Here is a 70,113-nt window from a genome sequence, read left to right as displayed (position 1 = left end):
AATCTCCCCTAGACAATGCACTGCCTCGCGGCCCTCATCTCAGGCTTTTCCCACGATGGCTGGTGATTAGCCGAGGTGCGTTGGATGGGAGCCACTATCTCTCAGGAAGAGTGTTTGCTCGTCCGCCGGGGCCAGCGGGAGGAGGAGCAGGAGGAGAGCTTAGCTCATCGTGGCACAGTCTCTGTTCCCCAGACCGCAGGGGCACGGCGAGGAGGCTTCCCGCGGCATCCTGCAGTGCCAGCCAGTCGAGATGGGGACATACCTGGGGCCCAACAGCATCCACTCCTGCCGAGGGCATCCCCCATGAGGGAGCAGCCCCTGTCCTCAGCCGGACACCCGCCCCCTCCAATGCCCCTTCCTCAGGCTCCCCGGGGAATGTCAGCCAGCAGCCACATGACCAAGTGTCACCCGTCACCTTCAACAAGCTCCTCCCGGGGGGCTTCGGCACAGCCGTCGCGGGTACTTGTGGCACCACCCTTTCCAGGCCACATTTATCTCTCACCTTCCACTCTCACGGCGCCACAGCTGGATCCGGCTGTGCTGAGTCAGCCCAGGTCCTCCTGTCCTGCGTGCCACCCCACAGGACCCACCAGCCCTATACGGCGTGTGTGGGCACATCTATCTTCCACATGGGAACCTCACCCGGGGCAAGCTCCTCCCTGGGCAAACGGGTTACATGGGGGACTCCAGGAGGCGGCGACAGACGCCCCTTGGGAACTGGGGGTGCTTGGGAAGACCGTGGGCTGTGCCTGGAGCTCGCTTCTCCAGGCCTGTCGAATGCCTCAGGAAGCCCCCGCAGAGGCCCCGTCCACTGAGGGCAGGGGGTGGAGGTACAACAGCGGCGCCACAGAGAACAGCTCAGCTGCCCCACACCCCAGCCGTCATGTCCTAAAGACTCATCCATGTCCCAGGCCACCATCCACGGTCAGGGATGGGGAGGTGGCTCAGCCTGAGGACTCACTGGAAGACAGGACCCAGTAGAGGACTTAAAGACGGGAGCTAAAGCAGCCGAGAGTCACTCTGCATTTTATGAAGACCGAACGGGTCCGTGATGTGGCGTTGCTGCTACAGGCATCCATCTGCCTCTCTCCCAGAGAGCGGGTGCAGGGGCTATGTCACAGGGCGGGCAGGGGGCAAGCCCTGCTCTGGTCCCCACCTCTCCAGCCAGGGAGGAAGACCAGAGGCCCCAGGGGAGGGCAGGGCCCTTCCTTCCCACGGATGCCAGGGGACAGCCACCTGTCAGGGACCCACAGGGCAGTGCCGGGCTGCTCCATGCCCCTCAGAGGACAGGGCTTAGAGGAGCAGGCACCCTCTAAGGCTCCCTCACCTCGGGTTGCCGAGCCCAGTGGCCTCCATCTCATAGGTGCCTCCTGGGGGCAGCCTTTGCTTGCCACCTGACCCCCGATTCCTGTGCCCATCTTTGTCCATGACAGCCTCCGGGTCCTCTGTAGCTGCACTGGAAGGAGGTGGAGAAGGAGGGGGCACCATCTCACCCACTCCCACGGCCGTTCACTCTCCAGCACCTGCATTTCCGCCCATGTAGAGGGACGCTGGGAGCGTTTACTCTTAAACGGTCTCTGATGCGCGTCTTCCGACACACCTGCCACGGCAGCCCGGTGGGTGGCCCCAGCCCGCACGGGTGAGCCTGCTCCCCAAGTTCCTGATGAGTTCATGCTTGTCTCTGTGACCCACTGCACTTGGCGTGTGCTGGCGGGCCTGGGATCAGGGAGCACCTCTCTCTGTGCTGTGCCTGGAGTGTTTCTGAGCACCCCAAACATCCACAGCCCAGCACCAGCCAGTCCCCAGGAGCTGCCTGCAGGGTGCCAGGATCCTTGCCCCCCACCGCTGGGGACCCCGTGCCGAGCATCCGGAACTCCGGGGCCTCCATGAGGCTGGTTACAGGTATAACTGAAGCCGCACAGTGGGTGCATGTTTCTCCCGGCCCCTTGGCAGCCCTGCCAGGCAGGTGTCACTGTCTGTGTGTTACAGTGAGTTCTAAGCAGTTTGGGGAGTCATTCGGGGTCCCTCAGTGGGAGGCGGCGGAGCCAGGGTTAGAACTGGGTTGGTCAGATGCCCAGTCCACAGCTGAAGGGCTGACCTAAGTGCCCCCAACCTGGGCCCAGCACCCCAGGGGCCATGTGCAGAGCCCCTGAGGAAGCCCATTTGAGAATCCTCATTGCAGGTGGCCTGGATTCCCAGAGGAGCTTGCTTCTCAGCACTCCCACATGCCCCCCGCCACTCTGGGTCCCCTCGACAGGCCTTGACGGAGTGGGTGGCCCAACCCTCCTACTCAGCCGGGGATGGACCAGTTCCTTTGCTCACCCTCCTCAGTGAGGCCGCTCAGCCACTCAGCAGGCACTGAGAAGCAGCATTTGCCGGGTCCTTGGTGGGGAGGTGGAGGCAACATCATGGATGGGACACAGCTCGCCTGCAGGACCACGCAGCTGGCAGTTAAGGACAGTGGGTATGCAGCAGCCAGGAGCCCAAGGAGGCAGCCAGCTCTGCAGGGCTGAAGCAGCGAGGGGCATCCGAGGAAAACTCCCTTCTTCCTTTAAACTAACAGCACCCCCTTGTAGACCTCAAGAGAAGCAGTTTTATCCCCCAGAGAAACTGACGCATTTTAGAAGGCGGGGTTCCAACACAGCGGCCGCGCTCCCTGGGGTGCCTCCCTTCCGTGGCTCTGCCTGGCGTCTTGAAGCCAGCGGAAGCCAGGCCCTGGGTTGGACCTTCGCCCATGGGGGTACCTCACTGGTTGCAGGGGCGTCCCTCTCCTCAGCTGGATGAGAGTCTGGGGGAGGCACCTGGGTGGAGCGGCTAGAAGGGGAGACAAGTGGGCCCCTGGGCCAGGCACAGCCGGCCTTTCTGACCATTGAGCCCCCTGCCAGCTTGCCGCTCCGCAGCCCCTCAGTGGGCAGCGAGGGTGACCTCGCCCAAGAGTTGACACTCCAGGAGCTGGGAGCAGGGAGCCGGCCCAGGGAAAATCTGCTGGGCTGAGGCTGGGGCAGGGTGCAGCCCAGGAGAAGGATTTTCCAGACTCAGGGTGGGGAACCGAATCCAGCCCCATGACCCTGGGGGCACTCACAGGGCCCTCGGCTGGGAGCTGCTCACCTGCAGAGGGTTCCACACAGCTCAGTGAAGGCCCAGCCCCCAGCACGTTGACAGGAGGCCTCAGTGCCCTCTACAGACTGGGAAGGACCCGCACGAGAGCGGGCAAGGTGGAGGAGAGGCTGGGGGCAGTTTCCAGCCCTGTTGGAGGAGCACGGTTGGACACCTGCCCTGTTGCAGACAGGGACTGTGCCTGAGGTCACAGGGACAGGACAGAGAAGAGGGGACAGGTGGGGACAGCAGGCATGGGAGAATTCTGCCTCCTGGGTCTTTCCTGCACCTGGTGCCTCCTCCAGCTCAAGGGGCGTCTGCTGCGCCTGCCTCCCATCCTGCAGGCTTGGGCCACCCCGGGGTCTCTCTACAAGAGGCTGAGCAGGAGGAGCTGCCTCCCACCCCCTCACGCCTGGCTTCCCAGAGGAACCTTCCCAAGCCTCGGGGAGACCCTGTGACTGCCGCTGTCTCTGCCTCCCTCCATGACAGGAAGAGCAGCTGCTGAGGCCAGGACCCCCAGAGGGGCTGTGGGGTAGGAATCTCCAGGCTGGAGATGGGAGGGCAGGGCCAGGGGGGTCACTGGAGGCTGAGCTTTTAGAGGTGCAAGGAGAGAAGAATGCATTTTTAAGTTCATCACTTGTGTGACATCAGCTGGTGCTGGCTTCTGGTCTCTGGAATGAGGGGACCCTGACCAGCACCTACCACCATTCACCTGCGGGGAGACACCAAGTCAGGGCACAGGGGCGGCAGCCTGGCCGCTGTTGTTACGCACAACCCCTCTGCTCACTGGGCACCAGCCCCTTTGGAGACGTGGCCCTCGGCAGCCCTGCCAGGCAGACACCATCACGTTCTTTCCATACTCAGAGAAATTGAGAAATTCGTCTGAGGCAGGTCACGTGGACAACAGATGACCCATCAGAGACCAGAGCTTTTTGGACCCGGCTGAACCTCATCCAGCTGTGGGTGCGGAGACAGGCTCCTCAGCTCCACCCTCAACCCTGCCCATGACCTTGGCTGTGAGGGCAGCTTCTCCTAGAATCCCGACCTGGGTAATGTGCTGTCTGACCCCAGCCCCAGCCAAAGCGTCCCCCGGGAGCACACGCACCCCATGCACCCACGGCTGCAGCAGGCGGCTCCCTCGAGACTACTGGAAAGCCTGGGAGAGAAGGGGCGCAGACAGCAGCCTCGGCGTAGTTTTAAATGGGCACAAAATCACCCACGTGGTTCCATGGGTGGCTTCTTCCTAGAAACCACGGCGCTGTCTCACCTGGGGGTGGGCAGAAGCCGCCCAGGCTCCCATGCTGGCACAAGGAAAGATGGGCACTGGGGAACCTGAGGAAGACGAGGGCCACAGCACACCCACGCTGCTCGGCTCTCGCAGGGAGAGACAGCCCACTCACCATCCGCCCCTGCTCTGGAAGCCTCGGAGGGCTCGGCAGCCCTGAGACGGGGCTGTGTCTTCCTCGATGGTCCAGGTACAGGAGAGGGAGTCCCCGGCGTCCCTCCCTGATGACCCTTCAATGCACAGGCGGCGAGGCACTGAGGGAGGGAAGGTGCCCCGGCCAGCAAAAGAGGAAGAGGCAGGTGCAGAGGGGAAGCTCGGGCTTTGCCAGTGGTTTCCAGCATCAGCCACGAGGTGTGGATTCGAAACAGACCCTCGCCCTTTGCACTCAGGCCCAGCCGCCTCTCCCCCCGTGACCTCATTCCTTCCCCTACGGCTCCGACTTGACCAGGGATGGCGCACAGAAGCTCCTGGGGGTCCTGCGGGCAGGAGACCTGAGGAAGCGGCCCGCGGGGTTCTGGGGCTGGAGAGGACAGGATGGCGAGGAGGCTGCCTTGGGGGGAACTGCCATGAGCAGGGAGGTTTGAGAACCCAGGGAGAGGCAGGAAAGAAGGTAGATAAGGTGGAAGAGGAGTAGGAAAGCAGAGGTTCCTGCCCACATGGGGGTTCAAAGCACCGGGGCCTTCCTGGCGTCCAGGATATTCTAAGCATGGGATGCACACCCTGCACCCCAAATAGACAGGCACCAGGACACTGGGGATGACAGGCAGCCAGGACTGTTGTGGGGCAGGTCCCGAGGGCTTTGCGGGAAAGTGGGGTGTCCCAGCCAGGGCCCACTGAGCTGTTTGGAGGAGGGGACACAGGGAGTGTGATGTTCCACTGGCCCCAGACCCCTGTCACATGCTGAGGGGACCTCAAGTCCACACTGCAGGCAGAGGTCACCCACTGTGCAGAAGGACCCACACAGTGAGCTGTGATATAAGGCTCCCCTGGGGCACCCAAGCAGCCCCCCAGGGCATTCCAAGGGGAAGATGGACCCCCACACGTCACCCCGGACTCCACAGAGTCATCTCCCACACCGATCCCTGCCCCCCTCAAATCCTACCCTCCTGGCCGGGGCCAGAGGCTGCCTGCAGCACACACCGTGTGGCTGTGTCTTGAGGTGGCTGTGTCTCAGGGCAGCACAGGGGTCCCCAGGGTGTCTGGAGGAGGAGACCGTCCTGTCAATCCTGTGGATGTGGAAGCTGAGTCCAGGGGGCACTAAAAGGACCAGCAGCCCAGCCCGGCCCCCCATAAGGCACACACGCAGTGCTTGGGCTCCCCTGGGACACAGCTGCACAGGGCTGTGCTCGAGGTCCTATGGGTTTTCTGCCTTAGGAGTGCCCCCCACCCCAGGAGGGGGACACTGCTGTCCATATGACCCGTGAGGGTAGGTCTGAGCCCAGGACATCTGGCACCCCAGCGGCACCTGGCACCACTGGAGACACACTGAGTTCGCTACTCCGCTTCCTCTGCAGCCCTCTTCTCAGCTGCCTCCCTGGACAGCCCTGGGCCACCTCAACCCAGCTGCAGGGCTGCTGGGTGAGGCCTGGTCACCAAGTGCCAGAGTGGTTTGGGCTGGCGGTCGGGAAGGTGGGGCTCCAGCCTGGCTTTTCATGCACCGAGCTGGAGAGGGGCCTTCTCATCACAGGCAGGTGGGCAGGGCCCTGGGAGACCCCGGCCGCTCGTCTGGGCCAGTGCCCCGTCAAGACAAGCCATGGGATCCTGGCTCAGTGTCTCCCCAGCTGGGGAGTAGGCCAGGGCAGCAGAGCCGTCCCCTCCCGCTGGCTTCATCTCACCCAGCACGGGCATTTCCCCCATGCGGCCGTGAGAAGGTCTCGGTCACGAGCACCAGGGGTTCCAGGCTGTGTGGCTCCATCCACATCAGAAAAGACCAGAAAGGAAGACCCACCTGGCACTCATGCAGACCCCTCCTTCCCACCGGGAGTCCCACAGTGACCACAGCAGGGACAAGGCCCCCGCCTGCCTGGCTACAGGGAGCCCAGGGAGCCCGGGAAGCACCCAGGGGAGCCTTGCTCATTTAAGCAGGAACGGGGCAGCCACTGACACTCCTTGCTGGGCCGGCGCTCAGGGGATGCCGGCGTGTTCTGTGAAACGAGTCTGTTCACACCAATAAGCAAAACATATTCCTGGTCATCGGCATGGAAGTCACCTCCTCATCACAGCTCACCAGGGCCCAGTGGAAGTGACGGCCGTGCTTTATAGCATCCCAGACCCGGCTCTGAACCTGCCGGGGGCTGAGAAGGGCAGCCATGTCTGCACTCCTGTACCCAAACTGCCCTCTGACTGACCGGATCACGATGCCAAGCTAACAGCTGCCAGTCCGGCATGAACAGGCCTGAGACAGGCTGGGGCTGGGGCTGGGGGCCGTCATTGACCTTGGAAGCCCATGTCCCTGCAGGGTAATGTGGCTGGTACTTAACTCAAATTTACTTCTAAGTCGTTCCACTCTGACAATTCCGTGGCTGCCCAAGCGGTGCTTAGGAGCCACCCGGGAGCTGTGGAGGCAGGGGGAGATGGCGGGTGCCTGCTGCCTGTGCACCCCCGTGCCACCAGTCACCTGTCCCCTCTGCTGATCCAGGCCTGGGCGGCGAGAGTTCCCCTTTCCCTCCCCAGCTCTGCCCTGCATGCCCCGGCCCGCCTCTTGCCCTGCACACTCAGGTGTTCGTTTCTGGGTCACCCGCAGCCACAGACCACACTGGCTGCAGCCACCACTTTCCCCAGACCAAGTTGCTGGCTGGTGTCACCACTTCTGTTTGCACTTCCTGAAACACAGCAGCCTGACCACAGAATCGCAGAAGCCCACACACTCGTGGCAACTTCTAAAAACTTCTCGGGGCTCAGGGAAATTTGCCAGGAACCCCTTCCTTGTCTCACCTGCTCTCCGCTCGGGTGGGTTGGGGTGCACAGGCCTGGACCCACAGACCCCCGCACGCTCCCCCTCCTTCTCTGCGCTTTGGGGCTGGGCCAAATTGGCCATTCCTCAGCCATAGCCAGGTGGGAGTGGGCATTTGCCCCGAGCTCTGGCAGGCTAGCCTCACGCTGTCCACTCTCCCTCCCTGCCCTGCTTTCATCTCTTTCCTAGGGCCCGCCTTTCTACCTTACCACCACCACAGTATGCAGCCTCCGAGAACTCATGTGAACCCCACAATCTAAGGGGCCCACGGGCACTGCAACCTCAGCCTGCACAACCAGACACAGTGGAGACACTGGTGGTCCCAGGGCGCCCAGAGGCAGAAAGCACATGACCTGTGGCATTGAGGCTCTCGTTCCCCACTTGATTCCAGGGCCCCCAAAGTCTAGAGAAACAATCAATCGATTCTGGAAGGGGACTCTTCATGGGCAGATGGTTTCTGACCAAGCCCCAGCTGCATCCCAGTCTGACCGTGTTGCAGCCTGGCTGTACGGAAATGTGGAGGGCAGACTGTCCTGGTGCTCCCAAACATCCCAACGCTGGACAGTACCCAGGCTCAGCCTCCAGCATGGAGCTAGCCTGGGCTCTGCTCTGACATTGGGCTAGCCTGGGCTTTGCCTGTGAAATAGGGGTAGCCTGGGGTCTCCTGACATCAGCCAGCCTGGGCCCTTCAAGAGATCTGGGTGAGGAAAACAGTATTAAGGGGTGAGAACTCCTCTTTTCACCACTTCTCACTTCTCAGCCGGGTCAGGAGAAGAGGTCTGCTCAGGGAAGTTGCTGCTGAGGGCGGTCAACCAGGGTTGGCCCCATGTTCCTGGCTTTACAGGCGTTAGACAGTGATTCCAGAGGTGGGACGCCACCTCCGTCCCTGCAGCAGGGAGCACTTGGCCCAAGGGGCCCCAGGGGTCCGAGGTAGCAGCCCTGCCTGCCTCTCACTTCTGTCTATGTCAAAGTCGTGGAAAGGGGCCGCAGCTGCAAGTTTTCCCCTCTGCCCCTGGGTCTAAGATGTTGCCTTGAGATTTCATGTCCTCCCTGAGACAGCCCCTGACCCCAGCCCCAGCCCAGGTTGCCACCCTGGAGCTGCCGGGAGACCCCAAAGTGCATCAGTCCCCAGCTTGTGGGTCAGAGCCCAGACCAGGGGTGCCCAGGCAGAGGGAGGAGGCTCCCTGCACCAGGCGTACATCCAGCACGTGGTTGTGCAGACCCCTCCACAGAGCCCTGAGGACGCCCAGCCGGCCTGAGGGGGATGTAGTGTGTGCCTCCCACTCACTTCCCACCTGCTGATCAGAAATGGTGAGTGCTGGATGTTTTCTAACTAAACAGTACATTTTGCCAAGGAAATAAAAAGATAGCTCCCAGCATGTCCATGGTCACGATGCCCCGATCCTGAGACCTGCTCCATTCATGGACCCAAGTGCTGGTGGCACTCGGTGCCTGCAGGGTATGGGCACGTGTGAGAAGGGTGCCTGCAGGGTATGGGCACGTGTGAGGATGAGCAGTGCGGCAGGACCCGGTGCCTTTGCCCCTGGTGGCTGACACCCTCAGGAGCACACAGTAGCCTCTGCCTCGGGGCTCACGAACAGCAGCCCTCGTGCCTGGCACCTCCCTGCAAGACTGCCTCTCTGAGCCCCTGGGGTCGGGCCCTGCTGCAGAGCCATACCGCGTCTCCCACCACCTGGGGCCCCGGGCACAGTCACGGTGCTCTCTGAGCCTGGCGTCCACGTCTACAAGCAGGTGACACCAGCACCATGCAGCAGTGCCATGACACGGGGGTCCAGGGAGCGTCCTGCATGGTCCACCCTTATCCCCAGCTGGCTCCATCTTATCCTCTATACTGGGACCTGCGTCCCGCTCCCCACGAAGCCGTCCTGGGGCTCACGCGGCCCTCCCAAATCCAGCATCTCTCACAGTCCCACTGATTTTCCAGGCAGGCTCTACAATGTGAATTATCTCGCATCTGACTACCTGCCAACCATCCATCACCCCCATTAGAGGGAGGCCCTCTGGGGACAGGCCCTTTCTCTCCAGGCTGGGTCCCCACTGGGCCTTGGGGCTCACAGAGTCGGGGTGAGTGGGGGCCCCTCCATCAGCCTGAGTCCACTTGGAGCAGCCGGCTCCACCCCGAGCTCGCGGCCCCTGTCTATGGAGGGACAGCTCCGTCCCCTCCCCCCAGGGCTGTGGGGTGATCATGCAAGGAGCTCAGCACAGCTGCTGGTGGAGTGGGTGCTCAGCGAAGGCAGCTGCGGCCCTGCCTGGCAGAGGTGCCCTCCGCAGCAGGGACCCCAGCCTCCCTCAGACTCTCCCACAGTAATGAGGGATACAGGGAGAAGTATGGCACAGCCAGGGGGCAGGCGGGGAGAGGAGCTGGCATGAGGAGTGGATTTGACCCAACCCTGGCCCTTCTCACCACCTCCCCCTGGATCTGAGTCCTGCTGAAAAGCTGAGCATTGCCAGCCTGGGCATTGCCAGGAAGATGGGCCTTGGAAGATGAAGGAGAAGTTGTCATCTCCGTGCAGGCCTGGCTGCACCCGCCTGAGTGAAGTCCAGTGCTGGTAACGTCCCAGGTGACCTCCACTCCCAACCAGCCTCTCCCTGGGCCTCAGTTTCCCCATCCAGATGCCCTGGGTTTCAGAGAGCCTGTCTGGCTTGGCCAGGTCACGTCTGATGGAAGTGCTCTGTGTGGTTTAAGCTGCTATTGGTCAGTAGCTCCTTGGGACTGGATTTGGTCTCCCTGTTAGCAGTCATTCCTGTCTTTCCCCTCGTGTCTCCTCATGGCACCTTGGCATTTAGAGAAGAAGCCCCGTCCAGAGCCAGAGCTTGGGGTTGCAGGGAGAGTCGGCAGGTGAGGTCTCCGGGCAGACTTGTGGGGAGAAATGTGACTTTCGTGAGCCAGACCCTGGAGCCCCGGGGGCTGTCTGCTTCTCGTTCGTGGCTCCCCATAGATCACACGCAAGGACACCCAGGCCTGTGCGCCTCTGAAGCAGGTCCTGGAGATTCTGCTTTCGGCTCGGAGCCTGAGGGTCCTATCTCCCGCCCGGCAGGAGTGTCAGCTGCTGCTTCTGGGAACCTAAATTAGATGGCCAGTATGGCCTTCAGGGGCCGGTACCCAGGCAAAGACCCGGCCCCTTTCAATCTGGGCTCAGGCAGTGGTGCAGCCAAGTTCAAAGTCAGAGGCTTTGGGGTTCTGACGTGACCTGTTGGTGTCAGACTGGGGAGCATCCAGGCTGTGTGTCCGAGTCTGCCCAGGGACAGAGTCAGGTGAGAAGCCCTTGGGCGTGGGCGTGCAATCTGCCTCTTCGTGGGGACCCGCACCTGGAGAGAGCACAAGAAGCCCGGCCTTTGCCTCCATTTGGGTGAAAACAGCCACTGGCTGCCTGAGGAATGTCCACGTTTCGTGGGAGCCAGGTGCCCGGCCTGTGTGCACAGGCTCAGAGGAGCTCCACCAGGCCTGCCCAACGGCGGCCACCAATCCCCACCCAGCCTCGGGGGCATGTGGTGCTTCTCACTGGGCCAGCTCCGGTGCCTGAGTCTCCCAGCTGGACTCCCTCGGAAGTGGACGGCAGTGCCTCGGGAAAGCGGCAGTCACAGCCCTCAGCGTCAAGCCCCGTCTGCTGGGCAGTCCCGGGCCAGGTCTGGATGCTCCATGTCCTGTGGGGGACCAGCTCCGCGGTAGCGTTCAGGGCACATCTGGGCACCAGGGAGCTTGCTGGCATTCTCTTCTCCAGTCCCCATGTCACGAATGAGCACACAGGGCCATCCTGGCTGCGGGGTTGGTTTGCCTTTGGATGGCAGTTTACTTTGCGGGGAGGTTATATCTTATTTGTCAGGTGAAGCTATGAGCAAGTACGAGGCTGGACTAGAGTTTCTTGGAACTTTGGGAGATGCAGAGTAGGGGCCACCCATAAAAAGCCATGGAATTGCGGCAGGAATGAATGAATGAGTGAATGAATGAGTGGATTCTAGACACGGGGACACAGTGGTTCCAAGGAGCTTTCTCTGTAGCTGGCGTCGGTCGGCCGAAGGAAGTTGGAGCGAGTCACCAGCTTGGTGTTCCTATTTTCAGGAAATCAAATGGAGCATCCCTGGTGGGGGTGGGAGACCCGGCCTCGGGACAAATCTCCTGGATCAGGCTCAGCCCGGAGGAGACGCAATGACCAGGGGAATTCGACAATGCCAGACCGGAGGCTCCCTGCACTTCCTCGGCAGTGGCCGCTGTCCCAGAGCGAGCCACGCGGGGAGCCCCTCGCCAGCAGGTGCATTTCTGTTTAAATTAGGAAACGCTGTTGTAGAAAGGCCAGAATGAACAGTCTTGGTTTTCTGGCCTGGAGATGCTTGGCGGGGGTTTTATTTTCCCCACATGGGAAGGCTGACAGGCTACTGTGCTCTGAGAAGTTTCCACCCGCTTCCGCCTCCTGAGAACCAGCTCGCACTGCCTCCCTCAGCTCCGAGTTCCCAGACCACAGAGGGTGCAGCCAGGTGGAAGCAGCTACGGTCCTACGGTGCACGTGGCCACAGCACCGGTGTGGGGTGGGTCCTGGGGATCCCCACACCCCTCAGAATCGAGGTTCCGCCTGGGCTACCAGCTGTCCCCATTGTGCAGGGGTTGGGTGCAAGGAGTTTCGGGGTCCACGCCCTTTCTCCAGGCAGGGGCCGGGGCTGGTGCAGACATGACCTCCATCCAAACATCGAGTGGGAGGGGCCCAGGCCTGCAAACACCCTCACCGCTGAGGACAGGTGGGGTGACAAGGGACCAGGTACCAGGCAGCTCTCAGAATCCCTGCATCTCGGACTGACACGATGGCTCACGCCTGTAATCCCAGCACTTTGGGAGGTCGAGGCGGGGGATCACCTGAGGTCAGGCGTTCAAGACCAGCCTGGCCAATATGGTGAAACCCCATCTCTACTAAAAATACAAAAATTAGCCGGGCGTGGTGGCGCACGCCTGTAGTCCCAGCTTCTCAGGAGACTGAGGTAGGAGAATCGCTTGAACCCAGGAGGCAGAGGTTGCAGTGAGCCGAGATCACGCCATTGCACTCCAGCCTGGGTGACACAGCAAGACCCGGTCTCCAAAAAATAAATAAATAAATAAATAAAATAATAATAAAAGAATCCCTGCATCTCCCAGCACATGTGTGGAGAGGGGTCCTTGTGAAGTGGGCCTGGGTCTAAACTAGAAACTGGTCTCACTCCAATCAGGGAAAGGCAGGAGATAGGAGGGGTTGGGAAGGTCCAGCCACAGCCTCGCAGCCCTAGTGAGTAGTGAGTGGCCCAGGGCTTGGGAACCTGGGAACCAGCGTGCAGGTGTCACTGAGCAGATCTTCCGCCTCTTCCAGACAAAAACATCCCCTGGTCCGTCCTTATCCAGAGGAAGGGTCGGGGTGGGGCCAGAACATGGAGAAAGTTCTGGAAATGTGTCTCATTCCTCTCCACCCAGCGCAGCCTAGGGTCCAGCTTTAAGTTTATTCAAACACATAAGAGCACTCTGTGGGAAAGCCTGCTGGGGGGGAGGGGTTGTTACTGGTTTCTGGATTGTTCTCAGTGACTTGAGCCCCCAGCTCTCTGGTTGAATGCAACAGAAGGGAAAGGTGGGTTTTTTTTGTTTTGTTTTGTTTTGTTTTGTTTTTATTGTTTTCTAGACTGTGCCCAGTGACTTCGGCCCCCAGCTCCCTGACTGAATGTAACTGCAACTCCAGAGTCCTGCCCACGTCCTCGGCGAGGAGATTTCTCAGCCAAACAAAACTCCTGTGTGTGCAAGCTGCACTGGCAGCAGTGGCGGAGGTCAGGCAACGGAGCAGCACAGGGAGAATGTAGAAAATAGACAATCCTGTTGGAAGTTTAGGCCTCATAAATCTCCACCGGGCTGCTGGCTGACTTTAGAAGGTGAGAGAAACAGCAGTGAAATAAGGAGGGCAAGAAGGCGGCGGCACCAGGGCCAAAGAGCAGGGGCGTCTCAGGGGACGGAGGGAAACAGCTCACTGAGAAATGCAGTGTGATCTTTGCTCAACCACAAACAGGAGGCCAGACCCCAGAGCACAAACAGAAACGCGCCTCCCTGGAAAACTGATTTGTCAATAACCGGAGACTCGTCATCCAAAGGCATCTCAAGGTGGTTAAAAAAAGAAGAGTAAAAATGGAAACGATATGGTACTGGCAGAGACACTCAAGGTGGGATTTTTGAAAAGAGTGATTCCAGCCATTACGAGGGCCACTGGCCATCCCTGGATTGATCATCTGGACACGGCATTCCTTGGTCATGTCCAAGGAAACAGGGTGCATTGGGCATTTTTGACTAAGAATGCACCTGCAGATAAAGAAATCAAAGTTGGTTTCAATCTCCTCCTATGATCTAAAAACTACCCCCAACAGACCCAGAAAATGTGAATTTCCTCTTTTGGGGCTGGGCAGCCCACCACAGGCAAGGAAGGACCCTAACCTAACCTGACCTCAAGGCAGGAGCAACTTCCTGCCAGCCGACCCAGAGGGGGATGTCCAGGACTGTTGCCCACCTGCTCTCACGTTCCTTGGCCCATGCTCTGGGGTGCACTGGGTGCTAAGATCACAGGGTCTCTTGCTGCTGTAGAAGGGATGTGAAGGTGGGAGGACCTGGCTGGCTCACAGGTGGGGCTGGTCTCAGGTGGGGCTGGTCTCAGGTAGGGCTGGTCTCAGGTGGGGCTGGTCTCAGGTGGGGCTGGTCTCAGGTGGCGCTGACAAGCACATGGTGAGGCCTCCTCTTCTGAAAGAATCCTCACGTTAACCCTTCACCTCCAAAGGAACAGGTGCTCCCAAGACGGTCTCCGGCAGCACCTGCAGAGTTTCCATATGAACTACGAGCATGTCGGTGTTGGCCTGAGAACTTTGGTCACTTGGACTTCAGCCTTTCTCTTTCCTTTTTTTCTTTTTCACTCTTTCTTTTCTTTTTCTAACTTTCATTGGAGGTGAGTGATACCATGTTTAGATTGCGGAATTCCATCGCTTAATTGCTTCACTACTGGAAATTTCAGGAGACTTCTCGTTTTTCACTGAAATCTCCAGGCGCGAGCGCATTTCTGCAGATCTTTTGCCTAATTAACGGCATGCTCCATAAAAAAAAAATAAAGAAATGAAGACGGCAAGCCCCGGCAGACGACGCCAAGAACCACTCGTTAGCTCCGAAAGGAAGCAGCGGAGTAACTTGGGAAAATCTCCACCCAAAAACTCTCCGGGGGAGGACGTCAGTGGCCGGGCCTGGGTCTGGCCGCTGCAGCTGGGGGAGAGGAGCCCTGGTCTCCCTTCCCAGCCCTTCTGCTTCCAGACAGGACCAGGAGACATCCCGATGAAAAGGCAGCCCGGGGGCGGGAGGAGGCCGGGAGCGGAGGGAGGACCCTGCACCCACCCCTCGGGCGTTTTCCAGCACAGGCTCTGAGGGTGGGCATGCGGGCAGCGCCCGTGGCAGCTTTCCTGACCAAGAAACTCAGAGCCCATCCCTGCATCACTTGACGGGGGCAGAGAACCTTGGCCTGCAACAGAAACTGCAGGCCGAGAGGACACTGAGCCTGGGGGTCAGAGCAGGTACGCCCAGGGCAGAGCCAGGCCCAGCCACCCTGGCTGTCATAGCCAGGCAAGCGCCTTATGGCTTTTAAGGCCTCATGCACTCACGAGTTCACCCTAAGCAACCTCAGGTTCCCCATCTGTCCTGCCCTAAGAAGAGGGATCTGGAGTGTATAGACAAACTGGGGCCTTACAGGAGACCAGCATCCAGCCGCCCCAGGCCATGGTGACCTTCAACAGAGATCTGTGTGCCTGCAGCTGTGTACACATTCTGAGACTGACTTAGGCCAAAGGAAGGTGCCCGGCCTATGGCCCAGACCAGGGCATGGGGTCAGGTGCAGACCCTGTCCCTCCCCTCTGTCAATGTGAACCCACATGAGAGGGGCACCAACTCTCAGAGCCGGGCACCCTGCTGGACCCCAAGCAGCTCTGGGGAGACAAGACCTGGGTGGGGCTCCCACAGCTGTGCCCAGCTGGGGCCCTGCAGGTCTGGTGGGAGGCAGTCCTGGCCGAGGGCTGCCTGCTGCCTGCTGGCCCTGTGTCCCAGAAGGTCAACTCAGGTCGCAGGAAGAGACCTGGCACGGCCACCCTGAGTGCAGCCCTTCCGTGGCCTCCAGGAGGACACACACATGGGCAGGATGCTGGGGGTCCTCAAGGGACCACCCGTTCTTTATGACACCACAGCCCCACAAGGATGGATCACCCCACTCAGCAGATGGGCACACTGGGCTCAGAGAGGCCCGGGAGGAGCCAGGGTCACTCAACTTTTGAAGAGTGGGTGCCAGGATTCAATCCAAGTCGGCCTGAGCCAAAGCCTGCCCTGTCCACTACCAGCCAGATCAAGAGGGCAGACGCCACCAGAATGGGGAGCCCTGGGGGGGCCCTGCTGCCCAGGGTCAGGTCCCAGCAGTTCGCAGCTTGTTCAGTGAGGGAACTCGGAGCCTCTATAGTCCCCAGGTCCTGCCGAGTATTGAGCCGCACCTTGGTTCTTGGCTGTGGAATGATCCTAGCCCAGCAAGGCGAAGGCCCCCATAGCCGTGGCTCTAGGAGACTCTGAGACCCTCCCAGCACACACCCAGGCTTCATAGGCCTTGGCCAGGCAGGTCTTCCCGAGGCTGCGCTGCCCCTGCCCATGGTGGTGTCCAGATTCCACCTGCACAACCGTTCTAGGTCAGGGTAGGTCCTGGGCACCAGCCTGGGGCAGTGGGAAGTACCCATTCTCTGCCTAGGCTGCCCACTGACCCAGATGGGTGCGACTGGGGACCAAGGGGTGCAGGAAAAGGGGCTGGATGCTGGGCAGAAACCATCCCAGCTGCTGGAAACAAACCCCACGCACCCACCTGCCTGCAACACCTGCCGCAGGGTGTGCAGCTGAGCTCCGCTCCTGGCAGCTGCCCTGGACCCACAGGCGGCCCAACTCCAGCCCCAGCTGGGAGCTACTGGCCCAAAGAATCCCTTCCCTGGCCTGCCCCCCAACAGCCTGCAGGGCTCAGCATTTGTGATCCAAGGGTGGCACCCGAGAACAGTGAGGCTGGGAGGGAAGATGCTGCTGAGAACAGTGAGGCTGGAAGGGAAGATGCTGCCGAGAACAGTGAGGCTGGAAGGGAAGATGCTGCCGAGAACAGTGAGGCTGGGAGGGAAGATGCTGCCCGGCCCCTCTGGATGTTTTTCTGCCCCACTTGGTTTTTTGAAGCGGGTGGGAGCCTTAGGTATAAGCATTGGCAGATGTGGCCTCGACTCAAATTCTCAAGGACAAGTGCAGAATGGACGGTGCCTCCCTGGCTCAAATGTCTGGGGACGGCGGCCTCCACTCTGGGGCTGCACCTCGAATTTCGGCGACAGAGCAATTGCAGCAAGCAGCCGCTTTATCGGGGGCCCATGCGAGCTCGATATTGCTGTGGCCCCTCGCCCCCAGCATTCCATGCCTCCCAGGGGGGCAGATAATCCCACAAAGGGCCTCGTGCCAGAGCAAGGACTGTAGAGAGGCTCTCTATGGCCGCTGAGCGCTTTCGGCCCCGTCAGCACTGTGTTCCCTGGAATCTTCTTACTGGGCCCCACGCTTCAGATCGAATGTCCCTTTGAAAGGGCCAGAGGCGGCCCCTGTGCCCTGCCTCTGGGTCTGCCTGACACCAGATCCAGGGGGCTCGAGCCTGACCTGCCCCACCCGAGGGGAACAGGCCCCCAGATGCCCCAGGGCCCGCCAGGACCTCAGTCCCAGGCAAGGAGAGGAGTGAAAGGCCTGCATTCTGGCCCAGCAGACACCAAGGCCCTTTCTCCTCCAGGGAGCCCGGCGCTGGGATTCGGTCGTCCCAAGCCAGCTCTCCCCTCCCTCCCTACACAAGTTTGTGGGGCTGCCAAGACCCAGGGACATCTCTCCAAACAAGGGTCCTGTTCTCTTCTCTCGCGAACAGGGTCTCCCGATCTGATCTCTGCATAAGTTTCCACAGTAAAACCAGTCCGGCTTATGGAGTCAACCACGTGTCATCCACGTGCTCTGTGTCATCCACGTGCTCCACGTATGTGTGCTTGCATGTGCGTGCGTGTGTGGGCACAATGCGCTGATTACCGTGAAGCCCCTGTCTCCTGCAGTTCCCTGGGCAAGTCCAAAGGGTGTCCCCTCAATGACATCACAGACACAATCTCAGCAGTCGGAACGTCAGGTGGATAATGGCAGGGTGGGGAGGAACAGCTCTTCCCCTCTCAGCTGTGGCAACTGCCACTCTGATAAACAGGACCCCCAACCTCCCGGAACAAAACTAACAGCAAACCCCCGAGAGCAGGATCCAGCTCAAAAGCCCCTCCCCACCCAGCACGGAGCTGACGCCCACCTCCCCGCCTGAGCGGGCGCTGTGTGTCCTGACCTGAGGGTACCCCTCAGCAGCAGGCTGGTGACATTCCTTGGTTCTCCTCTTCAAGGAAACAGTGAAGAAGCCCAGGCTGTGAGTGAAACCCCCAATCCTAGAACAGTGTCTCCCCGGGCCATAAACGCAGCACAGCTTCCAGGTCAGCCCCTGGACGATCTGCCCGCCTGGCACACAGCAGGCCCCGCCAGCACCAGGCCCAGCCCAGAAGGCCGCACTGCCTTGCGATGAGCGTGCCACCCACTCCAGCACAGGGTTGTGGTGGGGAGGGACGAGCTGTTCCAGGGGCCCAGCCGCCAGGTTGCTGCTCCGTGGGGCGTAGCCAGAAGGCCCGACCCGTGCGTCTCCTAGCCATTGGCACTCCGCTCATCCAATGGTCTCGGCCGAGATGTTTAATCTGGAGGCCGCATCCAGAGGAGCCTGCCCAGCTCTGCTCTCACACACACAAGCCTGTCTTTGGCCAGTGAAAGTTCCAGAAACCCCAAAATAGCTCCTGACTGCCTGGATCCTAAGGACAATAATAGCAATAATCACAGCCACAGGCGAGTATTCCGGGTGCACTGTCCCGGCAGGGGGGCTTGGTCTCCAGTGCCCCCACCTCTTCCTCTGTGTTTCATCTGCCCTGTCCAGAAGCGTCAAGAGGGCCAAGCATCCTGCCCTAGATGGGGGGAAAGAGAAGGCAGCGGCCACAGCCCCAGGGACCACAGGTACTCACTCCCACGCAGTACCCAGGCACCGGCCCCATCGCTCTCCACTCTCACCCTTCCCCCAGGCCCCCCCGCTGGACTCCGCACAAAGTGGGCAAAGGCCAGTGCTCCAGCTCGGCCCTGGGGCAGCTGAGATGAAACGCACCCCTACATCTACTTGCTGCAGCCAGAGAGTGCCTCCAGCTCCCCAGGCTCAGCTCCAGGTCCTGGGGGAGGGGGTTGCTGGGCATTGGCCCCCGACCCTGGCTCTGTCCTGACCCAGCCGAGGCTTGGACGCCAGCAAGGGAGTCTAGGAGTGACCCTCGGAGCTCTGGCTGGGGCGAAGGAGGTTTCCCCGGAACCCCATCTCTGAAAACTGAACCCCACTCAGCCCAGCTCAGGGCTTCCTTGGGAATGGTCCCCAGACCCTGGAGGGCGAGGTCCCTCACCCTGGGTTTCCTACGAGTGGCCACTCTCCCATCCCCATCCTGTGGCCACAGCAGGGGACAATGGTCCAATTGCAGGTAGGCCATGACCCCTTTGACACTGGCCAGGCAGGCCCCAAGGCGCCCTCCTGGACCCACAGGGCCTCCTGCCTGCTCCTGCAGAACCCAACGAACAGAAAACGTCCCCTCAAGGAAGACCACACGGGGCCAGACTGCATAGGACCTGACCACAGAGGGCCTGGCCGCGGAGGCCTCCCACCTTCCTGGTCACACCAGAGCCCCCGGGCCAGCCGCCTGCCCATCAAGTTCCCGTGGTTGGGTCCAAGGTCATTGAACGTGGTGGAGCCTCGGTTGGTTTGGGAAGTGAAAGCCAGGCGCCGTCTCTGAGGCTGGAGGCTGGCAGCGCTCAACTTTGAGGCATCAAGGGAATTTCAGAAGCCTCCACATGTCAGGGTTGCAGGGCTTAGGGCAGTGCTCACGGGGGCTTCACAGCTACCTTGGGGCACCGTGGCTTCATCTGCCCATCCTGTCGCTGGCGCTGAAGGCCTCTGCCTCTGGGTCTGTCAGGGGAGCAGGGCTGGCAGGGTCTTGCTTTTGCAAAGCTGGTGTTTAGCCAGGGCAGCGAGGAGGTGGTCTCCCCGGCCCCCGACACGGGCCTTCCATGGGGGTCTCCCATGTGCCCTGTGGCCAGGCTCTACCCGCTCTCTAGTGACCGACACCCGGGGGGTGGGAAGCAGCTGCATGGCCAGGAGGTCCAGCAGAGAGAGAGCTGGGGACTGTCAGAAAATGCAAGACGGCACTCTCCCCACCTCAGCCCTGCTCCTCACACAGCCACGCTCGGTCTGGTGGGAAAACGAGGAGTCCCTCCAGGGGCCAGCGGGGCCAGGCTGCAGGAATGGGCCTCTCACGCCCACTGTGGCCACCAGCCCCTCGTTCCCTTTGAACGAGGGTCACCTGTCAGGAGCGGACGCAACCTAAAACGCTCTGGAAAGAGCACAGAATGACCCCTTATCAGCCGCCAGCACAGGGGACTCGGGGTGCAGCTGCGAGGGGCCTCGAACCCAAGTCCCGCCGCCGTAATTAGCAGATGAGATTCAATAACAAACAGCAGCTTTTAGCGGCTTTATCTAACCTCGGGAAGGTAAGACTAACACCTCCGACGGAGGGAAAGTTAAGACTCCGGGGCCTCTGCCCTGAGGTTCCGATTCCCAGCCGTGAAACCAGAGAGCCCCTCGTGGCCATGCTATCTGCCCCCCGATTCTCTGAGCTCCCTTACTCTCTGCTTTTTTTTTTTTTTAGGCCTTTTGTTCATGAGGACACTCGGCAGAATGTGCACAGCCCCCCGGCCGGCCACCCACTCCACGCACACACACTCTCAGGCACACACACTCTCCAGGAAGCACTGGGTGCTCGGGCCCGGATTCCGCTGCTCACAGTCAGAGACGCCGAGTCTCCGGGGCTCTGAGATATTAACAATCTGCCATCGTCCCAGATTCGCTTGCGGCTGCTCAGATTTCCCTGGCCCGGAAGAAGCCGCCCAACATGTTCCTCAGAACAGAAATCCAGCAGCAGTTGCCCGGTCCGAGGGGAGAGCAAGCTGGCCTTGCTCAAGTTTGCTTTTTCTCAGGCTGCAGGCTTAGGGGCCCGGGCCTCCCGTTTTTGCAAAATGGATTGTCAGCCGAGTTGATGAAACAAAATTTGGGGTTTCAGAGGACACCGCTCAGCATATCTTAGTAGATCTTATTTTTAAAGTCATGTCAAATCACTTCCAGGGAAAAATTGATCTGTCTCTGATAGCTTTTCTTCCTGCTAATGTGATAAATAAATAATTAGCCACATTGTCGGGCTGTTTCATTAAAGAAAAGGATGGCTGGATGAGCCGGGGTAGAGAAACCGATCGGAAAGCGCGGGTCGGCCGTAAATCCCCGGTGCTTCGTGGCACCATTTGTATTCTGTCAGTCACTCGCTGTACGCTCAGCCTGGGCTGGGAACTGAATACCCCATTCAGAGAGGCACTCGCACGGCGTGTTATTGCAATTTAATATTTTCACACACAGACACATCATTATCTGGGAACCTGACACTGGCAGCATAATTCTGTAATTTTTCAAGAGGGCCTAATTTTTCTAAATGCAAGCACCAGGGCCCGGGATTATCTAAACAGCCTCGTTTCCTCTTTGTTTCTTCTCAGGGGTTACAGCGTTCAGAAAAATCCTCCAGATCACTGCTGCCTCTCCACCTTTGAACTTTTCCGGTCTCTTCTCCCACAGTGACCAGCTGCAGAACAGCTTTGGGCCGGGTGCGCACGAGCTGCTGAGGCAACCAACTCTGGCGCCGTGGAGGGCTAAGGACCGAGGTGCAGCCGAGGCAAGTGGCTCTTTCAAGGTGCAAGAGGGCAGGGAGCCGTGCGATGTCGCTGATCAACAGAAACAGAGTAGCTTGGCGGGCCCTCTCGGGCCGACCTCAGAAGCACACTGGCCTGCAGGTGTGCGTGTTGTGGACAGACAGAGCACACACACGTCCGCACGCTCCCTGGAGACAATCTCAACATGCCAGCCAGATGAAGGGGTATGTGAGGGGCCACTTCTCCCTGAAGCAGTGTCAGCTCTGGCCAAGAAAACGCCCTCTGGTTTTCAAGTAGTTCAGAAACGCATCGGCTTTTCCAGGAATAAGAGCCTGCGGGTCACCCGCAAGGAAGGCCAGAAATCTCCCAGGGAGCCAGCTCCTGTGGCAGGTCTCTTGGGCCAGGCCGCTCCATGCGGCTTGCTGCCTAAAGCAGCAGTATTTTCACCAAGTCAATAGATACTTTCTGCGTTACAGGCTTCCCTCCGAAAGGGACCCACGGACCTTGGGGCAATCCCCCTGACAGCCCTGCAACCGCACCCCGAAGGAGCCCTGTGCACACACAGGGGCTGGGCCAGCAGGGCGGCACGCGGGAGAGGGATGACAGCAGACCCTCTGATGTGGGGCTGGAAGGGGCTGGAAGGGGCTCTCAGGCCAGCACTGCCGAGAGATGCTGACATAGCCAAGACCTCTCCTCCCTATCACGGCCTTCACTCGGGAGCATAGTCTGAGGCCAAACAGGCCCGGGCAGCAGCGGAGATTCCGGGACGTGGCTCCACCAGGGAAGCGGTGGGCAGCAGGGGGTAAAATGAGGATTAATGCCCAGAGCCGTCAGAGACAGTCACGCCGACTTCCTGTTTGCCCGGGGACCACCGCGGCCACCCTGCGGTCACCATTTGGGCTCCTCCGGTGAGAGTCGCTTTTGGTCTTTGTTTAAATGTTTTACGGACTGATGTGACCAGCCTCTCTGACGAGGCTGTTACAGCCCGTTGGGCAGAGAGAAATGTCTGAGCATTTTTCAACGCGTTCCCCTTTCCCTGGGAGACCCAGCTACAGGAGCCATGGCGGAGTCTGTTATGGAAATCCACAGCTGCCGTACTATCGGCCGCCAGGTCTAGATCAGATACAGGATTCAACCATGTCACGGGCAAGAGCTCCCGGTCACATTAGAGCCCGTTCCTCACGCATGCACCTCATCATTTCCTCCCTCCACTAAAACCTTGGCGGCGTCCTGCCTGCCACAGGTACTAGAGAAACGAATTTCATTTGAACTACCGAATTAAAGAGAGAGAGACAGAGGCTCATGGCAGCAAAGAAAATTACATAACCCTCCTCTCTGGCAGCCTCCCTCCCTCTCTTCTGGGCCTTTCAAATGTGAAACAGGACTGGGAACAGGCATCACCGCGCCACTGCAGAGAGGAGGCCCTGAGCCTCGTGTCTCCAGCGGCGGGGATTGGGGTGAGCTGTTGGTCGGATTCTGGCTTTCCTGCCATCTTAGAACGCCATGGTCCGGACCCCCAGGCGAGGGACCACTCACTCCCCAGTGAGGACCAGAGCCTGCTGTGGAGCTGCTGAGCCCCTGACTTGCCACAGCGGGAGGCAGCCTGTACCACCCAGAGCTCGGGGACCCTGTCTCCCTCCAGGTGGGCCCCAAGCATGCATCCTGCAGCTGGAGAGGTCCTCTGCCCCCTGACATGCAGGTCTCAGAGCCCGGCGCACAGGAATCCCACCACACTATGCTTGGCACCAGGAAGGATGAGCGGACGGATGGGAATGGAACTTGCAGAAGCCCCAAGCCCCCTGCAAGAACTAGGAGGCCTCTGATAAGAAAAAAAGTGGCACGTGCCAACAGCTGTTTCCACCCCAGGACAGAGGCAAGGACGGAGAAGACCCAGGGAGGCCGACTGTGGGGAGGCGGCGGGGACAGGGGAGGCACCCACTGCATGTGGCAGGGGCCAGAACAGATTCCAGCACCTGCGCCTCCTAGTTTGAAATGAGCAGCTAATAATCATTGCATGTTTTATTTCAGGGCTGAGCTATGAAGCAGGAGTCAGAGCGGTTCTTCTGCTGCAGCTTAGGGAAGACCCCCATGTGGTTTGGCTTTATGATGTGGTCCGGGCCCTGCCTACAGCGATGCCGCAGTACTGTGGTCCACGCACCGGGCCTGGCCTGTGAGCACCTGCGGCCTGCACACCCACCCCCCACAACACACACACAGGCTGGGGCTGAGGACGGACCAGTCAGCTTCCCAAACAGACCAAGGAGACAAAAACGAAGCTCCCCAGCTGGCCGCCTGGCTGATTGGAGGAGACATTGTGAAGCACCCCAGCCTGGCTCTGGGACCCCGAAGTCCAGGAAAAAGCACGCACTAAATACCCTGGGGGACCTTCCAGATCCTTCTGTGCAGACACCCCTGCTGGAGGAACCGGTTCACACACGTGCAGACACGGCCGCACTTCTTCAACCAAGTTCAAACTCACTTTTATTGTCCAAAGTGTCCTCACTTTTACCTGGTTTCACAAAGGGGAGAGTCCAGCAGCAATGAGGGAGGGGGCCAGCAGCAAACCCAGGCCAGCATGGTGCTGGGGACCCTGGGAGAGCAGGACACGCACACGATGCAGAGTTGGGGCGAACAGAGCCTGGGTTTCTGGGGCTGATGTGGGACACTCCTGGGCCTGTGTCATGGGACAGGGCCAGGCCCCACGGGAGACCTCGCCAGCAGCCTCCAGGAGGCCCATGGACCAGGACTTCATATTTGCCCCAAACATTCAGCTTTGTGATTCTTCTAAAGTGGGAAAGGAGACAAAGCTACTGATTTCCCAACTCTGCAGCACACCCCACGGAAAGCAAACTGCAGGCCTGGAGACCTGCCCTGTGGGGGCCACTTCAACGGGAACTGGCCCCAGAGCCACAGGTTTGGGGAGAGCCAGCCAAGATGCAGACCAGCCCCTCTGAGAAGCAAGAAGGGGCTTCAGACCCAGAGATGTGTGCTCTGTGGAGTTCCTGTGTCCCCCCACAAAACACCCACCATCACCCCAAGCTGAAGTTCCTTATAGAATACACATTTGGTATCAGAGGAGAAAACCAAACCTAAGTAAATCCATCAAGGTAAGTCGGAAGGCTAAGGAGGAGGGACAGGGAATAGTCCTTAATGTGCCCAAGCAAACCGAGCAGGTTTCTGGGAATTACCTAAGAAGCACCCGTAAAGCCTGGAAATCCTCTGCTCCGCACACCCAAGTGAAGGCAGCCTGGCCCCGGCCTCCAGCTAACTCCTCTGCACACCTAAGGGAAGCCAGCCCTGGCCCCTGGCCTCCAGCTAAGTCGCCTGAGCCCTTTCCTTCTTGTTAATGCCCCCCTGGCACTACCTGTGGGCGAGGAAGGAGACAGACACCCTCGGAGAAGCCCCAGGCTCCACTGCTTCTGCCCAGAGATGCTGGGAGCAGACAGAAGCTGAGCCCATGTGTCCCTGCTCCTGCACACCCAGACACCTTCCCTGAGCCACTCCACGCGGGGGACCAGCCGGCGGCCACTAGCAAGGGCGTCTGTGGCACAACTCAGCCTCCTCAGAGCACATCTCAGAAGCAGGAAAAGCAAACCCTTCCCTCGTCTTCCCGGCCCCAACAGATCCTCTGAGAGCCCCAGGTCCACCCCAGTTGGACAGGGAGCATGTATCCCGCACCCTCCCTGCATCCAGCAGTCAGTGCAGATGTGGCCAGGGCTGCAGCAAAGACACGGATCGCAACATACACGCACACGTGGACACACACACACGTGCTTGGACACACCCCCTCGCACACCCACGCTTGACGGAGCATGGGCTGGAGCGGCACAGTGTGCTGGGAAGCCTGTTATCCCGAGAGGACCGTCGATCTGGTGGGTTTCCTCACAGCGGGCTCAGAGAGCCGCTTTGCCAAGCAGGGCCTCGAGGTGGGCAGAGCAGAGGCTGCTCCTGGTTCTATACATTTGAAGTGGGCACCCCACGCGTGGGGGGCTTGGCTCACTCTCGGTCAAGACTGGTGCGTGACTCCTCCTCCCCCAAGAGGATGGCGAGCAGCAGCTGCTGAGGGTTCTGCAACCTCTGGCCTCTGGGGTCCCCTCTGGCCCGAGGTGGATCGCAGATGAGCCTGTCACCGCACCCACTACTCCGCCTGAAGAGTGGGGTTCAGGCCAGAATGAAAAAGTGACTCCTTGTCACTGGGTTCGTTTCAACACAGGCTCCATGGCCTCCGCCCTGAGAGGTGCGTGTGCAGGCTTGGAAACAGCACCGCCATCAGCGCGGAAAATGCGCATGGGATGGCACAGAGCCTTATTCAGAGGAGATGAAATAGTCACTAGGACCCAGCCATGTTTTAAAATGATTATAAATTATTTTAACAGTGCATTTGCAAAGGGTTATAAAAACAGCCATAATATATTTTTTTCCTTAGATTCTAGAATTACCAGTGTGACAGCTAATGCAATAATGATTTGTTTCAAATGCCAGTGTTTAAGCTGTATAAAGCTGATTTTATACATTTTTCCAGTAGGCCGCATTGTAGTTAATGAAATTAAACACACCAATCGCATTTGTCCCCAGGGGACGAGGAACTGAACACACCACTGGTTTATTTTTTTATTAAAATAAATTGCAGCCGGCAAGATGGACTAATTGCATACAGAATTGAAAAAGAAACATTCCATTGATATAATTAAGCCAATTTTCATGGACAGAAATAGTTATAGTGGATATAAAATAAGCAAAACCTTCACCAGAATCTGACTTCCCTCCTTTTTTGTCCAAAATGTTAACTATTAAACAAATATGATCTTGGAGGGGCCGGCACTCCTGTCTTCAGGCCTCAGGGCATTGTTCCTGCCTCTCAGGCTAGGCCCGCCAGGCGGGCCAGCCCAGGCACCTCCAGACCGTGGAGGATTTGATGGCAAAAGCCCAAGAGCGAAGTGGTCAGAGCAGGAAGAGGCCACCCCTCCCCTGCTCTGGGCCCACCGAAGCTTGGGAGCACTCCTGGCCCAGAACGGCCACCGTGGCCCTGCTGCAGCCTAGGAGACACCCAGACTTGAGGAGTCACGGCCCATGCCAGGCTGGACCAGAGACGTCAGCTGCCATCCCTTTCTGCCCTGTAGCTCAGACCAACAGGGCAGCAGCAGCTCCACCTCCCCTTGATTGCTGAGATGGGGGTGGGGAGGGGGGAAGGGGTGGGGGTGGTTATTCGCCTCCAGATCTGAGGGGTGGCAAGGGGCAGGTCCTTCACCTCCTGGACCAACCTGAACCTCCTGCATTTCTCCTAAGGCAGTGAGTGAGGGGGTGTGGAGGGTGCAGGCCAGGCCACCTGACCAAGGCTTCTGCTCCTCTGTGCCTGCCTTTGGGGGCAGGACACCCACAGCAGGGGCAGGAGCGGTGGGGGGGGGGACAGAGCCCAGCAGGAGTCCAGACCCTGTGAAGCAGGAATCCAGCCTACAGGTGTGAGGTCACTTACACGCTGGACGCGTGTGACGTCCTGCCTGCTTTTTAAGAACAGACCTGCTACAAGTTGAGCACTGGCCTTGAGAAAATGCTTAAACCCTGACACACACACACGCACACCCTATGGAATTAGTAGCAGCCTGCAGTGCTCTGTGGGGGAGGGGAATGCTACGTAAGAAACCCTGGAGGTCTTCATTTCACTGAATTTCAGTGGAGCCCTCAATTTGCTGTGTGGCCTCCCAAGAGTTACTCCACCTCTCTGCGCCTGGGATTTCTCACTTCCAAAAGTGGTGCCTGCTCCTCTGCACTCTGTCTTCCCGGGGTCAGTGAAGGGAGGAGGTGTCCTGTCTTCCAAGTACGCTAGGAAGCCCTGCCAGTCTCCCGCGGTTGCCCAGCAGGAGCTCGGGCTGCGGATCAGACTGGGCAGGCGGGTCTACCCTCGAAAGCCGGATCCCCACCCTCTGCCTCGGTTTCTCTGCACTTCCCTCTCCCTACAGCCCCTACTTAAGCTCAGGCGGCGCGCGCTCCCGCGTCTCTCGGGGCGCGGGTCAGGGATGCCGCAGGGAACCGAGGCAAAAAGGGGCCTGGCGCCCACGGTGTCCCGCACGAGGTCGAGGGTCGGCGGTTGGGGACGCGGAGGCTGCCCTCCTCCGCAAGGGAGGCCAGGAGGAGGGGACCCTCGGGTCCAAGCTGGGGCTCTAGAAGGGGAGAGAGCCGCTCCCGCCCGGCCAGGGTCGGGGCGCCAGGCTGCGCTGTGTAGACGCGGGCGCTGCTCCGCGGTAGTTGGCCGCGACTTTGTGCGCGGGGAGCGGGAAGCCCGCCTAGACCACCAGCCGGCCAGGGGTCTCCCAGGCCCCGCTCCCCGACCCGGCCCGCGCCGTCTGCAGCCCTCGGCGGCCCGATTCTGAGCCCGCGGCCGCCGCTGCACCGCGGCGAGGCCCCAGCCAGCTGGCTTCGCTCGCGAAGTTTCTTTCCCGCACGGGCAAGTCGCCGGAGCTGCTCCTGGTCCTCCCGCGCCGGCGACGGGAGCTGCAGCTTCCAAGACTTGTTACACGGGTTTGATTCAAAACCTGATAAATTGTATTTAACGCTATTTGAAAATTTTAAACGAAATTATTCAAAAGATTTTTAATCCTGGATAATTTTTGTTGAAACTCTAATTATACATCACCTTAATTACCAGCCCCAGCCCCCCAAGGATCCCTAATTGCCTCCTAATTGAATAAAACAGGGGGCTAATCGGGCCCACGGCGTCCCAGCGAGCTGCCACCAGCCTCGCCTCCCTTGAGGGGCCTGGTGGGGGGAGCCCCTGGCTGCCGGGCCACCTTCCCCCACAGCCTCCCGGCAGAAACGGCAGCCCTGGTCCCCTGCTCTGCGCACTGCCCAGAGGAGGGCTTGGGAGAGGAGGAAGCCTTGGGGCCAGGAGGGGCCAGGAGGTCTGGCCGGCACCTGCTCTGGAAGAGCCCCTCACAGGACAAGCAGGACGCCCCCAGTGGGTGTCTGGTGGTTGGCGAGCCTAGGGCATGGCCAGCGCCTGTCCCCAAGGAGCCCACCCAGCAGTTGCTCCAAAGCCAGCTTGGCAAGCCCCCTCCTGCCAGCTTCCGAGTCATGGCACACCTGCGAAGCCAGGGGCACAGGGAGGGCCTGTGGGCGACACACAGTCCCCTGCCGTGGGGCACCAGGCCCTGGCGGCCAGCCCTGCACTCCCCCCCTCCACCGCAGCCTCTATGTTTTCGTCCGAAGCGGGGCAAGAGGCTGGACTCCCGCCGGACGTCCTGGCGCTGCTGCCCTAACCGGCCTCCGGACGGAAGGCTGCCGTCCTGGCTCCGGGGAGGGGACTGGTGGAAGAGGCCAACTTCCCCAGGGAGGGTGGGAGAGGGGAGGGTCCAGTCAGCCTGGCCTGTTTCTGCAGGAACAAGGAAAGAGGCTGTGAGTTGGGCCTCCAGCCCCGCTCACCTCTACCCTGTCTCCAGCATACCTTCCACACACATCACCCTCAAAAACAAGCAGGACACACACAGTTCCCATCTAGCGGGGGCCACAGCTCCCCTACCCCAGGGGCTAGATGGCACTTGTGGAGAGGGCACTCCCCCAGCCCTGGAGTATGTGGCGTCTAGGACATGGGGTCTGCCACCTAGGTGGGGATCAGGCCTCAAGGAGCAGCTCTGATGCGGGCACCGACTGGCACATCCTTCTCCTGCACAGAGGTCCCCAGCTGTGCTGTGAGGGGGATGGTGGTCCAGAGGGCACCTTGGTGGTGCTAACCCCCCACCTGCCCACCTGGCTCACAACAGCCCTAGAAACAATAAGCTTTTGTTAGGCGTTGAGTTTGTGATGTGGGGCCACAGCGGCCCCTTCCCCACCGGCCCTACTGCCCTGGCTTCAGTAGGGGGACCCTGTCCCCGAACTGTCCTCACTCTGCTCCTGGCCCCCAGGCTCAGGTGGAGGAGGCTGTAGGTTTCCCGTCAGCTCAGCCACAGCCCCGGCTTGGGTGCCCCAGTGGCCACCTCTGTCCTTGGAAAGCTCAGCTGGGAGCCCAGGTCACCCCCAGAGCCGCCACTATTCAGCCCTTCACCAGACCCAGCCCGGAGGAGCAACCCACCTGAACGGAGGCTTGGAATGGCGTCTCCAGGGAAACACAAACGAGATTACACCTCCAGATGCACACTCGGCGGTGGCCCCCAAAGCACTGGGTCATGGGGTCGCCTCCACTGGCCTGGTGGCTGTTCTGTGCCCAGTCTGAATACCAGCCTGGTAACCATGACCTTGCCCCTGCCCCACCCCACAGTCCCCTGACCTGGTCAGCATTGTGGGGAGGGGAGGACCTGCTGGCTGCAGTGCTGGCCCTACCGCCTCTGATTCGGGTAATGGACTGTGGTCCCTGGGGAAGTCCACATCTGCTTAAAATATCGCCTGATGAAATGAAATTCTTCAGCGGATCCTGCCTTGCTCAGGGCAGGCAGTGTGATCCCGAACCTGCCTCAGCCACCTTGGGGGGCCTGGGGACAAGCGGTCCCAGCTGTGGAGCCCGGAAGGAGGGGTTCCCAGCGCTCGGCCAAGTGTGGGCAGAGGGCTGAGGCCTTGCAATCACCTCTCATGGGGTTTTTCCTCACTAAAGACTCTCGGGAAAAGGAAGCCAGCGCTCGGCGCTCCCGCTGGGCCCGGCTCTCCGGCCTCCGGGCCAGGCCACCAGACGGCTGCCATGCACCAGTTCTGGTCTTGAGCGGACCCGGTCCCGGGCCATCTTCCCCACCTGGCAGAGGTGGAGCCAGCGGAGAGCCGGGGCCTCTTGGAAGTTTCCGAGGCCGCGCGGGTGCGCCGAGTCCGCCTCTCGCTTGCAGCGAAGGCCCCGGCGTCAGCGCGGCCGCTTTCCCCTTTTTCGCTCCAGCTTCGGGCCCATCCTGGGCTAGGGCCTGACCTGGTGGCCCACACGCAGCCCGGTGGCCCCGACTCTGAGCAGGCCCGCGGTGCACACACAGAACCGAACCCGAACACGCACACGTACACCCCACGCGCGGAGGGCCCGCAACGCCGCGCACAGACAGCCCCTTCGCGTCGGCGGCGAAACGCCCGGCCTTGTTCGCACCAAGAGGGGTCAGAGGTCACGAGAGGCCGAGGCCAAGGGCACCCGGCAGCAGAGCGCGGCGGGAAGGGGGCGCCTCACCGAGGGGCCGGGAACGGCTGACGGCGGGGCGCAGGGGCGTCCGGCATAACTCGGGAGCTGCTTTTCCCTGGCGCACAGAGCGCGGGGCCTACGGCCGCCGGGCCGCTGTTGGGACTAGCCGGGCGGGTCCCAAGCCGAGGGAGCGGAGTTCGGAAAGCCGCCGCGAGTCCCGCGCCCACCCGGCTCACGCTTGGGGGCTCGGCCCCGGGAGCTGCGAGGCCGGCCTGGCGGGACCTGGCCCCGGAGGCGCGAACGGAACGGCGTGGGTCGGGCGGGGACCTCGAGGGGAGCGGCCCGGGGGCCTCTTCCGCGGGTGGGCGGGCGGGCGGCCTGCAGAGGAGGGGGCGGCGGGAGCAGGCGGCGCCGATTCCGCTCCGCGCGGCACTGGCCGCTTCGCTGCAGCCGGGGCTTCAGCGGGGCTGTGGGAGCCGCGCTGGTCGGGCCGCGGCGCCGCCCGTCCTCACCTGCCCGCCGGCCTCACCGCGGATGGCGCCGGCGGCCGGGGCTGCGGGGTGCGCGCGGGCTGCTCGGAGGCGCAGTGGCGGGCGAGGGCGCGGGTGGCTGGAGCAACCGGCCCGCGGCAAGGACCGGCTGGCGGCAGGCGGGGCGCGCGGAGCCCGGGGCTCGGCCGAGACGGAGCGAAAGAGAAAGTAAGACCGAGGACCAGGCAGTCTGGCCGGGGCAGCTCTGTCCCCGCCGGGCCCGGCTGTGCCAGGCAAGCGGGTACAGAGGGGTCCGCGCGGGCCCGAGGGCGGCAGCGGTGGGTCGGGAGGTCGCCTGGTAGGGACCCTCCTGTCGGAGGCACGGTCGCCCGGGCGGCCCGCGCAGGCTGCCGGCGTCCCAGAGGAGCGCCCTCCACCACGCGGGGCACCGCCGGGGGATAAACTTCACGACCACAGTTCCCAGCCCGGGCAAAAGTCTCCATTTTGCTCCCCAAGTGGCTGCGGCTGTCCCGCCGTTGCTACCCCTGCCCCTGCGCCCGCGGGGCCGGGTGGGCGCCGGCCCGCGCCCCCTCCTCCGCCCCTCCCCGGCTCGGGGTCTCCCTCCTCTGCGCCCGGCTGGCGGACGCCAAAGGCGGTGCTCTAGCGCCCACTATTTCAAAAGCCCGGAATATGATTTGACCAGGACTGAGAGCCACTCGGAGAGAGAGAGGGAGAGAGCGAGCGGGGAGGAAAAAGTTGCTCTCCCCTTTCGTCAACTTTTCGCTAACTTTCACTTTTCGCTCCCCTCCACCCCCGGCCCACCCCCTCCGCCCCTCCCCGGCCCCCACCTGCGCCTCAGGTTCCCCGGGCCCAGGCGCCTGACACTGGTGGGGGGAGGGATTCAGCAGGGAGGGCGCCTTCCCGAGGAGCGCGCGGCCCGGGCGCCCCGAGCCTCCGCGCCGAGTCCGGTCGCCCGGAGCGCGAGAGGCGGGCAGCCCCGGGCCGCGCGGCCGAGCCAGGGCGGGCACGGGCGCGCCGGCCGCGCCCGACGCACCCTGGCCCGGGCGCCCCGGCCCGGCCCGGGCCCCGGCGGCGCGGCGCGGCCGAGCGCGGGAGACTTACTTTGGCCCCTAGCTTCCTCGCCCTCGCCTTGGATCGCATGGTGTCGGCTCGCGGAATCTCTCTCCTCCTCCTTGAGTCCAGAAGCAGCCACACACTATCTTCATCTCCCCAGCATTGTCAGTTTGGACACCTTCGCACATGCGCACAGAGCACTCAATCTGACACCCCTCGCCGGGGCCAAAAAAACTTTGCAATGTATTCATCATCCTCATCGTCGCGCCGCCGCCGCCGCCGCCGCCGCCTCGGCGCGGGATTGGGGGGCTCTCCTCGGCCTTCTCGGTCTTCGTCTCCTCCCATCTCTCCCCCTCCTCCCCTTTTCAGCGCAGCTCGGAACTGGCCCTTTAAGAAAACATTCCGTGCTCCGCGCTCCCGCCCGGGGCCCGCACCCCGGACACTTTAAAAGGACCCAGGTGGCCCCGGAGGCGAGGTGACTATCCCCCCACCCTGCCCCTGCGTCGCGGCGCGTCGCACTGCTGCTCCCGCCCCAGTCGGGGCCGAAGATGGGGCGGCGGCTGCGGGTTTCCACACGACTTCCTTGGATCTCGGGGCACACGCGCCGATAGTTCGGACGCGGGTCCGGGCTGGTTTTGCTCCATTTTACAGCGTTTTATTACTAATTAAAAAGCTTTGCATTCCCAGTCGCCCCGGCCCGCTTTTCTCCTGCACTCTCCCCTCGGCCCCCGTCCCCGCCCCGCGGGGCGCTGGAGGGGGCGTCGGGGCTCGCGCGCCAGAACCCGGCTCCTCCGAAGCCCCTCCGGGCCCCGCCGCCCCCCTCGGGCCTCCCGGCCCCCGCCTCCTCCCCTTCGCCCCCACCCAACGGCTGCTGCTTCGGGCTTCGCGGCTCAAAAACAACAGCGGAGGCGCCGCCAGCTCTGCGCACCGCCACTGCCCAGGCCGGCGGGCGGCACTCGGACCCGCCGCCCTCGGTCCCTCGCGAGGCCGCGGAGGCCAACACGCCTCGCAAGGGGGGACAGCGCGGGGGCGGCCGTCCAAACACCAGGCGTCCTCGGCTGGTTGTCCCAGGGCGCCCGCACCTCTCCGTCCGCGCCCTCCTGCCGCCGCGCCCCCCAGGTGAGTACCCGGCTGCGCGAGCGCCCGAGCTGGGCCACCTTCGGGGACCTGGGCCTCTGGGGACACTCCCCTCTGGCCTCTCCGGGCCCAGGTGCGTAGGGGGCGGAAGGGCCGGCGGCGCAGGTGGAGCAGCGCGGATAGGAGCCGACCAGACGCTTCCTCTTCCCCTGCAGCCCCCAAACTCCGAGGCGCTGCGGCGGAGGGGCCGGGCTAAGCGCAGGCAGGGTGGCCCCGGCCCAGGAACCTGACGGTCCAAGTGCGGATTTCTCATCTGAGTATCTGGGAATCGAGAATGAATTGGAAGAAAACCGAAGCGCTGCCCTGGCCGGGTTGCTCCCCCGCACCCTTCCGGAGCACCGAGGTCCTGCCCGGGAACGGGACTTGGAGCTGCCGCAGAGTCAGCCTGAGCCCGAGGCAGGGGTCGCGCCCGCGATGTGGGGTCTCTCCGCCGCCCCGCGAGGCTCCTGGCCATGCCCTCCCTGCCCTTTGTTGTGTAATGAGACCTGTGGCGGCTCCACTGAGACCCACACGTGGAACTCCGCGCCTCCGCGTTAAAGGAGGTGAAACGCAGCAGCCCTGAGAAATCCGAGACCCCGGTGTCCTAGCAGAGGCGCCCCGGATGGGGAAGGGCGTGCGGCCGGCGCTACCCCAGAGGAAAAGCCCAGCGGAGCGGGGCTGGGCGGGAGCCGGCGGCGGCGGTGAGCTGGGCCTTCTGACTTGGATCCTCCGTAGTCGGCACCACTTCCCTGCTCAGATTCGAACCCAGATGCGGCTCCCATGGCTCCAGGGTGCCCAGTCTTGCAGCCAGCTCGCCGCCCGAACCCTGGATGGAAGAAGCGCTCACTGGCCGCTACCTCTGCTGTTTCTGGTACCAGGTGAGTGTTGCCCAGGGAAGGGCCATGAGCAATGGCACAGCCCCATTCCCTGCCATCCTTCTGAGGGTCTATCGACCCCTTTACCCACCCTCCCCACACCCTGACCATCTTTCAACAGGGGCTGGGGCACAGAACAGCTCAGTTTACAGGCCCAGCTCTGGAGGTCTTGATCAGCATAGCAGACTAGGGCACTGCTGCAGCTCTGGACGGCCAAGGCCGGTTCTGAACCTGCTCACCCGAGTGGGCGGGAGGTGCTGGAGCCCAAGAACACAGGCGCTGTCCTGCCTCAACCCTACCAAGGGCAGACTCCCGATGGTAGGCCCAACCTGGCTGGAGCTGCTGGCTAGAAAGGACTCAAGGTCACTCCCGTATCTCTGCACCCAGTTCCCCCTTGCTCCTGCCTGAAGCCTCCGCAGGTTTGGGAGGAGGCCTGGGGAAGTTACTATAGTGCCTGCAAAGCACTCCCACCTGCAAAGAGGGTCCCTTCCCCACCCTTACCCTGCAGCCCAGCAAAGGCCTCCTTTGCCTGTGGCCTGGAGGTAGCCAACAGATGCCAAGGTTGTGTAGTCCTGGCCTTCTTGTAGGGGTGCCCCAGCTCTCTCGGGTCCTTTCCATGCCTCCTCCTCCAGCTCAGGAGGTGATTCTCAGAACCCTGACCAGGCTAGGACAGGACAGCCATCCCTGGCACTGTTGCCAGCACCTAGGGAAGAAGGGCAGGAGGTATGGGAGCAAGCTGGTCTGTGCCATCTGGCCCCTGCCCTCCTCCAGGCTGTAGGGTAGGGATGAGGTCACGGATCTGCCTGGGGAGGGGTAGCTGCCGGTCAAGCCTGGCCAGGGAGAAGCTGGGCTGCCTACCCGCAAGGCACTGATGCAGCCCTGGCTCCGGTGGGTCAGTGTCTCCCCAGCCTGCTCGAGAAGCCCAGGCAGGCTGTCCCCAAGGCCAGGGCCCTGGCCGGGGTTGCATCCTGGCCTGGCCAGGCCCTGCCCCCGCGTGGCCAGACTTAGAAGCGGAGTGCAGGTCAGGATTGAGGAGTCCCATGAGGAAAAAGAGTGGAGCAGGGAAGATGACATGCAGGTCCTCCCTGGGGCCCAGGTCTGTGTTCCTGTCTGGCAAGGGCTTTGGGGGGCTTGGGGAACAGGTAGGGCAAGTGGAGGCCCAGTGGGGAAAAGGTTGGTATTAAAACTTTTAAGGGCAATTTTCAAACCAAGTCTAGGTCTGCAGAGCCTTGGGGCTGACGCCAGGCCCTGGGGCCCCTGTGCTGGCAGTGTGAGTGCTGTGAACTCATTCCCACTGGCCTCCTTGAGTTGTCCAAGGACAGTGAGTGTGGGGTGACCACAAAGAGGCTCCTACACTGGACAACTGCACGCTGCTGTCGAGTTCCACAACCAATCTTATAGCTGGGGTCTTGGAGGTTAGCTAACCACCTACTTCTGCTGGGGTCTCGGCAGAGAGGGAGTCCATGGAAACGTGATTTCCCCATGAGCCCTGCAGGCTCCCAGTGTTTCTAGCGGCTGCAGACCCATGACCAGGTTAATTCCTTAGAGAAAAGGGCAGACTTGAGAGCCAGAAATGCTGGTCCTGCAGCGCTGGAGGAAGCATCTTATTAGACATTGAGTAGGAGGGCCCCAAGCCCCAGGGGTTCCCCAGAAGCCCATTGAGTAGCAGAACTACCATGTCGGCCCACCCTGCACTCCCTGAATCTACAAATGCATTCTAGGGCTAGAGGGCCCCTTCGCTTGGCCAGGTCTTGTGCCCCATGCCAACTGGCAGGATCATAGCTGCCCCAGCTGCCCCCACCTCCAGCCCCTCAGGCCCCAGAGAGCCCTGCTTTGGGCTGTGTGTGCAGGACAGGAGGTGGGCATGGCACCTTGCAAGATGGACTGACCTCACCAGGTTCTCACCCCTTTCCCTCCTGCTCCTCTGTGGGGTTTGAACTTGGCCATGGGTTTTCAGATACTTGGCCTCAGGCTCTATTGAATTCCAAGTCAAGGTTTTACTCACTCCACACCCCCACCTTGTTCCTCCAGGTAGCAAGGAAACACATAGCCTCTGGTTTACCAACGGGCTTTCCTGGGAGATTGGAAATGCCCCAGGTGGGATCCAGACCGCCAGCACTCACCCCACCCCCAATATCTGGGCCACTGAGTCAGGCCAGGATGAGGCTCTCACTCTCTGGGCATGTTCTCCTGCCCCACACTTGGTGGGAAAGTCTCCCAGACTTGAGCAGCAGGAGGCAGGAGACCACAGGGGCCCTTGGGGATGGCTGACTTGGCTCCCACTAGACAGAGGGGAACATGGAGGAGGGCTGCTTGGACCCCGTACCTCACAGGGTCTCAATGGGGGCTGAAAGCTGGAAGGAGCCTGCGTTTGGTCTAGAATGGTGGGGGTGGGTGGGAGACACAAGTCATCGAAAAGGCCATTTCTTCCCTATTCAGGCCTCTGAAATGACCCGAAGTGGGTGCTTCCTCCAGCATTGTGCCTCAGCTGCACACTGGGGCCATAGGAATCCCCCCCAGACTCTGGGGTCAATATTTCTGGGTCCCTTTGAACCTTCTTCTCACCCAAGGCCTGGGAAGCCTTCCTGTGCCCTGGAATACTTGGAGAGGACACGACACAGGTCCCAGTTCTGGCCCAGTGGTGGCAAGGTTCCGTTCCCTGCACTGCTCAAATGTAGGGACCTCCCAAAGCCGATTCCCGATTCCAGGTCCCAGAGTGGGTAGCTGGGAGGAGTGGACTTCCCAGGAATGTGAGCCACGTCGCTGATTTCGAACAAACCCCAGATGTGTGGAAACTGACTTATTTTGATTGCAAGAGGATCCTTGTCCCTTGCAGATGGGCAGCTTCCGGGGACCGGCTTGCCATCAGCAGGCACGATGCTGTGGCCATCCCAGTGGAACCCCTCTGCCCGGCGTTGTGTCCTGGCATCCCCACCAGGGTGCCCCGCTGTCCTGCGCAGATGTCAGGAGTATCTGGATGCCCCATGGGCACTTCAACGGCCCAATTCGGAGTTTTTTGTTTTGTTTTGTTTTAAGAGATTGAGACTGTGAACCTGAACTCCCTTGATCTCCTCCCGTTGGGCCCAGGAGGGAGCCTAATCCAGGCCCAACCGGGCTCACTGAGAAGGTGCAGGAAGGCCCCAACGACTCCTACTCGTGTGCGGCCCAGTAAGGGCCGGGACGCTGCAGTGGTCGAGCCGCTGGGTGTCTGCAACCGGGAGCTCCCCCGCCGCTGGGAGCAATAAACGGAATCGGTTTCCCATGCTTTCCCTCTTGATCTCAGAACCTTTAAAAATCCGCCAACGAATGTCGTTGCCTGGATGCGCTGCGTGTGACCTTCAGCCGTGTGTTCACGCGTACCCGCAGCCGTGGAGTGGCGGTCCCTTCCTGCCGCCGCAACCCCGGGGCCGCCGGTCTGCGCACACCGGCAGCAACTTCGTTACCCACAGCGCCCGCGTCCTGCGGCTCGCGCGGAACTGCGCGCGGAAAGGTGGCAGAGGGACCGCTCCAGAACGCTGCTCGCGTAGACACTGCCTCTGCCTTCAGATCCCAGTTCGGCCGCGCGCGGGCGGGGCCCTGGCAGCAACGAAAATGGCGAGTCTCGTAGCCTTCCGGGCCTGATGGCCGCATTCCGGGAGTCGCCAGGTGGGAGTCCGCCTTCCGCGTCCCCAAACGCCCAGAGCCCGGGACACGGGCCGGCGGCCGGGTGACCAAGCCGGTTCCCCGCATCGGCTTGCGCCAGAATCCATATTCGGCTTGCAAGGCCCCCTCCGGCCGTCTCTCCGCAGAGCGCCCTGCCCCACACTGCCGGCCCTCTTAGCTTGAAAACCAAATTTTGCCTTTGATCCTGAGAGATTGATACCCCACAGGTGAAACCGTGGAGACGGAGCTGCGGTGGGTTTCTTCTCTACGCCTCAGTTTCCCCGTCTGTGAAATGGGACCCGGCGCGCCTGTGCTCCTCCGGGAGTTTATTGCAGGGCTGGCTGGAGAGAATGGCTGGGTGGAAGCCGCCAGGTGGAGGCCCACGGTCGCCCACCCCGTGGGCCTCGTTTGCTGGGCGGGGGTCAAAGGCTTGCGAGGCAGGGATCGCCCCAAGGAGGCTCTGGAGCCGGCCTTGTCCGTCCCTGTCTCCTCCCCTCGCTCCCCTTCCCCCGGCCTTCCCGGAACTCTCTTCGCCCGCTGGGTGGAGGAGGGGCGAGGGCCGGCTCAGCCGTCCCCGGGGTCGCTCTCCTCCCACCCCCACCGCAGAATCTGGCCCGCCCTGGGCTTTCCTCTCAGGTCCCTTTGCGTCTCCAGAAACCCGGAGGTTTCGCGCAGACTCGAGCCTGAGATGGCATCATCCAGCACCCCAAATCCTGCGGAGGGCGGAGGGGATTTGGGGGAGAAGGCAGGGGCTGCCAGGGGCGCTTTGGCTACTGGGGGTGGGGGACAGGGCCTGCGGGGGAAGCGGGTGGGGGAGGACTGGAGACCCAGGCCCCCCTAGATACAACGAACCTCGCGGGAGGGAATACGCCATCCCCGTACCCACTTCCAAGGACGTAGGTCTTTTAGTACCCGCGGGCCGCGTTCCCACACATCTGGGCGGGGCCCCGCAGCATGGCCTGGGGAGCTGAGGCTTCTGGATCTGACACAAACTACCTTTCTGGGTGTAGAAGGAGGAGGTGGGGTGGGGGAAGCAGGGGGCCGTGGTCTGAGCATACCTTCTCGCCTCTGGGCCTCCCACCTCCTGGGGCAGGACCTACGGGGAAGGACGGGAGCGGAGTGCGGTGGCCAGAGGGACACCCAAGGGTCTACCCCTGCGAGCTTTGCTTTCTACTAAATCAGTAACTGTAGTGGTGGTGGCGGTCGAGACACAGCTCAAAGAGCCGGCAAGAATAGAGCAGACACCAGGATCGCCCCAGGCAGGGAAAAAATGACCAATTCTGTAGAGTGACCCGAAGGTGATGGAATCACTCGGGCGTCCTCCTGGGAAAGGGCTGCCTGCCCCCGCCGCCAGAACGCTGCCGGCGTCCATGCCCCCGGGGCTGGAGAGAGCAGCCAGGCACAGGTAACTCAGGAACTCTGGTCTCCTCACCCGGTGCTGCGCTGTGGGGCGCCCTCACCCCCACACTTTGTGTCCCTGGGCCTCCTCACCAAGGCAGGGGCCCTGAGTGGCAGGGACACCCCTGTGTGCACAATATGCCCCCTGCAGCCCCCACAGGTCACCTGTTTGAGGACCTAGGTGGGGCCTGCCCTGGGTGAAGAGGGCAGGTCCAGCCTTCAGCAGCCCCTCCCCCATGACTTCAGTGGAATTACAAGGGGAACACCCAGGGCAGCTCCCATAGGCTGCAGAAGGGAAGAGGGGAGGGCTTCTACTGAGGTGAGACAGAGTGATCCACGCCTCCCACACCATCAGCCTCCCTCCCCTCTCCACCCTTCATTGCTGGGACCCCAGGGCCCATAGACAGCTGGGGGAGCGGGGAGACAGGAGGAACTCAAGCTCAGCTTCTGCCTCCTGTCTCCTGGGACCCTTGAGCAGCCCCTCCAGCTTCCTGGGAGTCCAATTCCCCAAGGTACAACAGGTGGCGGCAGAGCCTGGCCCCGTCGTGGGGCGGCTGCACCCAGGTGAGTGGCTTGCAGTTCCTGGAGCCCTGCAGGTTGTTGGAGAGTCAGGGAGCCTTTCTTCCTCCCACCTGCCCTCTTGCACTTCCTCTCCCACAACCCAGGGCTACTCCCAGAGGCTCTGAACTGGAGCCCTAGAAGGTAACCACCTCCTGGCTGGACACAGAGAGGGCAAGCTGGGGCCAGGAGTGAGGATAGGTGCCCTAAGAGCCACCTGCTCCACTCATCCACGAAGGCCTTAACTGGCTCAGGGGCCCCTGAGCTCTCAGTCAAGCCCCACCCTCCTGACCTTGTCCTGCCCTGGTGCTGCCAGTCGGGTGGAGGTGTCTCAGGGCCAGCTGGTCTCCTGGCAACTGAAGCCCACACTTCCCTTCCATTCACTCATTCCTTGCTTCCCTCACGCAGGAGGCGCTGCAAGGCTCAGTGCTCCTGGAGCTTCGAGTCTATGATATGAGTTAGGGTGTCTCCTCCATCAGTTCTACAGGAGGGTGTCTCCTCCTTCAGACCTGGAACTTCCAAGGCATTTTACCCAAAGCTCCAGCACCTGACCCAAGGCTGGGCTGTGCTCTGTCCTCAGTGAAAGAATGGATGAGTCATAACTGAGTGATTGGAGAGAGCTGAACGAGTAGGTTTCCCTGGGTTTTCCACAGGCGGTTTCAGCCCAGGGGAAGACCCAGGGAGATGAGGACGTCATGGTGTGGAGGCAGCAGCCTGGGGCAGGGACTGTGCTGAGTGCCTGAGGCCGAGACACCCCTCTGTAACCTCCATAATCCATCAGGTCTCAGAGGGCTGTCCTATGTTCAGTTAGCCAATGCCAGCACCATATGACGAGGACACAGCAGTGAGGAGCTGCCCAGGTCGCTTGCACTGTGTTTGGAAAAGGAAGCTGGCTTGTTCTGGGGTCCCCAGCAGGATGGAGAGCAGGGGTGGGGACCCTGGCAGAGCAAGAGTTCTAGGAGAGAAGCTGGTCCACCCACAGGCTCCCTGGCCTGAGTGCCGCACCAGGCAGGGTGCTAGGCGTTGTGCTGCTCGCTTCCCACCCCTGGGCTGCAACTGTGGGCTGTGTGGCCTTCCCAGTTCTGTGAGGTGGCTGCTATGATTGTGCCCACCTTACAGATGGGAAGACTGATGCTCAGAGACTTGAGCAACCTAGGCAAGGACCTGTCCTTAGAGGCAGAAGCAGTACTCAGAGGAAGAGCTCCCTGACCACAAAGCCCCAGGTGACTTACACTGCAGGGATAGAGCTCTCCGGGGTGTGCAGGGTGGCAGAGGTGCCTCTGAGAAGAGATCTCTGCCTGGGACCCTTTCCTGGGGCTCTTATGGTGCTGGGAGTGTGAGCACCACAAGAGCCCCACTACAGCGATGCCACCCAGAGGGCGCTCTGGCCTATTGGTCACCCGTGTCCTTCTGACAATGACCAATACACTTATTTGCCAGGGTCCAGGAAGACTCAGGCACTGGAGTCTGTATTTCCTGAGTCCGCCTCTCACTGGTAAGTCCTGAGCCCCCTTCCTTCCCAGCACCCACTCTTGGAGCAGCTCTCCAGGGCTGTGCTGTGGCTGCTGCTGTCAGGGAGAGGCCCCATGCTCCAGCCAGGGGCTTTAGGGGCTCAGTTTAGGACTAACACGCCAAGCAAGTCATGCTGAGTGTCTGGGCTTCTTCTAGGAAGGTATTTCCAATCATCAAATGTGCCACTAAAAAAAATGCGTGTCAGTTAAGTGTGCACTAAGCCTGGACCACATGGGACATAGTTGTTCTAATAAACACGAATAAGCCAGTTTTCACATTAGAGAAATAACAGTTTCTTGTAGAAATGTGGTGCTTTTAAAAGAGGTTAATTAATAAACAGCAGGTAATTGTTCATGGCACATTGTGGCAGAGGGTAATTTTCATTTTAGAGGATGGAAGGGCCAAATACCCCTCCCCACTCAGCATTTTTCTGTAATAATCACCTCAGCTTCACCTCCGCCTTTCATTTTTACAGCTGGAGCTGTTTATCATCGCTCCAACTTTCACTAAAAAGGAAAAACTATCACTTAAACAAAGCCATTGAAAACCCAGCATCATATGTGGATTTTTTAACATAAATAAATCATACAAACTAAGATTTATGTTCTTGGAATGATGTCATTCATTGAAGGCTGCCTTCCCAATCAAAGCCGTGTTTAGTGGTTTTTCTTTGGTGGGTGTGCTTTTTGCTAAATAGGAAAAACCCGTTCGGTCATCCTTGCTGCTGTCTTTTCTCAGCTTGGCCCAGAATATCAGAAAGGTTTCTCCCTGGGCCAGTCCACAGAGCCAAATGGTGAAAGTGGTTTTAACTCCATAGACTGCTTTTAAAGCCTTTGCTGTTGAACCGTAAGTCTGAGATGAAAAGACTGTTAAACCTTCCCTAAGAATGTTTGCAGGACACAGCAGAAGTTTATGGTCCTCGCAGGTCTCCCAGAGCCTAGAATGAATCTCGCTGCAGAGTGACACATCTGCAGAAGCTTCACTGAGTTGAAATGAGTGAGGAGCATTGAAATCAGCACGCGTGGATAAATAAGATGTGGCACATCCATGCAGTGGAATACTATGTCGCCATGAAAAGGAGTGAAGAGCTGACACTTGCTGCAACATGAATGAACCTGGAAAACATGATGCTCCATGAAAGAAGTCAGTCATAAAAGGTGACACATTGTGTAATTCCATTTATATGAGATGTCCAGGATGGGCCAATCCATAGAGCCTGAAGACAGATTAGTGGTTGCCTGGCTGTAGAAGTAGAGGCAGTAGTACCCTGGCCCAGTGAAGGCACTGGGAACAGATGGGCCACACCAGAGTCCAGCTCCGGCCCTCCAGGCATTGACAGGAGACCATTAGCTGGAAGCCAGTGGGAAGTCGGGCTGACTAATAGGGACAGGTGTCCAGGAGACTGCAGTGTGAGGCTTTCATTTGTTCAAGCAACGCACATTCACTGCGTGCTTACTATGTGCCAGGGACAGCCATAGGCCCTGAGGCTGCAGCAGTGATGGAGACAGATGCTGCTCCCATCAAGGTCATGTTTTGATGGGGAAGGCAGCAATAAGCCAAATACATGTGGGTCTGGCGTGCCAGGCTACATGATTCTAGTGCAATGGACCTGAAGGAGGAGAAAGGTGAAAGCACAGTCTTCAATCAGTTGTTCAAGAAAGGCCTCACTGAAGTAGTGACATTTGGGCAGAGACATGACGGAGGAATGAGGGAGTCACCCAAGAGTCTGGGAGAACAGCACTGGGGCAGAGGGAACAGCCAGTGCAAAGGCCCTGAGGCTCCAGTGACCAGTGTGGCTGGTACAGCAGGAGGAGGAGGGGAGGAGGGGAAAGCCCTGTAGAGTGGCAGTGAGAGGACAAATTAAGGCTGAAGATGGAATTAAAGTTGCTCTCTCAGCAGATTTTAAAGTAGGGAGATAATTCTGGATTATCTGGGTGGCCTTAATGTCATCACAAGGATCCTTAAAAGTGGAAGAGGGAGGCAGGAGAGTCAGGATTAGGATGAAGAGGAGATATGTGAGAATATAAGGAAGATTCCCCTGGCTGTCCTGGCTCCGAAGACAGAGGAAGGGCCCATGAGCCAATGTGTGTGAATACCGACAGACTCTAGAAGCTGAAAAAGGGAAGGAAATGGATTCTAGAGCCTCCAGCAAGGAAGGCAGCCTTGCCCATGCCTTGACTTTAGGACACTGAGATCCATTTCGGACTTCTGACCCACAAAACCAAAATCTAGTAAGTTTGTGCTATTTGAAGCCGCTAAGTTTGTGGTAATTTGTTAGTGGTAATTTGTTAGAGCAGCCACCAGAAATTAATATGGGGAGGAAATAGGGATTTCATCTGTCCAGGGTCAAGACATCCTGGGGGTGGTAAGAATCTGAGCCCATCTCACGTAGATGAGAATGAGAGCATGATGACCACAGAATAGTGGTGATGGCCATCCTCACATCTGGCTCCATAGCCACCCATGCCAATATAGATTGGCTGCCTTCTATGTCCTGTCCATGGCCATTCTCTAAGGAAATTCCCTTGCATCTCCTGCGACCTTTACAGACTACATATTTTGTTGGATTACTTTCTCATTTTCACGAAGCATATCTTCTAGTAACATCTGATAAAAGATGTGTAGGAGATAAATATTTTAGGACTTCCACGTACCAGAATGGTAGTTGAGCTGGGTATGGAATTCTAGATTGGAGATGATTTTTTTGTTCAGAATTTTAGATAATGTTGCCCCATTATCTTCTTGCTACCAGGCAGCTATTGAGAAGTCTAGGAAGATTCTGTTTCCTCGGATTTTGTGTGCAATGTGATTTTTCCTTTTTGGAATTTTATAGAATCTTCTATGTCCCAAGTGGTCCAATATTCCACAATGATGTGCCCTAGAATGTGTCTGTTTTCATCCACTGTGAGTTCTTTCATACTGAAAACTTGTGCCCATTAGCTCTGGGAAATTTTCTTGAAATACTTTGTTAGTTATTTCCACTCTGTTTTGTTTCTTCTTCATTTTTGGAACGTGATATTTATATGAGCTTTCTTCTGCAGATATGATCTGTGTGTCCTCCAAATGGCTTTGTTCTATCTGTTTCAATCTGTCTTTCCTGAGGCATCTGCTGATTATTGGCTTTCTGCCCATGATGACCTGACTGGAAGTTCTGACAGTAAGAGAGGAGGGGTTCATTGCCCTTGAGACTCATGGATGGGGGTGATCCTTGATCCTTGGATGTCAGTATCTTTAGGAACTGACCTGATTCCCAGAGAAGTTACTAAGGGAGCAAGGGAGGGGTCTGGCTGCCAGTCTTCTTGGAGTCAACTTGGAGTTAAAGGCAGGAGTCTTTGAAGTCAGCTGCCTGAATTCTGGGAAATAAACCTCTGGACTTTTGCTGGTGTCAGGGAGGGGTGGTCTCTCAGGGAGGATAAGGAGGGGATGGAATCTGCTTGATCACTGGGTCCCTTCATCTGGCCCTTCCTGATCATAATACTCTTGCACCCCAAAGTCCTAGAGGAATTACTCTTTCTTCTTTTATTTCTTTCTTTCTTTCTTTGCTTTCTTTCTTTCTTTTCTTTCTTTCTTTCTTTCTCTTTCTTTCTTTTCTTTTCTTTCTTTCTTTTCTTTCTTTCTTTCTCTCCTCTGCTCTTTTCTTTCTCTCTCTCCTTCTTTCTTTCTTTCTTTCTCTCTCTCTTTCTTTCTCTTTTCTCTCTCTCTCCTTCTTCCTTCCTTCCTTCCTTCCTTCACTTCCTTCCCTTCCTTCCTTCCTTCTTCCTTTCTTTCTTTCTTTCTTTCTTTCTTTCTTTCTTTCTTTCTTTCTTTCTTTCTTTCTTTCTTCTTTCTTTCTTTCTTTCTTTCTTTTCCTTCTTTCTTTCTTTTCTTGACAGGTTTCCTCTTGTTGCCCAGGCTCCAGTAATGGTTTTAATCTTGGCCTGCAGCCTCTATCCTGGGTTCAAACAATTCTCCTGCCTCAGCCTCTAGAGTAGCTGGGATTACAGGTGCCCACCACCATGCCTGGCTAATTTTTTGTATTTTTAATAGAGATGGGGTTTCACCATGTTGGTCAGTCTGGTCTTGAACTCCTGACCTCAGGTGATCCGCCCACCTCGGTCTCCCAAAGTGCTGGGATTACAGGCATGAGCCACCGTACCAGGCCCCTAGAGGTACTCTTATACTCAGTCCTGAGTGTTGGGTTCCCCTTGGTTATAAATCTGGTAAAATCTCACCTTCCTGCTCTCTATTCGGGACTTTCTCTTGTCTCTGACCCAGTTGCCACAGGTCCATCAGCGATTCAGCTTTCAGAAGGGAGACCCACCCTATGGGTAGATGTCTTTTAAAATCTCTTTATTGTGGTTGAAGTGGGGCTTGTAGAGGGGACGCTATTGAATGGGTGTGTACTTAATTTGCCATCTTAACCCAGAGGCTTTTGTGGCTGTTTTAGAAAGACTATGCCCATTCTTAGGTCCAGGCCTGATACCATACACAGTGTCCACACACAGGGGCTCTGACCCCACAGGGTTCTTTGGGTCCTGATCAGTGATCTTTCTAGAGCCTCGCCTATGACCTGCTTCTGGCCACAGAAACAGCTGATAAATGAGATTTGTTAGTTTCCTACAATGGGGCGTTGCATCGGCAGTGAACATAGGGACAAGAGGGCGTGCTTATCACCTTGCTGACTTGTCCCTGAGACATGGGGGTGACCTTTAAGAATGTCAGCTGAAATATTAACAGAGGTTTTCCCTGGGTGATGAGATCTGATAATATCAAAACTTTTTTCTCTGTTATGTTTCTCTGCATTTAATTTTTCTCCACTGACTATATGTTAGTGGTAGAAGTGTTACAATGTTTAAAAACGAGAACATCAAAAAATTAGCCCAGAGTGGTGGTGGCATGTTCCTGTGGTCCCAGCTCCTCAGGAGGCTGAGGCAGGAGGAACTCTTCAGTGCGGGAGGTGGAGGTTGCAGTGAGCCAAGATCTCACCACTGCACCCCAACCTGAGTGACAGAGTAAGAGCCTATCTCAAAAAATAAAAATAAAAATGAGAAGGAAATCCTATCTGTCCTTCAATAACCAGCTCAGCCACTGCTACCTCCTGGGATTCTCCCGAATTCCCACTGTTGGGAATACTTCCTGCATCACATTAAATAAACTGCATTTCCTAAATATCAATTTGATTTCTGGGTTTGTCTCTCTTCTCCTGGGGTGTGGACAGCTGGAGATGTGCTCTGAGCACATCACATGTTTGGACGGGAGAGGCACGCAGGCTCCCGGCCCTGAGATGTGGGCAGGTGAGTAAGTATGCAGGCTCTGGAGTGACTCTGGATCCATCATGCCCTCGCTCTGGGCTGGAGCTGGTCACAGCTGTTCTGGCCTCAGTCTCCCCTTCTGTAGATGTGACCAGTTTGAGGGAGAGGGTCATTGACTCCATGTAGGGCTGAGGACCGTGCTCCATGCAGAGTGCAGAGCCCAGCCGCTGCCAGGTGAGGTGTTTGTAAATGAAGTCAAATACAAGCCACATACAATTTCACGTCGTAACCATTTTTAAGTGTAGAGTTCAGTGGCATTGGGCACATTCACACAGTTGTGCAGCCATCATCACCCTCATTTCCAGTCGCTTCCCGTAGCCCCTCCCAAGTCCCTGGCACCCCTCTTTTTGCTTTCAGTCTCTACGGACGTGGCCACTCCAGGGACCTCATAGAAGTGCAGTCCCACAGGATTTGTCCTTTTGTGACTGGCTGATCTCACTTGTCTCATGTCCTCAAGGTTCAGCCGTGTTGTCACACATGTCAGAATTTCCCTCCTTTTTAAGACTGAGTCATCCTGCATCACATGGCTGGCCCACGTCTTCCTTGTGTGTTCCTCTGTGGACAGTCCCAGCTGCTTCTGCCTCTGCCACGCTGTCTCCAGCAGTGCCCTCCCTCTGAGCCTTGCTTCTGTGCTGCCCTTGACTCATCTGCCTAGGGCCTACGGGCCTCTTTGGGGGTTCAAGGCATCCTCTTTGACCTTCCTTCTCTGTCCCCTCCTGCTTTGGGGCTCTCGGGGGCTATGTGGGGTCTGATTTGATTTTTTCCCTGTTCCCCAGCAGGAGTGCACTGGGCGCCTTCTCAGAAGACCCCAGCAAGTCAGTAATGGACAATGCTGCCTTTTTGTTGAGATTTTACTCACTTTTCATTTGAGGCTTAAGCCCCACGGGATTTCCAGGGCTGCAGCAACTCCTAGGTCACTGTCCCCACCTTGTCCCTGATTGGATGAGGAAGCAGGGGATGGGGTGAGAACTACACCAGAGGGATTGGGGGCCCTTTGCTGAGTACTTGAGGACAGTGACTGGCCTCACACCCCTAAAATTGGGTGTGTCCCCCCAGAGAGCCAGGGACATGGCTCCTGCAGATCCTGCAGAGACTCACGGAGGGGCAGTAACCTAGCCCCCAGCCCCACTAGATGCTGACCCTCAGCCTCCAGGCAGCTTCAAGGGGAGGATGGCTACACTCCGGACCCCAGAGCTCTCAAGAAAGAACGGATCCTTGGAAATATCCTCAAAACAAGGCCCTTTCTCAAAACAAATGGTGGCAGTGTTTAGAAATGAGAGGATGGCTGGAGGAGTTTCTGTCCCCTTGTTTGGGAGATCTAGCCGTCTGAGATTTGCGGTGCAGGAATTATATGCACAGAGCCATGGGGCCACTCGCACAACCTATGCCACAAAGACGGATTTCATAAACTGGGCTGGAGGGCACTGGATGAGGGTCTCGTGTGTGTGGAAACTGCCCAGGCTTCAGGGACATTGCTTAGCCACGGGGAGTCTGAGGCTGGGGTGGGCTCTGCACCAACCCACCCAGAGAGGGCTAACCCTCTTGCTACCCAGGGGAGCCCCTCTGCACGTGGACAAGGAGAGTGCGGCCCCTCATGTACTGCAGGGGGCAATTTCCTAGAGCTGAAAGGCCATTGATATGCTTTGGATCTGTGTCCCACCCAAATCTCTTATTGAAATGTAATCTCCGATGCTGGAGGTGGGGCCTGATGGGAGGTGATTGGATCACAGGGATGGTTTCTCATGGTGGGAGGTGATTGAATCATGAGAGCAGTTTCTCATGGTTTAACACCATCCCCTCTTGATGTTGTCATCACCATAGTGAGTTCTCTTAAGATCTGGTTGCCTAAAAGCATGTGGCACCTTCCCGCTGTCTCTCTTGCTCCTGCTCCCACCATGTGAGACGCCTCTTGCTCCCCCTTAGCCTTCTGCCATGACTGTAAGTGTTCTGAGGCCTCCCTAGAACCTGAGCAGATGCCAGCATCATGCTTCCTGTACAGCCTACAGAACCGTGAGCGAATTCAACCTTTTTGCTTTATACTTTACCCAGTCTCAGGTATTTCTTTACAGTAGTGCGAGAATGGACAAATTCTCCCACCTTCTCCCAAAGCCCTCGTCCCTCCAGTCCAGTGGGGTTTGCCTCTTGCTCTCTGTGTCTACAGTACCCATGTGGACAGCAGTTATGAGCCCAGGCACAGCTGGGTTCCCACAGGAGGGGATCACAGCCCGGGCACCCCTGCCCCCAGCACAGAGAAGGGACACCAGCACCAGTGGATGCCCCTGTGTGGGGCCGTGTGGTCAGAAGAGACCCACACGGAGAAGTAAACTGAGGCAGTTCTTGGTGTCCTGAAGTTAAGCCTCCCTCGAGGTGGGATGGGGGAGTCTGGTGGCCTGAGGGGCTAAATCAGTTTCCAATGCCCTTCCCCATCTGTGGCGAGGATCAGGGGCACTCTGACCACTCTCCTGCAGACTCAGCCTGGGGTGCACCTTTGGTGTCTTTCCTGGCCTGGATGCACAGATTCCCAATCTTTTCCAGGGCAGGGGTGTGGCGGCTCCACAGTCCCCAGAATCCACAAGGGCCTGAATGCTTCCTGATTCCTTTCAGGTCAGGGCAGCCAGCACAGACTCCTCTTCCCACACACCCTGGGCTGAGCTGGCTCTGCTCCCACACCCCATGCCCCTCTGCTCCCTAGCAAGGGGTGGCCTGGAGGGGCCCAGAACACAGGCCTTAATCCCCACAGGAGCGGCAGCTCCTCCGTCCAGGGCAGTTGCTGCCTTCTGTGTCCACTGCCACCACCTTTTCCTGCACTTGTCACCTCAAAGACTTCCTGAACGGTCCCAAAACCTCCCCCGCCAACACAACTCTGAGGGTGTCACGACAGGGGGGCTTCTTGCCTGTTCTGTTTTTCTTTGTTCCCCAGTGTATAGAGGAGAGCGTGGCACACATGAGATGACCAACAAATGGTTGTTGAACAGATGGATGGAAGATGAGTGAATAATGGATGGACGGATAGAGGTTGATGGATGAAGAATGGAGTCTGGATTCGTGGATGAATGAATGGATGGATGATGGATGTGTGCATGCAGGGATGGATGGATGGGTGGATGGGTGGGTGGATGAGTGGGTGGATGGATGGATGGGTGGGTGGATGTGTAGGTGTGTGGGTTGGTAGGTGTTGGGTGAATAGATGGGTGGGTGGGTAAATGGATGGATGGATGGATGGTGGGTGGGTGTCAAGTTGATGGGTGGGTGGATGGATGGATGAGTGGATGGATGATAGGTGAGTGGGTGGATGCATGGGTGAGTGAATGGATAGGTGAGTGGGTGTTGGGTGGACAGGTTGGATGTGTGAGTTGGTGGATGAATGGTTGGATGCTGGGTGGGTGGGTGTTGGGTGGATGGATGAGTGGGAGGGTGGGGGAATGAATAGGTGGATGTGTGGATGAGTGTGTGAGTGGGTGAATGGATAGGTGGGCAGGTGTTGGGTGGATGGGTTGGATGGGTGGGTTGGTGGATGAGTGGGTTGTTGGATGGTTGAGTGGATGGTGGGTGGGCATTGGGTGGATGGATGAGTGGATGGGTGGGTGGGTGGATGGATGGTGGTTGTATGAATGGATGGGTGGATGGGTGGAGGGATGAGTGGGTGGATGGATATATGGATGGATGAATCCCTCTACCCAATGAACTGATTGTAAAACTGATGCCTAGTAAGAGAATGGCTTCTGCTCCAAGTCACAGGGCACTCTGGCCACAAAGCTGCCCTGAGACCCTAGATCTCTGTTTTTGTGCCCAGTTGTGTGCAGTGGTAAGTTTCACCTTGACAAGCAGGTCTGATCCATGTCTGCTGTTGACCCAGGGCGGAGCTCTCCAGGGGCAGAAACCTGATCCTCCTCACCTCCATTTATTGCATCTGTAGGTACAAGTACAGTCCCCAGTCTGTCACTCCTTGGCATGTGACCCTGGGCATAGGACCCAAGAAAGAGAGGTGATGCCCACATCTCAGGGTTGTTGCACAGAACAAATAAAGTGATGGGCTTTATGGAAACAGGTAAGTAGCAGGCAGATGACATCCATGCCCTTGCCCCACCAGACACTCTGCCCATTGTCCCTCATTCTGCTGAAACTGCTCCCCAGGGTCCCCAGAGATGCCTGAATGGCCCTGTCCCATCTTCATTCTCCTGGGCCCCCTGCAACATGCTTGTGCAGCTCATTCCTGAAAATGGACACACACCTCATGGCTTTCATGAGGTCTCTCCCTGCAGCAGGGTCTTGCCAGGATCCTATGTCAGGAAAATGCTAGAGTCCAATTGTTCCAAGGAGGATGGGAAACCCTGGAAGCTGCTTGGAGTGGGAGGGTCTTTCCTCTAACCCCCTTTTGTGCACCACCCTCCCACTGCCCCAACACGCACACAGACACACACTTCATATAAGTTCATTAACAGCCAGAGCCAATTCTCCCCAGTCCTGCCCATCTCCCTTGGCTGAGTCCCTGAAGCCACACAGCAGGGTCCAGCTGAGACCCTGACCTCACCCCGTAGAGGGAGCAGTGATGAATCTGGCTGGATCCTTCCTGGACCCTCCCTGAGTAGGCATCTTGGGGCCACCCCTCAGGCTTACAAGCTGCCGTGCCAGCAGCATATGATGGGTACTGTGGTGGGGGCCGGGGCTGTTCTTGGCTGTGACTTCTGATGACGGTGTCACAGGTACCCCCAGGGTCTTTTGTCAAACAAGCAACTTTGTGGAACATGGCCCTCTGTGGGGAGGCACTGGACTCTCTGAATGAGGCACTGCAGGAGCAGCTGCTCTGTGCTCCAGAATTTTTATGAGTTTGCCTTAAAGATTTTATTTCCAGAAAAAACCGAAAGCAATTAATCCAAATTACAGAGTAGTCATTTGCAATAATATTTGCTTTAAATATATGTATTTTTTAAAACCCCTAAGCTGTGGGCCTCGAGTGAGTTCGAGGTGAAGGACACCTTGAAATAATTACATTTTTGCTCGTTTTATGTTGTGAAAATGGCTTAGTTGATTTGGGGAAGAATTGTAAAATGTTCAGCTGACTCCCTTATAAAGGCGACATTATTTTTTTTCTCCCATTTCTGCCAACGTTACCACACTGTGGTCATTTACCCTCTTTCTTGGAGGTGGATTTCTTCCAGAGGATGCCCCAAACATTGGTGCAGCTGCCTCTCAGCCTGACCTTGACCAGCAGTGGGAGCCACGCCCATCCCAGAGGTATGCCTAGTGGGTGGCACTGGGAGTCCAGGAGGACCAGTATCTGTTCATGGTGGGAGTCCACGTGCTGGCAGAGCAGCCAGCTGCTCCTCGGGTTGGGAGCAAGGAGGGGAACCAAGGTTCACCTGCCTGCTTTGTCCCATTGATGGCCAGAACCGTGCCCGTTGGGATGGTTGTGGTCCAGAGAGCAGGTATCCCATCCAGCCGGCCAGGCTCCTTGGTCAATGAGTATGCCTGTGAGATGTTTAGGAGCTTGGAAAAAGGGACTGTATTTAAAGATTAAATGATTCTCAGTATAACACCAGAAGGTTATACTGCTTTTTCCAAGCTCCTAAGGCAGGAGGCCTGAGGGAGTGGGGACCTCAGGCAGAACTCTCCTTCCCATTCCCAGACATGGTACCATCCAACGTCTCCTTCCCCAGATTGATGATTTGTGAATATGTTCTCCTAGTATTTGATTTGCCTTGTCATTTTCTTAGCAATGTCTTCTGAAGAACCAACATTTTAATTTTAGCAACATCCTATTTTTTAACTTCATTTATGATTTGTGCTTTTGTTTTTGTCCTGTTTAAAAAACCTTTGCCTCACTCAAGGTCACCAAGATTTTCTGCTATGTTTCCTTTAATGTTTTGTAGAGTTATAGTTTTAGTTCTTATATTTAGAGCTAGGATCTATTTTGAGTTAGTTTTTTTTGGGGGGGGGTGGTGGGTAACAGAGTCTCACTCTGTCACTCAGGCTGGAGTGCAGTGGCATGATCTCAGCTCACTGCAAGCTCCGCCTCCTGGGTTCACACCATTCTCCTGCCTCAGCCTCCCAAGTAGCTGGGACTACAGGCACCTGCCACCACGCCTGGCTAATTTTTTGTATTTTTAGTAGAGACGGGGTTTCACCGTGTTAGCCAGAGTGGTCTCGATCTCCTGACCTCGTGATCCGCCCACCTCAGCCTCCCAAAGTGCTGGGATTACAGGCGTGAGCCACTGCACCCGGCCTCGAGTTAGTTTTTTATGTGGCGTGAGGTAAGAGTTGAAGTTAATTTCTTTGCATTTAAATACCCAATTGTTGCAGCAGTCTGTGCTGAGTTGTCTGTGTTGAGAAATCTATGACTTTCCCATTGAATTGCCTTGACAACCTTGTCAAAAAGTAATTGGCCATATATGTGTGGGCCTATAATGTGGACTCTGCTCTGTTGATCTGTGTGTCTCTCCTTCTGCCAATTCCACACTGACCCGATCACTACAGCTGTGTTAAAGCCATGAGATATAGTGTAAGGTGTAAGTCTTCCAACTTTTGTCTTGTTTTTCAAAAACGTTTTAGGCTATTTTAGGTCCTTTGCATCTCCACATAAACATTAAAACTAACTTGTCCATTTCTAAAGGAAAGCATTCTGGGATATTTTTATTGGTATTGCCTTGAATCTATAGATCAATTTCAGGAGAAATGACATTCTAAGAATACTGAGCATTCCAATCCATGAACTTGTTATATCTCTCCATGTAAGTCATATTTAATTTGCCTCAGCAATATTTCATAGTTTACAGTGTATGATATGAGCCTTATACATTTTTTATTACATTGATCACTAAGTATGTAATATTTTTATTCTATGATTTTTAAAAAATGTTAATTTCCAGTTATTCATTGCTAGCATGTAGAAGTCCAATTAATTTTGATACATTGACCGTCTGTCTTGTGACCTTGCTAAACTCACTCACTAATTCTTGTAGCATTTTTGTAGTTTTCTTTGGATTTTCTACATACACGAATATGTTACCTGCACCTGTTTCTCCTTGAATGAGCATTAGTAGTTTGTGCCTTTCGGAAATTTACCTCCTTCATCTTAGTTTTTGAATTTATTGGCATAAAATTGTTCATACTACTTTCTTATTATCCTTCCACTGCCTGTAGGTTTATTAGTGATGTTCCTTCTTTCATTTCTGACATTGGCCATTTGTGTCTCCTCTCTTTTCTTACAGATGGGTCTGGCTAGAGGTTTCTCAATAAGCCTTTTAAGAGCTAGATTTTGGGTTTATGAATTTTTCTCTATTGTTTTTCTATTTTTTCTATTTCATTTATCGTTGTTATTTTCTTTAATATTTCCTGGTGCTTACTTTGGGCTTCAATTATTCTTCATTCTATAGTTTTCAAAGAAGGAAGCATAGAGTTTTACTTGGAAATTTTTCATTTTTTTCCAACATAAGAATTTCATGTTACAAGTTTTTCTCTAAGCACTCCTTAACTGCATTCCACAAGTTTCAAAATATTATATTTTCATTTTTATTCAGGTAAAAATATTTAAAATTCCTTTTGTGATTTATTTTTTGACCCGTGAGTTATTTAGGAGTGTATTGGTTAGTTTCCAAATAATTAGGGATTTTCATGTATCATTCTGTTATTAATTTTTAGTCTTTTGAAAGATTTCGATCCTTCTAAATGCATTGGGACTTATTTTATGGTCCAGGATATGGTCTCTCTTGGTGATGGTTCTGTGTATACTTGGAAGGGATGTGTATTTTGCTGCTGTCAGGTCTCTATATATTTGGGATCACTATGTTCTCCTGAAAAATTGACCCTTTTATTCTTAAGAGATGTCCTACTTTATCTATGCTAATATATCCTACTCTCAAATCAACCTTTATTGATGTTAACATAGCAGTTCCAGATTTCTTCTATTGGTGTTTACATGGTATATCTTTTCCCGTCTTTTAACTTTTAATCTGCTTTGTTTTTGTCTTTAAAGTGAGTGTCTTGTAGACAGCATATAGCTGGGTCTTGAATTTTTAAAATCCATCGACAATTTCTGCTTTTTAATTGGAATGTTTTGGCCGTTTACATTTAATGTGATTATAGGTATGATTGAATTTTGGGCTTATGAGCTATACCTTTTCTCTTTAGTGGTTGTTCTAGAATTTATAGAATACATCTTACTGTAACAGTGTGCCTGCAAATAATGTTAAACCGCTTTACAGAAAGTGTAAAAGCCTTGGAATAGTTTAGCGGCTTCCACCTCCCTTCTTCTGTTCTTTGTGCTACTGTCATACATTTTTAATTCCGTGTATATTACAAATTTTAATATATTATTATTTTTCATTTGAGAAGTTATGTTTTATATTTTAAAAATTAATTTAAATGCTTTTATATTTATCCACATATTTGTCATTTCCAGTTTTCTTCACTTCTCTGTGCAGGTTTATATTTCCACCTGGCATAATATCTTTATGAAGAATGCTATTATTTAACATTTATTGTAGTGCTGGTCTGTTGACCATGAATTCTCTCAGCTTTTATTTGACTGAAAAATTCTTTATTTGCTTTCATTTTTTAAAGATATTTTTTATTAGGTATAGAATTCTAAGTTGACCTTCTTGTTTTTCTTTCAGCACTTTAAAGAAGTCGGCACTGTCTTCTGGTTTACGTAGTTTCTGTGAGAAATCTACTTACATACTTACTTTTGTTCACTTGTATGTAGTATGACTTTTACCTTCTGGTTACTTGTAAGACTTTCCTTTTATCATCTTAATGATTTGATTATGATATGCTTTGGAATGGTTTTCTTTCATGGAATTCTTTTTTTCCTGCTTGGAGTTCATTGAGATTCTTAATCTGTGAGTTTACAGTTTTTAAATCACATTTTGAAAACTTTTAGCAAGTATTTCTTCAGCTGTTTTACTGTCCTGCATCTCTTTCCTGCCCTTCGCAAAGCCCAATAGATATATATTAGACTGCCTTATATGACTTCACTGATCACTGCTGTTCTCTTCATGTTCTCGGTAATTCTCTTTTTGCATATCATTTTAGATAATTTTTGTTGCTGCCTTAAGCCCAAGTCTTTCTTTCCTTCTATTTGTTTATTATTTATTTTTAATTAAAAATTTTCGGAGCTACGCTCTTGATATGTTGCCCAGGCTGGTTTCAAATTCCTGGCCTCAAACAGTCCTCCCTGCTCAGCCTCCTGAGTTGCTGGGATTACAGGCGTGAGCCACCACACCCGGCCCAGGTCTTTCCTTAATGCCCACTACATACTGTCAGGTACAGATATTTACGGAATAATTTGGGTACAATGGGTACATTTCTGAAAAAATGCAAAGTGCCACGCCTGGTCAAGAAGAAATGCACAAGAGCTGTGATGGAGATGTACAAGGACACGGTTTTCATGCCTGCTAACACAGCATCCATTCTGCAACCCATGGATCAAGGAGTCATTTCAACTCTCAAATCTTATTATTTAAGAAATACATTTCACTATGGTCCATATACACCATGGAATACTATGCAGTCATACAAAAGAATGAGATCACGTCCTTTACAGCAACATGGATGGGGCTGGAGGCCATACTCCTGAGTGAAATAACACGGGAACAGAAAACCAAATAGCACTTGGTCTTGGTTATGAGTGGGAGCTAGATATTGAGTACTCGTGGGCACAGAGAAGGGAACACCAGACACCAGGGCCTACTTGAAGGCAGAAAGTGGAAGGAGGGAGAGGATGGAAAAACTGCCCATCCGGTGCTATGCTTATTACCAGAGTGATGAAATAATCTGAGACACACAACTTACCTATATAACAAACCTAAGATAAAAGTCAAAAATAAAATACATTTCACAAGACTATAGCTGCCAAAGATAGCGATTCTTCTGGTGGGTCTGGGAAGAGTTGACTGATAACGTCCTGGAAAGGAGTCACCCTTCTAGATGCCGTGAAGAACCCAGGGGATTCATGGGAGGAGGTCAAAATATTAACATGAACAGGAGTCTGGGAGAGGTGGAGTCCAGCCCTGAGGGGTGACTTGGAGGAGTTGAAGACTCTGACAGAGGCAGTAACTGCAGATGAGGTGGAGACAGCCAGAGAACTAGGTTCGAGGTGGAGCCTGAAGATGGGGCTGAACTGCTGCAACCTTGTGGGAAAATTGGAAGTGAGGAGGACCCGCTTTTTATGGATGAGCAAAGAAAGTGGCTTCTTGAGGCAGAATCTGCTGCTGGTGAAGGTGCTGTGGATAATGTTGAAATGACAACAAAACATTTAGAATATTCCGTACCCATTTTTTTTTAGATGGAGTCTTGCTCTGTCGTCCAGGCTAGAGTGCAGTGGTGTGATCTCAGCTCACTGCAAGCTCCGCCTCCCGGGTTCAAGAGATTCTCCTGCCTCAGTCTTCCCAGTAGCTGGGATCACAGGTGCCCACCACCACATGGCTAATTTTTGTATTTTTAGTAGATATATGGTTTTACCATGTTAGCCAGGCTGATCTCGAACTCCTGACCTTGTGATCCACTCACCTTGGCCTCCCAAAGTGCTGGGATCGTAGGTGTGAGCCACCACACCCGGCCTCTTTACACTTTTTTTTTTTTTTTTTTTGATACAGGGTCTTGCTCTGTCACTGGGACTGGCATGCTGTGACACAATCTCAGCTCACTGCAACCTCCCCCTGCTGGGCTCAAGCCAATCTCCCACTTCAGCCTCCTGAGCAGCTGGGACTACAGACGTGCACCACCACGCCTGGCTCGTGTTTGTACTTTTTGTTGAGACAGGGTCTCACTATGTTGTTCAAGCTGGTCTTGAACTCCTGGGCTCAAGCCATCCACCTACCTTAGCCTCCCACAGTGTTGGGATTATAGGTGTGAGCCACCACACCTCGCCATATTCCATAAACTTAGTTAATAAAGCAGCAGCAGGGTGGGAAAGGATTGACTCCAATTTTGAAAGAAGTTCTTTTGTGGGTGACATGCTGTCAAACAGCACTGCATGTTACACAGAAATCTTTCATGAAAGAAGGCCCATGGATGCAGCAAACCTCACTGTTGCCTTATTTTAAGAACTTGCCACGGCCACCCCAGCCTTCAGCAACCACTGATTGCCCTGATCAGTCAGCAGCGCCAACATGGAGTCGAGAGCCTCACCAGCAAAAGGATTACCACTCACTGGTGGCCCGGTGAGCGTTCGCATTGTTTAGCAGTAAAGGCTGTATTTTTTGTTTTGTTTTGTTTTGTTTTTTGACAGTGTTTAGCTCTTTTTCCCTAGGCTGGAGTGCAATGGCACGATCTTGGCTCACTGCAAACTCCACATCTCAGGTTCAAGTGATTCTCCTGCCTAAGCCTCCTGTGTAGCTGGGATTACAGGCACGTGCCGCCATGCCCGGCTAATTTTGTATTTTTAGTAGAGACGGGGTTTCTTCATGTTGGTCAGGCTGGTCTCAAACTCCTGACCTCAGGTGATCTGCCCGCCTCAGCCTCCCAACGAGCTGGGATTACAGGTGTGAGCCACCACGCCCGGCCAGCAGCAAGGTATTTTTAAATTAGAATATGTATGTTGCCTTTTCTGACATAATGCTATGGCATGTTTAATAGAACAACATTTCTGTGGCTCACCTAATTGTGGTAGTCTGGAACTGAACCCATAATATCGCCAAGGTAGGCCTACGGGAAACTTACACAGGTCAAAAGCGGGAATCAAAGACCCCACCGTTCTCAAAAAGAGCCGTGTGGCAAGACGTTTAACAGGTGCGTTCTTTTGAGGGACAGATATATCTCTTACAAAAAAATCTTATGTCTTGTATAAGTTTTTCTGGTAAGTAATAATATAGGTAAAGCAGCCTGTTTCATTTTCACAGACTGGTGTCAGTTTGGTTTCATATCTGGACCAGGGCAACAAAATGAAAGAAAAGAAAGTACAGGCCCAGTTTTCTTATGAACATCTCAAATAAAATATTAAATACTGGCATCCAACAGTGTATTTTAAAACACTCACCAAAACAGCTAAAGTTAACTCCAGACTGGGTGTGGTAGCTCACGCCTGTAATCCCAGCACTTTGGGAGTCTGAGGTAAGAGGGTCACTGGAGCCCAGGAGTTTCAGACCAGCCTGGGCAACATAGCGACACCCTGTCCCTACAAAAAATACAAAAATTAGCTGGGTGTGTTGGTGCGTGCCCGTGGTCCCAGCTGAGGGAGCTAAGGTCCACCACTTACCTGGAAATACATTTAAAAAGATGAACGGATGGATGAATAGGAAGATGGATGAATAGATGAAAATGTGATCAAGCATTTTGGTAAAATATTACCGTAATAGTATAAAATATTAGTAAATTTTATTAGTAATATGTTAGTCTGAATAGTAAGTATATGTATGAGTGTTCACTGTAAAATGAATATTGAACATTTTCATAATAAGCTGTTGGGAAAAAACACATAATAATCAAATATTTCATACTAGGATTGCAAAGGAGGCTTAAATTCAGAAAATTGGAGGCCGGACGTGATGGCTTACACCTGTAATCCCAGAACTTTGGTAAGCCAAGGAGGGTGGATCATTTGAGGTCAGGAGTTCAAGACTAGCCTGACCAACATGGTGAAACCCCGTCTCTACTAAAAAAAAAAAAAACCCATCTCTACTAAAAATACAAAAAAGTTAGCCAAGTGTGGTGACGGGTGCCTGTAGTCCCAGCTACTCGGGAGGCTGAAGCAGGAGAATCACTTGAACCTGAGAGGCAGAGGTTGCAGTGAACTGAGATCACACCACTGCACTCCAGCCTGGCTGACAGAGTGACACTCTGTCAAAAAAAAAAAAAAAGAAAAGAAAAGAAAAAGGAGAATTCACATTCGTAGACTACAAAGGTGATTAACACGTGCAAAAAATAACTTGACAAAGCTCAGTCCTCAGCTCAGTTTACAAACTCTCTCTCTAAAGTTTCTCAGAAAAATAGGAATAAGAATCTTTCTTAACCTGATAAAGGTGATCTCAAAACACCTATAACAGATACCACACTCAACAGAGCTTTGAAGCATTCTCTTTGAGATGCTTAGAAGACAAGGTTCCCTGCCACTCACACAATCACTCAACAAAGACGGCTAGTCTTGTCCCCTCAGTCAGACACAAACAAGAAATAAGGGCTGCAAAGAGTTCATGTTTGCAGATGAAGAGTAGTCACCTGTATAAAAATCCTAAATGCAGACAAACAATAGCAGCAAAATAATGGGAAAGGTCAGTGAGATTCTAGATAAAGGAAAAACTCACAAAAATGCTAGAATTCCTCTGCTTTGATCATCATAAAAGCAATTTTTAAAAAGCTGCTATTCACGTTTGCAGCAACGTCTGTAAAGTACCTAGAAAATATTCTAATAAAGAATTAATGCGGCCTTTCCAGAAATGCTTAACCTCCGTTAAAGAAGATAAAACAAGATGAGTAGAAAAGCCGAAACATGCTGAGGGATGAACAACTTCATCATAATATTTCAACATATTTAGGGGGCACGTGATATTTTGATACATGCATAGAATGTGCCACGATCAAACCAGAGTAGTGAGTGTTTCCAACACCTCAAATAGTTATCATTTCTCTGTGTTGGAAGCATTTCAAAGCTTCTCTTTTAGCTGATTTGAAATATACCGTGTATTATTGTCAACTGTAATCATTTTAAAGACAGGAGTTCTTCCTATCACAGAGTCCATTCCACTTCAATCAAAATTTCACTGGAGCTTTTAAAGGACAGAATGAACTTATTCTAACATTTGCAGGGCTGAACTAAGGATAACAAATAGCTAAGACATTTTTGAACAAGAAGAGTCAGGATGAGACATCTATGAAGCCACAGTAAGGAAATGAACCTATGTGATGCGGCTATGGGGCAGGTGCAGAGCCACACAGGGCAGGGCAAGCTGAGAATGAAACCCCGTGAGCTGTGGAGGTTTTGTCTCTGGAAAAGGGATAGATGGTTCAGTGGCTGTGTTTGGAAAACAGCTTGCTGTATGACAAAAAGTCAATTCCAGACCCAAGTGACCTCAGATGTGTGCAGTCAGTCCTAGGTGTGACCATTAAAACTACCCCAATTTTATCAAGAAAAGAACATGTGAGAAAATGTCTTTGTCATCTGGATAAAGATGTCTGGTCAGGGAAGAGCACAGTAGAGAAAATCAGCCGAGGGGAGGATATTGGCTGAAGCTACTGAGTGATCAGTGCGGGAGATGAAAGGAAATCCTACAACTACAAGCTCTTAGAGAAGGGGAGACCTTGGTGGCCAGCATGCACATGGAGATTTTCATCCTCAATCATCATTGAAGAAATGCAAATTTGAGAAGTGATTTTCCACCTCACACCCAACCAATTTGCAAAAATTTGAAAGTCAAATAATTCCAAGTGTTGGTGAGTGTGTGGAGTGTGTGGGGGAATGGAATCCCTCCTCCTCTAAGGGGACCTGGCAGAGCTTAGGGAAATTCTGGAGATTTGCTGCCAGGGCAGGCTTGGGACAGACTCAGCCCTGTTTGTGCAGGTGCAGAGCTGGGGTCGGCCTGAGGGGAGGCAGGAAGGAGAGGGTGGGCCGCATGCAGCACTGAGGAGCCATGGCCTCAGCGCCGGCACTGCTGGGTGGGTGGGTCCACACAAACATGCTGTTCAGTGAAACATACATGCAATGCTGTGAAACCAGCACCATGGGAGCAAACCGGACATGTGCAGACACACCATTATAGACACATGATGCAACCCCCATACACAGAACATGTAACCCCCATGCACACAACATGCAACACCCATACACACAACACATATGCAGCATATACACACAACATATATATACACAGCCCACATGCACACAGTACATATACACACACCATGCAATACCCATACACAGAACGTGTGTACACAGAGCATGGACACAGAACACATATGCAGCATATACACACAACATACATATACACAGCCCACATGCACACAGTACATATACACAAACCATTACACACATAAACATGCAACACCCACACACACAACACACATGCAACATATACACATGACATATATATACACAGCCCACATGCACACAGTACATATACACAAACCATTATGCACACAAACATGCAACACCCATACATGGAACACATATGCAACATATACACACAACATATGTATACACAACACATATACACACAATACACATATGCACACTATGCACAGAAATATGCAACAGCTATACACAGACCATGTATATGCACCACATGTATACACAGAATGTGTATACAACATATACACACAACATATATATATACACAGCACATATACACACAACATATGTATACACATAGCACATATACACACAACACAATACATATACACATATTATACATTATACACACATTACACACACAAACACACAACGTCTATACATACACAGAACCTGTGTACACACCACACATATGTGCAGAACATATATGCAACATATACACACACGTGATGTGTGTACAACATATATAAACACAACACATATACGTATACACACAAATAGGCCACACATATACACAGAATATATATGCAACCTATCTACACACAGCACATATACACACAACACATATACACAGCATATATACACGTAGCATAAGTATGAGACATATACACACAACACACACGTAAGTGCAAACACCCGACCATGACCTCCAACACCAGCAGTCACCCCTTGCTTCAGTCGTGTTGGCCCCAAGGGCAGGTGCACTCATGTTCTAGAGAAGGGAAGAGGAACACAAGTAGAAAATAATAAAAATGCAATCTCCAAAAGTGCTGTGAACCCAGGAAGTAAGAAGGGGGAGGATGGAGAGGAGGGGGAGGGAAGAGGAGGGGGAAGGGGAGGCAAGAGTACCTGGGCCATGGCCCAGCCTGCCCAACCTGCCATGAGTGCCAGGGGTGCCATGGCACACGATGCCTGTCTGGGCTGCCCCTTCCCTGGCTGGCCAGTGGCCTCTGCCTTTGCACCTGTCCCTTCCTCTGGCCAGGACTGCTCAGGCAGGGAGTGAGGAAGAACAGGAGAGAGGAGGGAGAGGAGAGAGCTGCTGGGGCCGCAGGGAGTCCTGGCTGCAGGGCACAGTGCTGCCTCTTCTTTCGCTCCCAGAATCTGAACCGGACAGACGTGGCCTTCTGGGTGGTCCACAAGGCCCCTGACGGCCCCGCCTGGAGCAGCTAGATGTCCTCCACTGAGTGTGGCCGTCCAGGTGGCTGTCAGCGAAGGGTGGGCAGCCCCCAGCCCTGCTCCTCGAGCCCTGAAAGTGGCACCATTCCCAGCCCCAGGCTGCGGGATCTGGGGACCCAAGCACGGCTGTGGCGGGCATGTCTCTGGGGGCACAGAGCTCAGCAGCAGGTGCGGTGCCAAAAGCACCAGCTGGTCCCAGCTGTGGCTCAGCAGGCTCAGCCCAGGACACAGACCGTGAGAAGGGCCTCCTTCAGCCTCCAGCCCCTGTCCCTGCCCCAACCCCCTGAGGGCCTGGGGTCGCAGCTCCCGACCACCATGGTCTCATTGAGGCTGGCCTGGGGTGCAGGGACCGCACAGCACCCCTACCCCTGGATGGTGCAGGTACAAGGCAGGTTCTCACCCACCCTCCCGGGGGCGGTTCCAGCAGGTGAACTGGGGGCAGTGGGGCTGTGAAGGAGCCCAGGTTGGGTGGGACGAGCGCCCACTTTGATGGGCCGTAAGCTTCTACTTTCACCCCATCTGCCTGACACCTTCGTAGGCCTCTGGCAGGCTGTATGGATTTTAACATTCCTTATGTATTATGTGAGGTAGCAGAGTCACAGAGCCCAGGTTACCGCCCGAGGCCTAAAGTGGGCAGTGTCCAAGCCGAGTCTGGATCCGAGACTGGCTGCCCCCATGCGTGTTTTGCAACCACTGTCCTTGACTGCCTGGCACAGGCAGAAAAAATGGGTGAGGAGACGCAGGAGCTGCAGGAACAAGGTCATATGACAGGCATCGGGGCAGGTGTACTGATGTGCAGATGGAGGTAGGGAGTCCCCGGTCAGACTCCAGGCCAGGTTGCTGGGCAGGAAGGGGGCTGGCTAAGACTCTGGGACTGCTCCCACCTCCTGGCCTCGGAACTTCTGCCCCTGCTTTCCATCCCCTTTCTCCAAGTCACCCCTGCTCATCCTGCAGATGCCAGCTCCGTGGACCTTGGGGGAGCCTCTGCTGATCGCCCTCTGAGGCGAGTTAAATGTAATCTTTTCAGGGCTGAAATCATGACTTTGAGAGAAACACAAAATAACAATGTCAACAATTCCACTTAGTTTGTTAATTTATGAGACACCAGTCAGATGTAAAAAACAATTAAAGGGCTATCCGGAGTCCAGCCCCAGCTGCACAGGCGGCCGGGAGCACGGAGAGCAATCTGCGGCAGACAAGACCCAGGGAGAGGGTCCCTGGCATCTGCACCTCGCTCTGGGTGGGACGGGTGGCACCTGCTCCATGTGGCATCCCCTTATCTCCTTCTGGGAAGGGGTCCTCTGCATTACCCTCCTTGTTCTCCCAGGCACAGGGCTCTAGAACAGCCCAGTGAAAAGCAGAGGCACGGAGCCTGTCATTCAGATGAGCCGGGAGGGGCTGTCTGCTGGGCAACCTCGCTGGAATGACAGCCAGTGAGTGTTTGCCTGTTTCAATGTTGGGTTTTGCCCGATGGGGCCAAATGCTGCCTTTACCTCTCCCCTGTGCACCTGTCACCTCAGTCATTACCCTTGGTACCCGTTGGTCATGGCCTCCTTTCCCAGCAGACAGTAAGCCCCAGGAGAGTGAAGACCTGTGTTCCTTGCCATCTTGCCCTCACTTGGGCCTGGGATAGCCATAACCATGGCAGCCACCCCAGCGAGCACTCCTTAGGCAGCGCTCCCCTCAGGCTAAGGTCAGAGACACTAGTGTTGCCCACAATGTGCTGAAGGAGAAATTCCAACCAGCTTCTCCATCACCACCGTCCTCCCGTGCTGGGGAAGGGCAGGTGGCATCTGAGACCCACAGGCTGGCCTTGGAGTCAGGGTTCCTACCTCCCCACTCAAGAGCCTCCTGCAAGGTGAGTGGGAGTGAAGGGGCCGAGTGAATGGTGGGGACACTGGAAAGGGCTGTGTGAGGAGCTTCCTCCTGGTAGGATGAAGACCTCCCGGGAGAGCTCGCTGCTCCGTATACTCGGCTGCGCTCAGGGGAGTAGGAGGCAGACCCTGGCCCACAGGGAGAGTCAGGGGAGGCACTGTCGGGTCCTGGGTTCTGGGCGGTGTCATAGAGAACGCACCCATCAGGAGGAGCCAGGTGGATCTCACTGAACAGCAGGGAGAGAGGCACTGCGCAGAGCTGAGCACTGCTCAGAACACAGCAATGCCTCCGGACCCTGCAGGCAGCCGGCAGGCAGGGGACAGCTCCTGCAAGAAATCGATTTGGTGTCAAGGGTGGGGGTTCTTGTAAACGGTCTCAGCAGGGTTCTTGCTAAAATGGCTTGGCATGCCAAAGAGAGCTGACCAAGGCCAAACCAAAGTCAAGGCTTCATCAGAAGAGCCTCCAAGGTTGACGAAGGAGCCCTTCTCAGGGGGTGGGGCTTCCTTCCTGTCCATGGGCCTGGGGCACCCATAAAAGCCAGGCTCAGGGTCCCCCTCATGCGTCCTCCCCAGGTGCTGAGACCTGGAGTGGCTGGGTTGGCTGTGGTGACCTTCCCTGCCACTCCCACAGGCAGCCCTCATCCCCCGTGCCCAGGAACATGGCCCCTAGGGTGGACATTCGGATGGGTTTCACATCCCTCCTCAAAAGCCTGAACATCACTCTGCCCCTGCCTAACTCCATGTGCCCAGCCAGGCTGCTGGACTCAAGCACAGCCTGGAGTCAGGAGGGCCGACAATGCCTCACAAAGTTCCCAGGCCATGAGCACCAGCCACTTCCACAGCCTGACAGTGAGAGCTCCTGGTTGTTAAGGGCCTGGATGCTTTTGCTCGCTGTGTGTTTCCAAACATTCTCTATGCTTCTGCCTCCTGGATGTGGCCGCAGCATCCCCAAAGCACACTTTGGCAGTTAGGATGTGTCCTGCGTGGGGTAGGGCTGATGGCATCCAACTCTCACAGCTCATCAGTGGGCAGGGGCCCCACCCCGTTTCCAAGGCCAAGTGGAGATGCGCAGGGGCCAGGCTGTGTGGGGGTGGTGAGGACCCTCATATGGAGACCAGCACTCAGGGTCCCCACCTCCTGTAGAAAGCAGGTCAGTCTTCAACTGTCCCCCTTGGCTGTATTCCATGAAATGGCCTCTGTCCCCACTGGCCAAGGGCTTGGGGCAGAAGGTCTCACTCCTTATCCCCGGAACAGAGAGAGAAACATTTAAAATAAAAGCTATTGTGTAATCCTCGTGGAAAGAATGATTTTGGTTTCATGTAATCCCCGGCAGAAAAGCTGGAGTCATTTCAGACTTTGGCTGTGTAAGAGCTTCGCTGGTGAGGGGGCCAGCTGGACGGAGCTGTGAGTGCAGGAATCCCCCCAGACCCTGCCGAAGAAGCTGAGCTACAAAGTCGTTTTGTGGAGCTGAGCTGCCTTGCTTTCCATCTACACATGTGGCTTCTAGAAGGGGGTCTCTCAGGCCCCCCAGGACAGCTCAGTCACAGCCACTCGTCTCCTAGCATGAGTCAGACCTCAGGAAGGAGGCTGGGCTCCACAGCCCCTATTGCCTGACACCTGGCCCCTGCCCAAACTGCTGGCCATGAGCAGGCGCCACCCAGGAGGGACCTCTTTGGAAGGGAGGGAAGAAGGGAGGGAGGTACATACCTTTTCAGATCGTAAGCCAGATGGGGCACCCCAGGCTCCCCAAGGTCAGAAAAGATATCCATCCTGAGGTTTGATGCCCCCAGTACTTGTCATGGGCTTCGATATTATGCTCCAAGCTCTGCTGCCCTGGAAAATCTGGGTTTACTGAATGTCAAGCATGCAGCTCACTTCTCGTCCCACCGCTCTGTGGCCTGGCTGGGCCCATGGGTGCTGCTCCCTACTCAAGGAGCCCAAGCTCCTGATGGGCTAGGCCCTGACCCCTAGGTCCTCCCAACCCCATGCCCACCTCCACCCTCACAGCAAGTCACTCTCCTGAGGATGAAGCCCTGGAGTTTGCTGCTGCAGAAGATACCTGGGGTCCTGGTTTCCCTGAGCATCTCCTACACCCGCCTGGGTCATGGACACAGCTGCCCACGTGCACCTCCTCCCAACGCCTCCCCTACCAGGATCTCCAGGCCTGAGGCAGACACCCGGGTGGGGACATGCGGTCGGTCTGAACACACTGCTTCATCATTCTCCTGTGGTTGACTACTCTGGAGGCGCAGGGAACAAAGGAGGGCTCTCCCGCCCTGGTCAACAAACCCAGAGAAGGGCAGGACACAGTTCTTCCTCCCCTCCAGGGACCCTCTCCACTCCAGGCTTGTTCAGGAAATCCTGCTTCTGCAGGACTGGATCAGACCGAGGATTTCATGTATTTACTATCCCTGGAAGGTCACGCATGAGTCTTCCCTGCAAATCTCTGGCACTTAATTTGCACAGCAAGGAATAGCCGTCTGGAAGCCTGGGTAGAGTCAGAGGCTGACTTGCACATGGAGCTGATTGCTGTCTCTCCTCCCTCCATGTTTGTGTGTGCATGACGGCACACATATACATGTGTGCACGTTTGTCTACTTGCATGCAAGCATACATATCCACGTGTGTGCGCATGTATGTGTCTACCCCATAGCCTGCTGTGCAATACAGAGGATCACCACACTGCAGGTGGCTGACCTGGGGTGGGACCAGGACTCAGGGCTGGGAGCCTGCCTGACACCTCACAGCCTCAAGGGTCAGTGTCACAGCCCCAGGGTGAGTCGCCCAGGATTTGTCTTCAGAGGAATCACCAGCTTCTCTCTAACTGGTCAGAGAGGGCACAGCAACTTACACTGTGTGGATTGCTTTCAACAACGTTGGAATCTTTTTTTTTTCCCTAGATCTGGCCTTTGCTATGGTTTTGGTTTTAAATTTGTATTTGCATTCAAAAAGAATTGTATCCAGAAAGGATTCCTACCTTTCATTGACCAGTTTTCAGAAAAGCAAGCTGGTTTTCTAGCATCCTACAAAAGTGGCAGGCGCTTAGTGAGTCTGCTGCTAGCATCTCTGTGAACTTGGGCTTAGGGACTGGGACATGCATCCATCCTCCATCCATGCTGCAGCCCAACCTCTCTCAGGGATGCCTCTGTGTCCCTGGCTGAATGTCACTTCCCTGTGTTTCATATCCAGGGACAGGGGCTAGAGCACTCAGAGCTTTGTGTGCAAATGGGAGGAATTTTGCCAAAGCCAGCAAGCCAGACAACACGTCCAAAATGCTCACAGCAAAAACGTGAGCCTGAACTGCAGAGCGGGGCTGGCACTCCCTGCATGAGGTCTTCCTCTCCAAGGGGACCCTGATTGGATGGGCAGCCTGAGTGTCCATCCCGACACAGTGTGTTTTCGCCTGGCTCTGCCCAGTCAGGCCTCGGGGCCCTCCTGGGCTCATATGGCACCCCTGCACCGTAGGAAGTGCTTGATAACAAGGGGTCTTTTGAGCAGAGGGCGTGTTGCATTAAACGTGTGCATGAAACGTCATAACTATTTCCATCACAGTCCTCCTGTTGGCGAGGGTTCTTCAGAGAAACAGAACCGATAGGAAGTGTGCTAGACTCTATGTGTATGGGCAGCACGGGGGGTAGTTCAAGGAACTGGCTCCGTGATTGTGGGGCGCTTGGCAGCCTAGACTCTGTACGCAGCGCGCAGGTTGTGGGGTAGCGTTTAAGGAACTGGCCCGGTGATTGTGGGGCGCTGGCAGCCCAGACTCTGCACGCAGGCGTGTTGGGGGTAGTTTAAGGAACGAACCACCCTCGGGTGATTGGGGCTTGGCAGCCCAGACTCTGGGTGGTAATGCAGCGAGCCAGGGGTAGCTTACGGAACTGGCCCGTGATTGTGGGGATGGCAGCCTAGACTCCTGTACCGCAGCGGTTGGGGGTAGCTTGGCTGAACTGGCCCCGTGATTGTGGGGCTGCTTGGCAGCCTAGACTCTACCGCAGGCGTATTAGGTAGTTTACAAACTGGCTCCGGGATTGTGGGGGCTGGCAGCCTAGACTCTGGCACGCGTGCGTGCTGGGGCAGCTTCAGGCCGAACCGGGTCCGTGACTGTAAATGGCAGCCCAGACCTGCAACGGTGCGTGCTGGGGCTTGGCGAACCGGCCCCAGTGACTGGGGCGCTTGGCAGTCTTGGCAGACTGGATGGTGCTGGATGCTGGGGTTTTGAGTCTGAGGGCAGGACCCCCTCCTTGGGGACCTGGTCTTCTCCTCTGAAGGCCTTCCGTTGATTGGATGAAGGGCCCCCGTGCGTGATTCAGAGCCCGCAGATGTCAGGGCTGCCCACATCTAAAAACACCTTCACCACAACATCTGGTGAACTTGGGTGAAGGTGGCCCAGCCAAGGTGATGTGCAAAGTCGCCCACTCCCTACGCCTTACACACGTGACAAAGCCATGGGAAACTCACAGCTCCCAACACTCCCAGCCCGGAAACGCCCCCCGAGAGGCCCAGGCTTTCCTGCTGAGCCCCTCCCTCCACTGAACGAAGCCAGTGCCTCCAGGCCTTCCTCCAGCCTCACTTTTGCTTTTCTCCTTCCCGTGTCTGGGGATGGGCTTTATGAGAACCATTTCCCGGGCTCCATGAGATAAGAGACGCGCCCCCTGCTTAGCCGCACAGCCCCTCGCTCCCCTCGTGGTCTCTACCAGGCTCCACTTCCTGACCAGCTGCTGCCCCTTCACCACCGTGGAGGGTCGGCCTCATCCGGGACCAGCTCCAGGCCAGTCATGTCCTACTTGTGGGGCCCCAGCCTGGGGTGCATGCCATGGAGCATGTCCCCCTCACCTCCTCTCGGGGCTGGTGGTGACTCTTGTTGCATTTGGCTGGCCCTGGAGATGGCCAGCAAGAAAGCGGGCTGTGCCCTCTACAGATGCAGGGTGCCACGCCAGGGTAACATGCCTTGTTGTGTGTGTCTCCCCTCCCCTGGGCCATCCTCAACATCAAGTCACCCCAAAGCCTTGGAGATGTCCCCAGGGCAGCCTGGCACAGCCTACATGGTCCTCCTTTTCCTCAACATTTAGAGGGCATTCACTCTGCCCCGGGCCCTGAACCAGGTGGTGGGATGCCCCTTCCTTCCCCGAGCTGACGCTGGCTCCTGCCCCTGCACTGTGAACTCCTGGTAACAGCCAAGCCTGGGCTCCTGTCAGAATCTCTGGAACCCAACAGGGCCTGGCTGCTCGGAGAGCCCATGTCCCACTGGGGACCCGCCTCCAGGAATCCCTAGGCAGAAAAAGGGAGCAAGAGTGTCTCTGGCTGTCCCTGTATCTCGCACCGAGTTAGTGTGTGAAATGTCCCAGTCTAACTGGGGGAAAGAGGAGAAGGCTCCGGACGCCTCCCCCTGTCCTCCCCAGGGTGCCCGGGTGGCAGCAGGGCCAGACCTCCACAGGGTGGGTCAGGCCTCACAGCCTGCAGGCCTTCCCGGGAAGGCTGTTCCCCCATCCAGCCCCCAGCCGGCTCCCTGAGCTCCCTTTAATTGGGCCTGACAATTTCACACTCTGGAGCCGGACGGTGCTTGTTTTGGCTGGCCGGGCTGCAGGCCCATCCTCGCTGGCCCGGGTTGCTTAACTGTGAGGTATCCTCTTACGCCGGCCGACGCCTCTCAGTGAGGCCTGAAGCCCACCACGGCGGGTGGAGCAGGCTCCATGCTCCCTCTCTGGGAGGCGGCCCACCCCTGCCAGGCTTGGGGTGGGGGCTCTCGTGTCCCCTGACCCCGAGGCCGGGCTGGCAAAGGTACATGGAGCCTCCAGCCTGTGGGAGCCAGGAGTGGCCACCTCTGGCCAGAGTTGGCCTGC

The 70,113-nt window shown here is 56.1% G+C and overlaps 1 protein-coding gene across 1 annotated transcript; it reads left to right on the top strand.

Moving 5' to 3' along the window:
• The first annotated feature begins 25,028 nt into the window (after positions 1 to 25,028).
• On the top strand, positions 25,029 to 37,086 carry LOC116268914 (collagen alpha-1(I) chain-like). Its single transcript, XM_031650674.1, has 7 exons — positions 25,029 to 25,142; positions 27,529 to 27,732; positions 30,065 to 30,143; positions 30,419 to 30,653; positions 30,743 to 30,920; positions 32,288 to 32,955; positions 33,129 to 37,086. The coding sequence occupies exons 1-7, from the start codon at positions 25,029 to 25,031 to the stop codon at positions 33,508 to 33,510; spliced, it is 1,860 nt and encodes a 619-aa protein (XP_031506534.1). The 3' UTR covers positions 33,511 to 37,086.
• Positions 37,087 to 70,113: the final 33,027 nt, after the last annotated feature.

The sequence above is a fragment of the Papio anubis genome, chromosome 1 (assembly GCF_008728515.1).
Source record: "Papio anubis isolate 15944 chromosome 1, Panubis1.0, whole genome shotgun sequence".
NCBI classification, from domain to species: domain Eukaryota; kingdom Metazoa; phylum Chordata; class Mammalia; order Primates; family Cercopithecidae; genus Papio; species Papio anubis.
The sequence above is the reverse complement of the archived record's forward strand: the minus strand, read 5'-3'. Positions and strand labels throughout refer to the sequence as shown.

Excerpts from the sequence above, each read along its gene's own strand:
- LOC116268914 (XM_031650674.1), top strand. The coding sequence starts at position 25,029 with ATGGGCTGGAGCGGCACAGTGTGCTGGGAAGCCTGTTATCCCGAGAGG. Across the intron at positions 27,733-30,064 it reads TTCCAAGACTTGTTACACGG|CTTCGGGCCCATCCTGGGCT; the intron begins GTTTGATTCAAA and ends TTTTCGCTCCAG. Across the intron at positions 30,654-30,742 it reads CCCGGGGGCCTCTTCCGCGG|CCGGGGCTTCAGCGGGGCTG; the intron begins GTGGGCGGGCGG and ends GCTTCGCTGCAG.